Here is a 72,089-nt window from a genome sequence, read left to right on the forward strand (position 1 = left end):
ACACTGCTCACTATTAAAAACCCCTTTACTCTCAGTGTTTTTTTTTTTTTTTAGCTTGTGTTGTTATCTTCCCTACAGTGTTTAGGAAGTCTTTGTTTCCTCCTCTTAACATGAAATAAATCAGATTTCAGTCTCACAACTAAAGGAGGTACAATCCATCAACTTAGGATTGTAATGGATAGGCTGATGAAGGGGTGTTGCTGCAGGAGGGTGGAAGTCCACAGGAGGTAGTGTGTCCTGAATATTTCCACACAGAGCCGACTGGATCGAGTGAGTGTAGCAGCCAAAACCAACATGTCCTGTCTACCAGCCAGGCAAGAAGGAAATAGCACAGTGGAGATTGGCACATACTGTGCTGTCCCTGCGCGGAGGACTGATAGCACACATTTGCTGCTTTGATTTCGAGTTAAGAACCATGTGTAAAACACGGTCAGAGCTATACCCTTTTATAGACTGGAGATGATTCACTTTCAGTTTGGCTTTGTACTTGTGTGACAGCAAAATAACTAAAATCAGCAAAAGCATTAGTGGTTGAGAGTCCTCAATCACACAACTGATGGACAGATTTAAAAAAAAAAAAAAAAAAAAAAATCAGTGCCTGTGAGCTCCTCCTCACTCCCAAACACTGGTCATCACTTTAATCTACGTGATGAGAAAAGAATGCAATCACCATACATCCATGACTGGGACCCATAAGCATTAAAGGTTTTTTTGCAATCTATAACAAGATAGCTGAATCACCCTAAATGTTAACATAGCCATTGATGTTTACCTAGAAAAACAAAAACCATCACCAAATATTAAGAAACAAGCAGCAGCTCTCCCTTTATTCAAACAGGTTTTGGTGTAACACATGTTTGTACTTACAATTTACTTAATATGTCTGAACTGTAAAGTTTGCATTGAGGCTCAATTAAGACAATGAGTGGAAGCTTTCATCTTTATTAAAATTACAGTTTATGTTACAGACCGGTGCCTTATGGCATGCAATGACTGGATCGCCACAATGTAAGGCAAGGTATAATAAGCACATCAGCATTAATGATCTATTAGCATACATTTTGGGACTACAAAAAGGCACTTAATAGTGTTTTGAAATGTTAAATTATGATCCAACACAAGAAATTCATCCTAAATATTCATCTTAGTGGGATCAAATATATAAAGAATGTAAAAAAAAAAAAAAATTCTATTAATCAGAAAACCTTTGAAAAACATCACTCACTATACTCATACACAACCAGAGAAACATCTGATTCATGTCTGTGACAACTGAAATGTTTAAAAAGAACACAAAACAGGATTGTACCAAATTTTTTTCCACAACTACAAAATATACTCACCTTATTTTAACTCATTCCAGTCATACTGAAATTGAGGTAACAAGTATATAATGCATATGCAAGAGTACTGTACCAACATTACAGCCATCAAATCACTATGAATATCAATACCAGCAATAAAAATCAGTAACAGCAATTCAGAAATGCATTATTATTGTTTTGTACATTTTAACATTTATAATTCCCTTTTTTAACTCAATAATTCACTGTGCAACCTCCTCAATATAATGGCATTTGTAAGAATACAGGTAGTGCAGGATTTATGATTCACCTCCTGAACCCTACTGCTGCACACTGCATGATGCTAACTGCTACGGATCAATACATGTCTCCTTGTTGCAGATTGCTATACAGGATATATAGATTGTTGTCCGTGGCCGTCAGAGGCCAAACACAGTCAGGCATGGAAAACCTTAGCACCGGAGATAAATTATCTCAGCTTGGAGTAGACAAGGAAGAGTTGAGATTAGACTGGCTGTCTATTAGGACTCCCTGTCTCAATGTGCAATCACGTGGATTTGCATGCAGCCTAGCAGCAACGGGGAAGCCCTGTTATGATCTTAAGGGTGTGCCATATTAGTCTTATCTAGCTTTCACACTCACCTCATTCTGAGGCTCCCGATCAGGGCTCTCCCTGGTGCCCCCTGCAGTAAAGGAGCACAGCTAATCAGGGGTATTCCAGACCTGGCCAATCAGAGAGCTCTGGTCTGAAAGACCTTTAAACAGGACTCTAACTTGAAACATCTGAGGTATTGAGAAAGTGCTTTGTTGTTGAGTCTTTGCTATGGAACCTAAAACTTAGAACCAAGATAGTGGAGCTCATATGATCACACTACAGAAGGTAGGAGAGTAGCCTATGAATTTGAGTCACTGGAAAATGAAATTACTTCACATGCCCAAGTCCAGACCAGATAAACTTTAAAAGAAAAGAAAAAAAATCAGCTTAAAACAGCATCTGTAGCAATAATTTCACTCAATAAGCTAACCAAGAGGACTAACCCAACAAATACAATAACAGAGACTACTGCCAAAAAAATAAATGTAATGAAAAAATGTCTTAATAATATTCTTTTTAGCATCCTTCAGCTTGCCCAATATACCCCCCCAAAAACAAACAAACAAACAAACAAACCATTCAAATACAACCAAAAGACAATGTCTGCTCAGCTGAAATCCCTGTCAGGGAAAATAAGAGGGGCGACAAGGGTCCAAAGGTAGAGCCCAAGGCCCAGCCAGCTGGAACTCATCTTCACCCAAACAGCTGGCATACTGCTCTGCATGACTTGGCTGGAAGTTTCTGGTCTGTGGGAGGACACAGAGGGAAAAGTAACAATTTAGTTTACACCAACTCAACCAACCACATGTAGTGAAATTAATCTACACTTCCTCTGGACACATGAATTGCTTAACCCCCCCCCCCCCCCCAAAAAAAACAGTGTGGTGGCAGTGGGTGAGGTTCATCTAAACTGAGATGATTCATGAAGCTGACATTCAATCTGTGCTGAAAGAAAGAACTTTCAGGTGAACTAGTGTGCCCTCTGGTGGTTCTACTGGAGGCTGTTTAAACCATCACATTAACATAAAAACATGTTTAACACTTTGTTTTTTTGATCTTTAAATTCTTAAAATTCTCAGTCGGTCACTAAGGAGCTCCACTGTTACTGTGCCTCAGTCACAGGCAGCTAAATGCAAGTAACTGATGAGGGGCAAATTCTGGATTTTTAACTTCACCATCAGGGTCAAAAGTCTGTCTTATATTCATACCTGCTGTTTCATGCATGTCAGCCTGTTCTGAGTACTTACTTGTACCAGTTGGTAAGAGTCATCATGATGTACAGAGAGGCCAGGCAGAGGTGGAAGTGGAAAAAGGAGTAGCTGTAAGTGACTCCCTCCTCTTCATTGTCAACAGCCCTGCGTATACCATCCTCCCCCACCACACCCTCTTCACCTGACCCTCCACCCTCCTCAGTCTGCATCAGCTTGTTCACCTGGGTGTTACTGGATGAACGAATACTGAGGGAGAGAGAACGAGCCAGTTTAACAAAAGCAAATACAAGGGGAAAAACAACTTAATACTATTTGCTGTCACTGCTAATCTTACCTGGCGTAAAGAGTGCAGAAGAGGAAGATGATTAATCCCACAATACCCTGAGCATCCCACCACTGCACCTGTCCTGGAGAACTGCCACCAGATGATTCAGCGGTGCTGACGTTCGACACTAAACTCAACAGGCTGGGGTTACAATTGCGATCTATAAAGTGCAAAATACACAGACCACACAAAAATTGTACACACATTATGAAATACTTTGAAAAGCACATTATTATACAGTCAGCCTTTTTGCAAACTGACATATACATAAATTTAAGGATTTGACTTTCATCTTGACTATAATGGCAACACACCTTTTTGATTCTTATGTAACTTATGGCAATGAAGTTGCACCTTAAAAGTATCAGAGGTGCATAAATACACATTTGTCCCTTAGATCTTATTAAATTAGAAAACGGTTTTCCTCTTGACTGTATTTCTCCCACACTGATTTCACTGTCAACAGTGAAACACTCAATTCAATATAGCACCAAATCACAACAACAGTCAGCTCAAGGTGCTTTATATTGTAAAGACCCTACAATATTAGGGAGAAAACCCCAACAATCATATGACCCCCTATGAGCAAGCACCTGGGGACAGTGGGAAGGCGAAGCTCCCTTTTAACAGGAAGAATCCACAGGCAGAACCAGGCTCAGGGTGGAGGTGCCATCTGCTGCGACCAGATGAGGGTGATCAAACCAAAAAGGAGCAAAATGAAACTGACTTTTTGTCTATTGGTCTGCAGTGTGTTATTAAATTCCCAGCTATTGATATCGAGCAAATATTCTTTGAAAAGATGAGGATTCACATTTAAAAAAAAAGAAGAAAGACTGAAATCCACTTCTTTGTAGGCAACTGAGATGCATTTTCAGTGTCATGTCAACGGGTCCGAGATGCCTCCATCTTAACATAAAACTAACACTAGTCAGCACAACACTACCCATTGTGGCTATTCACATAGGAAAGGCAGATCACATGAAAATGACACACAGAGGGTGTGCTAACTATTAGCAGAAGTCAGCTGCTTTTCCATTCAGAGCGACAGGCAAAACTCACCTTTCAAATAGAAATGCTGCGGCAGATAAACAGCAAGTGCACACATTTAATGGAAACAGTATAATCAGAAACCAGCATGCAAGAGAAAGCTACAGAAGAGTCTGTACTGAGACATCAGGAGACTCACTTGGATTGTTGGTCATTGCAGACCAAGTGACATACATAGTGTAGAGGGAGATGAGGGAAGCCTGAAGCAGACCTGAGTATGGCTGAACTTCCTGTAAATAACGGAAAAATATACAGTCATTTTCTAAGCAAAAATTTTAATAACAGTGTTTGAACATACTGGGTGTTTCTGTCACAACCTCAGCAGAGCCTCAGGAAAAGAATATTTTGTTTGTAGTTTTCCAAATCAGATTTTACTAATTAGAGACAGCAGATGATGCTATTTAAACCTAACCTAAAACAAGGTCTATGCACCCATTTCATCTCCTCCACACAGTCTGCTTCATCGCTAACAAACAGCAGTACACTGATCAACAATGCCCGTCACCCTCCCTGTCGCTGTCTGGAACCTCTCTTCTGGCAGAAACCAGATGAGCTTTGCTGACATTTTTATATTGTTTTTCTCTGCAGCTGATAATGGTTTTTTTTCAAGGAATTAGTGCTGGTAATAATAAGGGCTGCTTTCCATGTCCTTCAGGCAATGTTTGCTGCCTCATTCATATCTGCCTCTCTGTCAGCATTTCCACTTCTTCTCACACTGGATTTAGGGCAGACTGGTTGCTACACTGACTTGCTACTTCTTGTGGTATAAATTGGTATATCACAATAGTCCATTTTTAAGTTCAGTTCATCTCTTTTACCCAGTCCAGATGTTTTGTACACAAATTCACAGCAGTTTCTTTACATTCTGCTAAACTCTTTAGTTACTTTGGAAGTTACATAACGTACCTTTAGGTCTGTCATGTTCACCACTCCTTCTCATCTGTCACACACTTACTCTGTACAGGTGATGTCACTGATTTGCATTTTCCTTCATGCTGTAATATTATTTGAACATATTGTATCATAAACATTTTAATTTCATTGTTTTTTTAGTGTTAACAGTGATTTGAACCCAATTTAGATATTTATAATAGGTGCAGAGAACCCATTAAATGTAAGAAAAAGATCATCAAGAGAGCACCAAATAATGGTTAGCCAAGTTCACATACAGCAATGGATGATGTAGACCACTATAACAGGTATCACCTGAACAGGTAATTACAATTTTCTTTAAACTCCTTAGTTTTATGTGTAATTAACACAACTGGTAGTCCAAGCTTAAAAATAACTTTACATTAATGGTTTTAGTTTTTGTCCATTAAAAAAAATCAATGTGCTTAGGCTGAGTGGGGGTTCAGCAACAATAATATTATGTGATTAACACTTAATAACTATCTACCAAACTGTTAACTGGGGCATCGATCATTTTCTTAAATGCTTATCCAACTCAGGAGGCTGGAGCCTCTCCCAGCTGTCACAGAGTGACACTCTGTCACACAGTGCTAACACTGAGACAGACCACCATTCACCCTCACATCCACACCTAAGGCTAATTTAACCTCACCAGTTAACCTAACAAACTGTGGTATAACACGCAAACGGCACTCAGAAAGGCACCAGCTGACCAGGAAGTTTAAGGCCAGAATCCTGAGGCTTTAAAGTGACAGTGGTAACAGCTGCACTGCCCCAAACTGTTCACATTTTACAATAAATACCTTTAACTTCTTACAATTGTGGTTACGTGGTATCCAACATTTGGGAATACATTTTCCACATTTGTACCTGTATCTTCGGTAAGATGGAAACAATGGAGACGGTGATGCATAAGATAAGGTTGATGCTGATGAAGACTTTGTGCTCTGTGCAGTCATCGGCCTTTGTATAGTAAATGTAGAAAAGCACCACAGCAGCAATAGCCAGTGCATAGTGGAGGCCAGTGAAAGACAGCAGTCCTGGAATTTGCATGAATACAAAATAATGTGATTGGCGGTTTAACAGAATCATTTTAAAAAAACGTCTGAAAACGACTCGGGCAGCAGAGAAGCTCTGGCTCATCTTGCCAGAAATGTTGCATACCAATACAATTCAGTACCAAATTAGACTAAAAATCTCCTGGATGACTGAATTCAAATATTGTGTGCTACAGAAAAATAACTCACATGTGTAGAATATCATGCAACTTTTGCTTTACCTGCAAACCAGCATTTGTTCCCTCTTTCAGCATTTTCTACCCAGGCTTTGTTCCAGGAGTAGGCAAAGTCAATGAGGAGAATGAGCTGGATTAAAATGAAGATAAAGGATCCCACCATGCCGAAGTAAAACCACACTGTGAGATGAAAAGGAAAAGACAGAACAAAGAGTGTCCTCACACTGCTGAACAGGAATATGTACATTTTCATTATTCTCAAGAAAAAGACAGTATATTGCTGTTTTTCTGTAATTCAACAAACAGATGTTTGTACCATCGTGAAATGTTCCATCAGGGATGAAAAAGGCTCCCACTGTAATCCCAACCAGGATCAGAAATTTAAAGAACCAGAAGCTGAGGATACAAACACATCATTAGTACAGAAGACATACAAAAGTATCACTTGTACCTCTCTCCCTGAACCCTTTTCGTGCAAAGAAACTCAGTTCTCACCCATTTTGAAAAGCTGCACGTGGGTCTTTACTGCTACGAACACGAATCATGATAACGCAGAACAGAAAGAAGAAGCAGGTCATGGCAAAGCACATTCGATACACCGACTTGTACCCCACGATGACATTGCAGTCGACCTGGTTTTCAACACCAGGTATTGGTATTGATGTTCCTCCCTTGCAAAATCCTGGGATCTGTGAAACAGATGAAAGTCAGATCAGAAAAAACGTGCAATTAAAGGCTATCTATATCAATAAGCAATAAAACTGTTACTGGCTTTCAAAGGCAGCACATAAAAATTCCTGACTTTTAGTATTGCCATTTCAAATGATCACAAAAACCATAAAATTACTGTGCTTTGAAAAACTCACTGTAAATACTGTCCAGCATTAACCACAGTTAGCAACCCCCCCCCCCCCCCCCCCCCCCCCCCCCCCGATACAGGCATGCAGGCTTTTAATTAAAGGTCTTTATTTATTTCAGTAGAAGTAGGTTTGCAAAAAGGTTAGCAAGTGGTTGTCGGGTGTTGGCAGGTGAAAGCAGTCACAAAGAAGGTTCTGCACCAAAAACCTCCTTGTGATTTAACTGGTTGCTAACACATTGCTGCAGACAAACCGGTGGAAGACACCGGTTTGTCTGCAAACACTTGCCATTTACTCCGTGCTGTAGCAAAACTTGAAAAAGTGCAGCGCAAAACAGAAATGGAGCAGCTCTGCTTCCAAAGTACAAGCTTACAGCTGCAACCAACACATTTCAAAAAGTGCAACTTTTACTCTGAAGGCGACCGTTCTCTGCTTCCATGTGGCATTGCAGTTTTCACAGGTTCACCTCCACTTTGAGAGTAGCTGATGAGTATCTGCAGACAAGTCGGCGTCTTTCATACAAACATAGGATGCAGTCACTGACCGATCTTCGGAGCTGCATGAACAGGGCTTTCGCGTTTAGATGGTTGCCGACAGGTTATCTAGGCCTGTGCTACCGAGGCCTAAGTTTCCATCCACGCAATGCCATTCATCCTTGCATATTATTATTATTATTATCATCATCATTACTATTTTTTTAATGATCATTTTTTATTATGACTATATGATTATATTATTTTTATTAGTATACTATATACTATTGTATGTTATTTTATACATTTACATGAACACTGATCTTACCTTGCGGAGCTGTGTTTCCATTCCAGGAAGTATCATGATGACAGACACAAAGGTTCCCAACAGTAAAAAGAAAGAGAAAACCAAGCGGGTGATGGTGGAGTTATTGGAGGAGGGACAGCAGCCACATAAAAGACATGGTGCTGAGCCACACAGACATGAGGCCTGCCAGGGATGGAGGGGGAGACAAACAAGGAGGATGTAACAAAAACAGAGAGAGAGAGAGAAAGTTAAAGCTTTGGGCAAGATAGGGTTAAAAAGTACACACCCAAATAAATGTCACCTGTTTAGGTATATATATATATTCACAACTCTTACGTAAAAGCTTTATTAAAAAAACAAAAATCTAAAGCAGAACTTCCCTCCCTGGATTTTAATCACCGATAAAGACCACATTTCTCAGCAATGACCTAGTTATCCTGTCAAAACAGTTGGACCAACCCTGTAGTTGTTTTACAGGTCTGAAAAGGAGCTGCTGTCATAAGAAGACTAATAAAAATCACATGCCTTACACTTGCTTTGTAACTCGGCAGCGTTAAATATCAAACGTCACTAACTTTCCGTTTTAACAACACCATGCAAATGGCCTGTTCACGCCTGACTAGCATGCTACGCTAACTTCCCTAAATTTAACGTCGATTATTGCTAGATTTCAGTTTACATTAATTACCAGCTAGGTACCGCCTTACATTGCGGTACCTATTACATGCTTAACGTGATATTAACGATTCACGTTGGCACCAATTGCTAATCTGTTATCCTTAGTTTGACCTAACGGTGGGAGGGTAAACAAGAGCCTTCCGGAAATATCTAAACTGACATTCACATTAGATACTTACACAGCTGGCTAAAGAGCACAAAGCCAGGCAAGCCCCCATTTTGACATCAAAATGCTGAAATTTATGTTTATGTTCCGACGCCTTTCGTGTTCCTCTTTAAACCCTTTAAAAAAAACGATGACTAACAATCGGAAGTTGCTCTAGTGATTTTCAAAATAAAAGCCCGACGCAACTCAACCCTTGAACTAGGACGGACTATGCAATGTTCCCTGCATGAAACACCTGAAATGTGCCCAAATACCCATAGATTCTTAGTGTGACTAAGAAGAAAAGGGTTTATATATAGTCTGAGGCATTTTAAAGACTTTTGCCAGTCCACAAACAGTTTGCAGAGCAGAACAAGCCCATAAATGCAGGGAGTCTCAAACCTACCATCTGTGTTCTCCCTCAGCAGGAGCTCACTGTCTGCTGTTTAAAAGTACATGAATAAAGAGAGCCAGTCAGGTGCTGGCAGAGAAAGCCTTGTTAAAGTCCCTGCTGTTGTCGTATTGTTAGTTCATCAGCACCGTAGGGAGCCAACAGGGATGGGGTTATTAATAGTCATTTTAATACAACCTGCAACATGGAAAATTTCACTGCCAAATACTTGATGAGAAGTGAAATTACTGAGAAATGGTAGATTTCAGACTAAGTAAATTTCACCACTTCAAACATTTCTTAACTCCGCAAACTTTTTAAAAAAAAATGTTTTTTTTTTTACATTGCAATTACTGCATGATTCTTGAAATGAAAAAACATTAAATTGCTTACTTAAAACCACTTTTTTAATCAGCATAACCATATCACTGGTACTGCACCTGACATTATTTTACCCATAGATTCTTAGTGTGACTATATCCAGAGGATTAGTGATGCTAAATTGCTCATAACCCTAAATTGGACAATGGGAAGAAAATGGATGGCTGGCTGGATAGACAGATGGATGGAATTCCTATATCCAACACTAGGTTGCAGCATTAACCAGCAATTTACACTACTTTCTTTCAGTCTTTCACTTCATTTTATTATGCAAGTAAATAAAGTTTCAAGCTACAAGTGACATTTCACATCCATAGATGGAGACAGTTTACCCACAGGCATACACTAGCACAAGTAGTCAAATACTATCAGCTAGTTTAGGATAAATAAATCCGGGCATGCTGTTGGCAGGGCTCAAGTGATTATATGAAGAATATCTGTTGATCTCTCCAGCACATGTTACTGAAAGCTATAATGAAATGAATGCCTGTAGCTGCAAAGGTGTAACAAGGTGAATAAAGGTCAGACAGAGCTAATAAACCGTTAAGAAAAAGGTACATCTGCAGTAGCCCTTTACTCTTGGCTAGGAAAAGATCATTTTAGCCATTCTGAATGCTTCATAAGAAAATATAAATACAGATCTACAGACTGAATCTATTATGTGCAGGATTGTGTATTCTCCTAATGGGATACCTGCCACTTGTTTCCCATTAGGAATCAGCCTCGTCATTTTCATCTTATAAAAATGCAGGTGGGTGATTGGGTGCTTTTTGAAACTCTGTGTAAAACCCCTCTTTCAGGGCATAGCGACTTACCCTTGCGACTCTTCTGTAATCACAGCTTTGTTCTGACACTGGCAGGCTCACTTTGTTGGCATACAATGTCTGTCTCTCTATTTTATTGTTCATAGAATCCAGCTGCCAGGATTGCAACTTACCTCTCATCCATCACTTCTCCTTCATCACTCACTGCAAAAGATTTCTCCTAAGCAGGAGCTGCAACAGACATGAGAGCAGTTGTCCAGTTTCATAAAGGTTTTGCTGTTGCATCTTGGAAAGGTGAAATGCAAATGGATGTGAAGGTGGTATAATAACACAGTAAATGAACGAATACATTTGCTGTGTTGTAATACCACCATATTAGACACAGAGGTTAAAGACTGAAAAAGAGGAGTTTGTTAGTATACTGTGGAAACAGCAGATACCTTGCAAATGGCTGTATTTCATAATGAATCCATTAGTTAAATGACCCTTGAACTTTAATATTCTTTTGAGCTCTGATGAAAGTCTCCATTTATTTCAGCTACCATTAGCAGTGACAGAAAAAATAGGTGTTCTCAAATGGACCATAGCCTGTTTTTCCATAATGAATTCCTATATATTTGATTTCATGCCCTGCATCCCCGAGCAGCTGATCAGTTTTTGGTATTGCTGATTAAGTGAGAAAGTCAAACATACAGAGGGCTTTATGCCTCATCTGTTTAATAATGTTAAAATATATATCTTGCATTATTTTATCATCCTGAGGAGACAAAGCTCTGGGTTAACTGACCCAAAATATAACTTTTATTTAACCCAATATAGAATAGAAGAAGAATAGAATGCCTTTATTGCCATTATACAGGATGTACAATGAGATTGGAGCAGCTAAGTTCAAGTACTGTTAACACCTCAATAGCTGGATTTTATTTATGCCAAAAAAGAACATAAATATGAATATTTTGATGAAAGAATTTCTTATTTTTGAAATTATTAATATTATTACAGTGAGACTCCACAACACGGGAACATAAACAAGTACATAAGTTATGTATGAAACACCTATTGGCGGTACTATTTGAACTAATACTTTCCTGCTCGCATTATTCAGGCTATTATTTACTTTAATGCATGTTTATGATGACCTGTTCCCTTAATTTGGATGATTTCAGTGACAGTTACTCAGCCATAGGTCTGTTTTTTTTTCTTCTTCTTCTTTTTTACCTTCTCCCTTTTTTCTGGCGCGCTCGGTGGTAAAGCTTGCTGTGATTGGTGGACTTGGACCAATGAATGCAAATCTCACTGGTGACGTGTGGGTCGGTGGGTTTGTGCGCGAAGGTGCAGATGTTGGCGGTTTGAATAGAGAGAAGAAAAAGGAGGCTGAGGGCTGCTCTTCAAGCTGAAGCACTTGACGGTGAGAACAATGATCTCATGTATATGTTTAACCAGGCGTTCAGACCACTGCTGGTGGACTTTTCAGGGTGTTTTGGACACTTTTTTGAATAGTTAAGGGTTCTGGTCCGCATCCCTGAAGCGAACTGTAGTAATTGATGGAGTTAATTGTTAGGGGTTTTAGTTCATCAAAGTATAAGAAAAAACAAAATTATTTCAAATGTTTTGTGCTGTAACTTCGACAAAATGTTCTGTTAACATCTGGCCATGCAGTATGAGTTAATCAGTTAATTTAATCCTTCAGCGCGAAATCATCGCGGGCCAATTTTTTTGTTGTTATGTGACTTCGTTTAGCTGTCGTTTTTTTTTTTTTTTTTTTTTTTGGTAGCACGTTGTGTGTGTGTGTGGGGGGGGGTGTTAGTGAGGTGTAAGGTGCTGTCGCTGTTTACACTTATTTTTCTTTGTTATACACGAAACTTTCCAAGTACAGTTTTGTGTCTTTGTTTTCACTGCACTGTCTAAGCAAAGTGGTCTCGCCCCACCCCCGCCATTTTTTTTAAGTTCCTGCAGAAAAAGGGCCAAAAAAAAAAAAAAAAGCGTGCATGCAGCTTTGAGCAGGCAGCATCACCACGGTGGTCTATAGCAGTGCTTATCCACAGACACCCCTTCTGCCGGGTGATCGTTCTGGGCTGATATTACCGGAGGGCATCACAGAGGTGCAGAACCTGTTTTGCCTGACATTTACAGTCATGTTGTTACCGGTAAGTTAACAGTTATATAACGTTATAACTGTATAAAATACAACTGATGCCAGCTGTATAAGCAGAATTAATAAGGAAAAGGTGACTCAGTGCAGCCACAGGTGCGACCACCTTTAAAACTGATTAACACTAGGGTAGTTGACAGCTATGAATTTTTCACTTATGAGCTGTTAGAGACAAAAACAGACCTAATGAAGCACCTAATGGTGCGCAGTCCCCACTGAAATTGCTCCATTTTTTTTTTGTTGTTGTTGGCATTTTCCCAAAGACATCCTTGACAATGAAATGTAAAAAGATGAGCGGTTACCATCAGCTGCACTGATTATGGAAGTACTTGAAAAGTACTGCATCATTTCATGTGCAATTGATGCTCTTCCAGTTGATACTAGTGAATATTGACGTCCCTTTTTTTTAATCTCTCCCTACAGCGGTATTACACGCAGCATTTCTACTAAAATGGCAAGCTGTGGAGGTAGGTATACATTGTGTGAAATGGCCTGCATTGTTTAGCAGCTTTTATATCTTAGTGGTTCTGCATTTTTTTGCATTGTGCTGCTGTGTACTGGATCCAACCAACAGCGTCGGCTGTCAGGATAACTAGTCTTTTGGAATGCAAGAATATGCTAATTATTAAAATTAAATCAAAAACTGTGATTTTTTTAAAAATTGTTTTTGTCCCCAGTTTTACTTCAGAACAACAACACAAAAACAGAAGAAAGGAAAGCTCCTCGCTAGAAGAATTCTCTTTTAGATCCCTTAAAGCAGATGCTATTTTTAAATCATGTGCACGTAACTGGAGTCCATCGATGTTAATGCAGAAGCCTGACTTGCAGAAAACTAAGCAAAAGTCTTTGTTTTATCACGTCTTGCCTCATTGCTTCTTTAGAAATGCAGCTGATATTTGAATTTAGCTCAGTGTTACCTTTCACCATGGTGCTAGTCAACACTCACAAGTGTCCCGTCTTACAGACATCCAAGTGAAGGAGCTGAATAAACGTGCATCAGGTCAAGCATTTGAGGTCATCCTAAGCCCCCCGACCCCAGATGCTAAGCTGGACTTTCCATTGTCCCCGGTAAAGAAAAGGGAAACATCGCTGGATGAGATTAAGAGGAAACTGGAAGCTGCTGAAGAAAGACGCAAGGTATCTAGATTAACAGCATGAATTATGAGCAGACACGAGGAAAGAACTCTACCCTCTGTGTTCAGGATCCTTAAAAGTGCAACAGTTCTCTTTTTTCTTTTTCTCAGAGCCATGAAGCCGAAGTGCTGAAACATTTCGCTGAGAAACGAGAGCACGAGAAGGAGGTCATCCAGAAGGCCATCGAGGAAAGCTGCAACTTTAGCAAGCTGGCCCAGGAGAAACTAAATCAGAAGATGGAGGCAAACAAAGAGAACCGCACTGCTAGGATGGCAGCTCTCAATGAGAAGTTTAAGGAGAAGGTAAGCTCTCAGTGTGACACCAACACCCACCTGTGTAATATTTAAAAAAAACAAGAAAGAAAGATAATACAATTCTTCTTTTTTAACAGGACAAGAAGCTTGAAGAAGTGAAAAAGAAACAGGAGGCAATGAAAGAACGAGAGAATTAATTCTTTTGTGATCTGTAATGCAGTCTTTACATCTCCAAAGATAAGCGTTTTGTTTGTAACTGACTCTTAACCCCGGTTGATTTTTATGTTCTGATTATTCTGTAAGTTGGTTATACTGGCTGGTTAGCTCAGGATGTAGTCTGACATTTCTGCTGTAGACTTGTATTTGGCAGCTGGTTATATTACTTTTTTAAAGAGGCATTTGCTGGGACTAAATGTTCTTCTACTTCTTCATGTTAAAGTGTACAGCATGCACTGTTGTAAACTCTTGGTAAAGCTGGATGTTTGTGTAGACTGTGATGCAGTCCTATTGTTACACCATTAAAGTTTTTTTTATTCTTTTTGCACTTTCTGTACTTGATTGATGATCGATGTAATAGTTAGAATTCAGATGTTATCATATCTTCATGCTGTCACCAACTCAAGCCAGCAGTGAGGCTACAGTCTGATGGCGCTGTTACAGTCGAGTTTTATTTAAGAGGTCATAAGCCAGATTTCTGGTTCATTGCTGTACAGGTATGACTACATCTAAGACAGGAACAATGTGTTTTTTTCTACCATTGTGCAAGCTTCTATTACAGTGAGTTACCAGTAGCCTCTAAACTTGATCAAAAATAACTCTTAGAAAATATTTTCTGGATGAAAGGTGCTGTCTCACTGCACTGATGTGTCTGTCACAGCTCAGTAGAGCCTTGATTTTCTAAGTAAAAACTTGACACAGAAGTGAAAAGCAGGTACTTCATATTAACCAGGCAGTTTCCACACAGATCACCAGCTACATCTTGTCGCCTGTGAAAACACGGCAGAGCTTTTTCTTTAGAAGAAAAAAGTTTAAGTGCAGATGAAAGAATGTATTCTCTGCATGAGCTGGCAAATGGTCTCTAACTTAGCAGCTTGCGCCAGAAAAATCTCATAATGAATTAGTTATGCATGCACTGTTCTTTCAGTGGCTGTAGAAAATCTGGGGGAAAATACTGAATTATACTTTGGGCCATAATTTTTTTTTAAATTTTTTTTTGTAGTTTTGCCTCTTAGCAAAATCCACCACACTGGATTTTAAGTCAAACAGTCAGTATGTGATTGAAGTGCAGGCTTTAATTCAAAGGTACAAAGATTTTTTTTACCCATTAACTGTTAATGTGATTTTGACAGAGGCTCAAAATTAACTGGAAAAACTTCTGCCTTCTGTTTTGTATTTAGTAACTGAAAAGCATGCTCTGACTAGGCCGTTAAAGAATATCCCATTTCTGTGCCTTGAGAAGCTGTTGGGTTACTTTTGCTGTATGCTTTGAGTCATTATCCATTTGCACTGTGAAGTGCTGTTTTGCAGCATTTGGCTGAATCTGTACAGAGAGCATAGCCCTGTACACTTCACAATTCACCCTGCTACTTCTATCCTCAGTCACGTTAAACACTAAGTTATTGGTGATGTGACACTAGAAGGCACCTTTTGATTGTAGACCTTGCCTATGATATGCCTACTTCCCCAAGAGTGTTCTTGACTTTGTTAGAAGCTGATTTGGGCACTCCTAATAATTTTGCTGTCTCTGATAGGTCTGTTTTTGTTTCTCAGCCTAATGATGGCCTCCTACACATGCACTGACATCTCTTTCATATTTAAATAACAGCAGACAGCTATAAAATACAAATTCAACACTTTGCATCAACTTCAGTTATGTCTGCTTCATTTGTCATGAAATAATGAGGGAACAGGCCATAATTGCTTGTCAGTGAATTGTAGAAATTACTTTTGAACTTTTGAAAATGAGAGACTGCATAAACATTTCTGTAATTCCTAATCAGGTAATGCAAATATTTTTTATAATACTACTTAAATTAAAGTTTAAACTCTGCACTTAAATCACATCTTGACTGATTTAAAATCTACTGTGTTGGTGTACAGAGGCAAAATTACAAAACTTGTGTCTTTGTCCAAATACTGGAAGCTTTAAGTGGACCTACGAAACTAAATTCCAGCTCCATGTTTTTCTTCTTGGACCTCATCAGGAAGTATGATTCAAAGTTCAAAACGTTCCCTATTTAATTCACTGCTGTACTCTTAGCCAAAGCTCCCTGAGATCAACATATGCATTTTTGTGAGCTTTTAGCTCAGGGATTATTTGCACATATGCTGATGTCAGCTCATGAAACACTGGCTGGTGCTTTAAAATATTCCTCTTTTTTTTTTTTTAATTATGGAATATTAGTATCTTTAAATCATGCAAAAATAAAAACTACATAAAGCAAATAATTCTTTACTGGTCAAAATGCACAGGCATGAAGCTGGTATTTCAAAGCACATTTACATATAATAAGATTTTTAATGCAGTCATGCATGTCTAAATTGCTCAGTAGTGTTAGAAATGTATATCCATGTACTGGGCATGAGTTAGGAGAGTGTCAAATGCTCAGCAATTGGAAGTGAAACATGATGTGAGAGCTTGGGTGCTTATAATTTTTTAAATTATTTTTCTTATTTACAGTTGATTTTACACTAAAGCATCTGACTGTGGACCTTTTCAGGCTGATATAAGGCAGCACCTGCATGCCACATGACCTGTTTTGTGTAAGTACTTAGAGTTCCTCTCAGCGTTAATAGGTTTGTTTACCCTTGCTTACGTCGCGTACAGACTTGCACTCAGATGGAAAGGTCACTCAGTGCCAAGTGGAATTGGTTAAGTGTTGACTGCGTTCAGTGACTTTTCTAAACCTGCTTGACATGTTTGATTACTTAAGATGAGCAATATATCCTACGGATGTATCAGTGATTTGACATGGACTCACGAAGTGTTTCAGGTCTTTCGGCAAATCAGACACCCTCGCCCAGGCAACCCAACCGGAGCTGATCAGGCTCCGGCCTGTGCCCCTGCAGTTTTAAAGTGTTGAGGTTTTTGAGTTAGATTTTTTTATTCCCTTCATTGGAAAATGAGGATTTTTTTTCTTTTCCCTTTTTCCTTGTATTTCGCTGTGTAAACACTATTGAATGTGTTTACACAGTGAAATACAAGGCATTGCCTAGTTACAGTATGTAATAGAAAAGTACATTATCTTCAGTAGAATTATTTATAGTGTCACTAACCTCTTTTTAACTTAATGATTTGAAGCAGTTTAGCTTCACAGCTATTAGACTTACGTGGTGTGTAAATTTAACATAATGATAATCTGTACAGATCAACCACAGTGTAAAGAACTTATGTCAGTTCTTCGTGTTCTTTATCCACCACACCAACCACCTCTATGTCCTCTTGCGACACATCATTTGGTCTCCTGCCTTTTCATTAGTGGCACCAATTCCAACCCATTTGTAGCTGGTCTCACTACCATCTTGTAAACCTTTGTTTTCACTCTTGCTGGTATATCCATCTGTCATAAATCATTTCTGAAATTCTTTTACATCCGCTCCACCCTGCCTCGGCTCTTTTTCACCCCTCTTTCACACATCGGCTGCTTTGAGCACTTGACCCTTGAACTACTCCACCAGTGCCACCTCTGCGTACCAATCTGTTGTCCTCCCTGTCATTCATGCACATATATTCTGTCCTGTTCCTGACTGTCCTGACTTTCATTAGATTTTTCTGCAGAGCATATACTCTCCAGGATCTTCTAAACTGCTCTCTACTCTCACTGCAGCTCACAATGTCATCTGCAAGCAACTTCTAATTTATTATTGTCCACAGGCTCCTGGCAGATCTCGTCTGCCAGCATGTCCATCGAGCACGAGAAAGGGCAAAAGAAAGAGCTCATAGACAACTCTTTGAGCAATCCTACCTGTCTCACTACCCACATGAATATTCTGCATCACCCTCACATACTTCTCTGTCACTGCCAACTTTCTCATGCAGTACCACGCCTCTTCTCTCTGCACTTCCTCTTTATCTGTCCACAAATACAAACAAACTCCTTCTCACCTCAGATCAAACATCACATCTGTGGTGTTTTAACCTGGTGTCAAACCACTGCTGTTCATTAATCATCAGATCTCTTCTTAACCTAGCTGTCACGAATGTTTACCATAACTTCATGCTATCAGGCCTAATTTGTCTGTTGCTACTTTAGCTCTGCACACCATGCAGTACCATGCTTCTCCTCTACTCACACACACCCTCTTGTTAAACATTGAGCTCCACAGCCATCCCTCACAGATGCTCTGCATGCCTTTAGGTTTTTCATCTGGACTTTCTGATTTACAGTCTCCACACGATCCCACCTTTTCCCTCGCTCATCTTCCTTGCTTCAGAGTACTCCTTCCAGTTTCTCAGCACAGTCTTTTCACTTGGCAGAATATTTTTCATCCTTATCTTTCACGATCTTCATCTGGTGCACAACCTTCCAGTCAATTTCTCCACCCTGTGTGCGACCATGCATACAAGAGACTGTCATCTTATAATAAGAGGAAATAAAAACAAAAATGAAAAAAATCTTACAAAGCTAAAATCCAACAAATAATTACAATGTTACTATTTTTGAGAAACTATAACTGAAACAGTGACATCCTACATATCTTAATTTATAATAAGTCATTCACCATTCAAATTGTTTTTTGTTTTTTTTCAAGTTTCTTAGGAATTTAATACTTTGTGTTCACAGTATACAGTAACAATGTTTATAGAGGAGAGTCTGTGTTTGAGTCTGTATTGCTCCCCTCACACATAGCGTTGCACAATCCTTCTTTGTCATGTGTTTGGAAGAAACAGCTGAACTCATCAGCCTGGAACGATGTCCTATAATGCACAGCTCCCCGCCTGTCTGACCACACAGGGGACAAAAGTTGGCTTCAGGAACCTTTTCTCAGCCTTTTCTGGATATCTGGACTGACTGTTTCTTGCTACACAAAGACACGTGTGGCATCGGTGTTCAGCTCATGTTCCCCAGAGCTAACATTAATATACAGATCATCCTAGAGTGGATAAATACCCAGAAGACCAACACACATTATTATTATATATATATATATTTTTTTCTGTTGTAGGCCCACCTCTTAAATCCACCTGGGAATATAGAGACACTCACTGTGACGGAGCGCGACGTGAGGAGGGCGTTTAGACGTGTAAACACCAGGAAAGCGGCTGGACCAGACGGTATTAGTGGACGTGTCCTTAAGACCTGCGCTGACCAGGTGGCACCTGTGTTTACACTGATATTCAACCTCTCACTGAAACTGTGTGTGATTCCCACCTGCTTTAAAAAGTCCATCATAGTCCCTGTCCCAAAGAAACCACACCCCAGCAGCCCCAATGACTTCAGGCCCATAGCACTCACCTCTGTGGTGATGAACTGTTTTGAGAGACTCATCAAGACATTCATCACCTCCTCACTGCCCACCACCCTCGACCCACTACAGTTTGCATACCGGCCAGACAGATCCACAGATGACGCCATATCCTTCCTCCTCCACAAGACCCTTTCACACATAGACACTGGTAAGGGGAACTATGTGAGAGTGCTGTTTGTAGATTACAGCTCAGCATTCAACACCATAGTTCCCTCCAGGCTGGTCTCTAAGCTGCTGGACCTGGGCCTGGGCCCATCACTGTGCAGGTGGGTTCACAGCTTCCTGACCAGCAGACCACAGGTGGTACGAGTGGGTCACCTCACCTCATCCTCCCTCACCCTCAACACTGGATCCCCCCAAGGCTGTGTGCTCAGCCCTCTGCTGTACTCACTGTACACCCATGACTGCGAGGCCACGTCAGAGTCCAACGTCATCATCAAGTTTGCTGACGACACTGCTGTTGTGGGACTAATCTCTCACAATGAGGAGACAGCCTACAGGAGAGAGGTCTCCCGCCTGGAGAACTGGTGCCAGGAGAACCACCTCCTGCTCAACGTCAGCAAAACGAAGGAACTGATCGTGGACTTCAGCAGGAAGCAGCTATGGGACTACCATCCACTTGTCATCAGTGGTGCTGAGGTGGAAAGAGTGGACACTTTCAAATACCTGGGAGTGACCATCTCACAGGACCTGTCCTGGACTCATCACATAAACATCACTGTGAAGAAGGCCAGACAGCGTCTCTACCTCCTCAGGCGGCTGAGAGACTTCAAGCTCCCACTCAAGGTGCTCAGGAACTTTTACACCTGCACCATCGAGAGCATCGTGCGTGGGAGCATCACCACCTGGATGGGAAACTGCACCAAGCAGGACTTCATGACTCTAAAAAGGGTGGTTCGTTCAGCTGAACGGACCATCAGAACCACCCTCCCCAACCTGCAGGACATTTACACCAAGCAGTGCAGGCTGAGGGCCATGAAGATCCTAAAACAGCCCAGCCACCCCGGACACTCTCTCTTCTCCCTGCTCCCATCAGGCCGGCGTTACCGCTGTCTGAGGACTAAGACTGAAAGGTTGAAGAAGAGTTTTTACCCACAAGCCATCCGTCTGCTCAACTCTGAGCCCTAACTGGACCATTATTGCACAATGTAAATATTATAATTTATAATCTATAATTCCACGTAAAAGTGTGTATAGTGTATAGTATATAGAGTATAGTGTATAGTGTGAATTACTTATTTTTATTTTTATTCTTCTTATTTATATGTGTGTGTATATATGGTTGCAGGTACAAAATACATTTCACTGTGCATTGTACTGTGTATAACTGTGCATGTGATGAATAAACTATCTTATCTTATGTTATCTTAAAGATGGAGTAGCATGGTTGGATCAAGAAACAATACAGATCTTTCAGAAATGCTGCAACTAAGTGAAAATTTCAAAACAATGGAAAGATTATAGGCTATAAATTTGATTTGACCTCAACGAGCAGCCAGGAAAATTGCCTGCTTTGATTACCAAATGAGACCCAGTGGAGTTAGAAGTGAAAGGTAACTCAGAAGTTGAAACAATGACCAAGGGATATTATCCAGTTTTATAGGCTACATGATAACGTGTTTTACATTCAGGCTTTGTCACAGTACTGGGGAAGAAGAACTGTGCAGCAAGTGGTGACAGAACTTTTGGTTTTCATGACAAAGATGGGTGTTGTTAAGAACAGCCTATCCTTTAAATCTTTATTAAAGCTGTCGCAAGATTTAGCAGCCTATACCCACGGACTGTAAACTGCATGCAGGTGAGACTGTGCAAATAAGAGGGGAAATGTTGCATGGAAAATCACTAATTTTCTAGTGATGCCATTATCAATTTAACAATAAGGAAACCCATGCATAAAGACTGGTGAGCCTGGGGAATACCAAAATATATTCCATCCATCCATCCATTCGCTTCCGCTTATCCTGTTCAGGGTCGCGGGGGGGCTGGAGCCTATCCCAGCTGTCATAGGGCGAGAGGCAGGGTACACCCTGAACAGGTCGCCAGCCTGTCACAGGGCCAACACAGAAAGACGAACAACCTTTCACACTCACATTCACACCTATGGGCAATTTAGAATAGCCAATTCTGAATATATTCTTAATGTTGCAATATTTTGAAACTAATTAAGGCGAGGTTATAACACTAAGCTGTGTAACGTTAAATAACACATTTAAAGATCTTATAATGACAGTGGAAGATTTTCTGTGGTGAGTGGGTGGACTCATTTGCCAGGCACCTGCTGTCATTGGTCAAAACGATTTGCGTGATGAGCGTTGTGTTTGCTGATTGGCTAGAAGGTCCGTCCGTTCGGAAGTGTTCACCAAGCGTTGTTCACCCTCCCAGCGGCTGCGCCGTGAGAACCGCCAGGCGCCGCTCCCGTCACGTTTATCTGTCTGTTCACCCCTTCAAATAATGTTATCCATGTTCTCCACGGCTCTAATTCATTCATCATCTCCTATATCTACGGCTTTGGATTAATTCTCCAGTCGACAGGTATGTTTATTTATTTTAAGTAGTCTCAGTTTATGAATCATGTAGAGCATTTATTGCATTAGTGGAGAGATGCGCCTCGAACGCAAAGCCCTGTCATTTTCTATCAGTGTGCAGCGGCATTTCTTAGGCTCATTCAACACAAATGCCTCACTGCAGAGTTTTGTGGCGTCCACGGGGAACTGAAGGGAGACAATGGTCGGTGGAAAGGTGAATGCAAATGTATCCCGGACGCTGGGTGTCAAATTTGAACAGAGCGATGCCGATCAGGTGCATATCTGCTCGCGGGAATTCGCTGCAACAGGCCCGTATAGGCCTGCATTTAATACCCACAAGGCGCACACGCGCCTCCTGGGTATTTTTCGAGAATTTTTCTAAACGCATAAATATTTCAACGCATTGCAACCCTTGCTGGAAGCAGAGGGTGTGGACGTGGATGGGGGTTATGTTATGTAATGTTCCATTCATCACTCTACGCCTTTCCTCCTTATCGCCGGCCCTCGTTCACTGCCTGATCTCTGCGGCGCTGCTGCCTCAGCTCTCTGCCTCCCCCGTCCCTTTTCCAAAGCCAGGAGTGACCACATGAAATCAAAATAAATACTGATTAACCGATTGACCCGGTCTCACTATAGAAGTCCCTTAGGTACGCACGTATGAATCAGCATTCTTCGCATAGCTTACTAAATCCAATTTAATCCAATTTAAATGTTGCACCGAACAGAAAATAAACTATTTGTTTGACACAGATTTCTATAAACTTCATATTTTCCCGCATTGTGCCTCCAAAATAAGCTTAATTTAAAAAAGGAGAGCTAAACAGGCAGCTCAACATATGGGATGTAAATTACTGTGTGGTCATTTAGCTGCTGCCTGAGTAGAAATGGTTTGGAGTTCATGCTTTTTGCTAACTAGTTATGCTGTGATATGTCTTGTTGGTAGACTATCCTGTCAGTTTACTTTACTTTCTATATTCACAGCATCACCTTTCAACTGTCTTTATATGAAAACCTATTTTCAAATCGATCATGCATTTTTCTTTAACTTAGTTGAGTCAAAAACAATAATTCTGCATCATTTTTGCACATTTTGGGAAGTAATCTCACCCATTTTCAATCAGTAATGCTGAGAAGGCCTCACTGGCAGAATTTATGAGCATAAAGGCAGCCGAGGTCAGGGGTTTATTGCACCTGAGGTCCTGTGGTGTGCATCCACCCTTCACAATGATGCATTATGGTGAGCGTAGCACACAGATGAGCTCATTAAATTGTGGATCACTCACCCTTTCAAATAGAACCACTTAAACCTACACCGATCCATATTTTGTGTTATTAACAGTGGAGCATAAACAGTTTCTCTCTGCACACACATCAACGAGCAGTTCATCTTTATTGGAGCCTTTACACGACTTATCTATAGATCATTGCTGTCCATATTTAGACTCTTATTAACCTCAGTTTTAGCCACAGCAGGCTGTAATTTTTTTTAATGAAAAACCCACTGCACACTACCAGCAGAGCACCTAACAGTAGACACAGTTGCGTAATGAGTTGCCAAGAAGTCGGAAATGTTTCTCGTGTTTGACATGTCACAGAAGTCACAGCAAGTCAAGTTGTCAGTTTCACTGCCCCCTGCTGGCCAAAAAAAAAAGAAATCAATTAATTCAGTTGATTATTTTCCATTGAACCAGGTGCTTTCAATTTGCCCCAGTTTAGTGTTGCGTCTTATAATAGCATTTATAATCAGTTTTAGTAATGAAAACAGTGAAAATATGAACTTTTCCTGTTCCCCTGGTGAACTTTATGACTGCTTAAAAAAATTTTTTTTCTCAATTGTTTTTGGGTGTCATTCCATCGGGTGACCAAATGACCGCTGCACTACTTCACTTTGTGATAGCAGTAGTATTGCAGGAACACATAAGCAGTAGAGTCTATACTTGTGTTCATACATGCTGACACAAATGTGGCTCAAAGCCAGGTATTGACTGACTCTCCTCTGTGGTCTCCAGTTTCGCCATGGCAACGGTGGTGATGGAACAGATCGGTCGCCTGTTTATCAACGTGCAGCAGCTGCGACAGATCCCTCAGCTGCTGGAGTCGGCCTTTCCAACCCTGCCTTGCACCGTAAAGCTGTCTGATGTTCCCTGGGTGTTCCGCGAGCGCCACATCCACACGGGTTACAGACAGCCGGACCTAAGCTGGCGTTACTACTTTCTCACCCTCTTCCAAAGGCACAACGAGACCCTCAATGTGTGGACCCATCTGTTGGCTGCCCTCATCATTTTGGTGAAGTGGCAGGAGATCTCAGAGACGGTGGATTTTTTGCGCGATCCTCATGCCCAGCCCCTCTTCATCGTGCTCCTGGCAGCTTTCACCTACCTCTCCTTCAGTGCTCTCGCTCATCTCCTGTCTGCCAAGTCAGAGCTCTCCTACTACACCTTCTACTTCCTCGACTACGTGGGGGTTGCTGTCTACCAGTATGGGAGCGCTCTGGCACACTACTACTACGCCATAGAGAAAGAGTTGCACACTTCTGTGCAAGGGTTCTTTTTGCCCGCTGCGGCGTTCCTGGCTTGGCTCACTTGCTTCGGCTGCTGCTATGGCAAATATGCCAGTCCCGAGCTGCCCAAGTTAGTCCTCAAGCTCTTTCAAGTGGTGCCCTCGGCCCTGGCTTACTGCTTAGACATAAGCCCTGTGGTCCATCGCATTTACAGCTGCTACCAAGAGGGCTGCTCCGACCCGATTGTGACGTACCACTTCTACCACGTGCTCTTTTTCTTAATCGGCGCCTATTTCTTTTGCTGCCCCCACCCAGAGAGTTTGTTCCCTGGGAAGTGTGACTTCATCGGGCAGGGCCACCAGATCTTTCACGTGTTTGTGGTGGTGTGCACCCTGGTGCAGATCGAAGCGCTGCGAACAGACTTCACAGTGCGCCGCACCTTCTACGAGCGCCTTCACGGGGATCTTGCGCACGACGCCGTCGCGCTCTTCATCTTCACTGCCTGCTGCAGCGCTCTCACTGCGTTTTATGTGCGCAAGCGCGTGCGTGCCTCTCTCCATGAGAAGGAGGAGTGAGAACGATTTATTAACTTTACTCCATGGTGACTGTTTTAAAATAACGTAAATGTTTTTTGTCAATGAAAGTTATCAGCTTGTGATAGTGACTTATGATTATTTCTTCTCTGTGATCTGCCAAACAACAGTGAACTAAATAGTGACTGAGGGTGTTTTGTTGTGACTTAACAAAGGGGGGAAAAAGGGGATCTTGCGGCTGATTTGTAGCAATGCAGACCCTGCAACAAGCCCTTACGTCGTTACTTCTCTTTATTTATTAGTTTGTTTTAAACGGTCTGAAGGAACGTTTCACTTCATGAAAGAAAAACAGTCTGTGCACAGATTAGCAGAAAAATTAAGAGGCTAGTTCCTTCAAATGCCTTGGTAATTGTGTCTGGAATAAACTGACTGTCTTAATCAAATTGTAGCATTTCAAATCAAACAGTTAATATGTGTAGTCCCTCATGCTAACTGCTAACTCCTGTTAAGTTTTACAGTGGTGCTTTTCTGGATGTACCTTTCTGGCATATAATGTTTTCTTTTTGTTCCTTTAGCTTTAGGTTAGGTTTCAGTATCAAAGCAGGGATTATTTTTTTTTTTCATTTCCCAAGGGACTAACAAATGTTTAATCATTCAAAGGAGGTCAAAACCCAATTTGAAAACCAAATATTTTGCCTCCTTATGAAAAACAGACATTTTTCTTTCTGTTGAAAACAGGTCTGGCACCTTACACTGGTTAAAAGATGGGTGGAAGATTACTGATGTCTCTTTATTGTTGTGACAATGTTAATATTTTTTTGTTTTAAATTATTTTTAATTCAAAGGGCTGGATCTTCAGCTTTTGCCTTTTCACATCCCATGACGTCGGTGCTTTGCGTGAACCATTGTCACTGTCATAATGATCAGATTAAAAAAAAAAAAATAACCGTGTCTGACCTGCTTTTAGTAAGTTTATTTTTTTTGTATGATGAATATATATGTGCCTCTATGCATGTCTTTTGGTATATACTGTGGATAATGTGTGTGAATGTCTATGAATGCTTAGCCTTGCACTTCTTTCTTACTCTGTAAATAGTTTCATTTCTCTTGAAATTTTCTTTGCATCCCATTTTCTCCCCACCTAATAGCATTCAGTATTGAATGCACAATATTGTTCTGGTGGAATACAGCACATTACTGTTTTGCTGCATCCTTTCGGAGTGTGTTTTGTCCTCCTGCCCATCAGAACTCTAATGGGTATGAATATTGTAATTTCATACTGCCGCTGGTTGATCTCTTTGGTTAATGGCAATTCTTATAAGAATATCACACAAATGTGGCTTCTGTGATAACGCCGCTTGGATTTTTATCTCGCAAAATCTCAAATGCCAGAAATGATCTATATTAATGACTGCACTCCTTGTTCGTGATGGTGCTTTAATGTGCCAGTGAATCTGTTATTGCTTCAGGGATGGCTTTACTGAAAGACAGAATGCAAGACATCGATTTGAGTGGAGATTTAACCATAATTCCCCTTATCATAAAACTTCTAGCTCATCATGCACTGTCTGAATCCACACTGTATATAACAAGGATACTCTGTCACAGACTATCTATGTTGTATGCTGATTAAACCTGAGATCTTAACTAGAATAAGGCCAGGACTTCGTGTAAGTGTGTGCGTGTGTGTGTGCGCACACATGCGTGCGTGTATACAAATATAGACTCTGATACTACTGAAGGTTCCCCTTTATCCCTTTCAGAAAAGCAGGGTGAGAGGGATGAGAATGTCTTCTGCCTCTAAAAAAATATGTGTAACTGACTGTACTAATATTATGTTGTATTCAAGAAAATAAAGTGTTACAGTAACTTCAGAAATTCTCCTACAGTGTTTGTACTGGTCATGAATGATATGGGAGTAAAGAAGTGCCTCAGTTTCGATCCAATTTGCAACTCTGCTTACCTGAAGAGCTGTGAAATATTTTCCTGTTGTAAAGAACCTGTATGAATGTGTTTGAAATCATCTCTGAAATTTACCTCTAAAACTGAGTTTCAAACATTTAAATATTTTTTAAGGTTCTTAAATATAACTTTTTGAAAATGAAGTACAGTATATAAACATTTCAATTGAACTTTTCACTCATTCATGAAAACATTGACAGGTTGTTACTTTCTGTAACATGACCCAGCTGAGACACTGGAGTTTCTAGACACCAAAATTTGAAGGGGTAAAAAAGCAGACTGGCTACAAAGTATTGTGCTAAGATTCCATATTTTTTCCATTCTTTTCTTTTTTTCTTTTATAGAAATAAGCCTGTCTTTGCTTCCACAGATCATAAAGTTAATGTCTGTATATTTTAGATTACTGGAACCTGAGAGTGATTTTATGTCATTTGTGCATTTAGGTCTACACAATATCAGGAAATACTATAAAACAGAATTAATTAAAATCCTGCTAAGGTTTATGAAGACCATTGCCAGGTAAGTTCCATTGCAAATCTTACCTGTAATCTTTCATGAAACACAAAAGAAATCACAAGTTTATGACTGTAAATGCTGCACATGGTATACACTTACAGCCACTTCATTAGTTATATCTGTTCAACTGCTTGTTAATGCAAATCATATATTGCCAAAAGTATTCACTTGTGTGCCTTCACACACATATGAACTTTAGTAACATCTTTAGTAAAATATCTTGGTATGCTGAAGCATTAAGAGTTCCTTTTCCTGGAACTAAGGGGCTGAGCCCAGCTCATGAAAAACAACCCCACATCATAATCCCCCCCTCCACCAAACTTTACACTTGACACAATGCACTCAGACAAGTACGATTCTCCTGGCAACCGCCAAACCCAGAGTGGTCCATAGGATTGTCAGACAGAGAGCTGTGAATCATCACTCCAGAGAACCCATCTCCACTGCTTTAGAGTCCAGTGGCAGTGAATTTTACACAACTGCATTCGACACTTTGCATTGTGCTTGGTGATGTAAGGCTTGGATGCAGCTGCTCATCCAGGGAAAACCCATTCCATGAAGCTCTCACTGAAGGCCACATGAAGTTTGCAGCTCTGTAGAGATTGACTCTGCAGAAAGTTGGTGATCTCTGTGCACTCTGCGCCTCAGCATCCACTGACCTGCTCTGTGATTTTATGTGGTCTACCACTTCATGGCTGAGTTGCTGTCGTTCCCAGTTGCTTCCACTTTGTTATAATACCACTAACAGCTGACTGTGGAATATTTACTAGAGAGGAAATTTCACAACTGGACTTGTTGCACAGGTGGCATCCTATCACAGTACCACGCTGGAATTCACTGAGCTCCTGAGAGCGACACATTCTTTCACAAATGTTTGTAGAAGCAGTCTGCATGCCCAGGTGCTTGATTTTATACACCTGTGACCATAGAAGTGATTGGAACACCTGATTTCAATGATTTGGATGGGTGAGTGAAAACTTTTGGTAACATAGTGTATCTAATCAGCGAGTCATGTGGCAGCAACTCAGAATTTAGGCATGTAGACATGGTCAAGACCAACTGCTCAAGTTCAAACTGCATCAAAATTGAGAAGAAATGGGATTTAAGTGACTTTGAATGTTGTATGGAGTATTTCATAAACTACTGATCTACTGGGATTTTTCCCACACAACCATCTTAGGGTTTACAGAGAATGATCCAAAAGAGAGAGAGAGAGAGAGAGATCTCAATCCACCAGGGCACCTTTACGATTTAACATGGGATTACCATCATGAATGTGGCAAAAGGCAAAAATGAGATCCAGCCCAGTGCTAACAAGGCGTAACCCAATGAAGTGGACAATGAGTGTACATATAATTGTCCTGACAGCAAATACTTACCTCATCAGAATATAATATGCTTAATAAAATGCACAACCATAGTGGTTTTCAGGCAATACATGTAAATAGCATGCAGCAAATACACCTGCTCAAATATGGAGTCATTTCTCAGACATACCCGTTATTGTTTATTAGTAGTTATTGTTCTATCACCACTAGAGGGCAGCCTTGTTGTTTGGTGAGAGTCCCAGTTTGACAGCGACAGTAATCCTACAGCATACTGAAGGACTTGCCTCATGTTAGGTAAAAGTAACTATGAAGAGGAATTCTGAGGTAAAAAAGGTTGTATATATCATGTTTCATGTTTTCAGAGTAGGTTTGATCTCTCCCAAGAATGCTTTTCATCCCAGTAACCTTAAAATTGACAGACTGGTCCACATGAAGGTATTGTATTAAAGCCTTCTGATGCTGAAAGCCAGAAATAAAACCAAAAGCTTAAAATGGCTCAAAAATTCAGCTCTTTAGTAATGACCATAAATCCACAATGAATAAAGTAATGCCACATGTGAATTAACAGTTTAAAAACTGTTAGTAGAACGAAGAAATGCTATTATGAGACCACGCAGCTGCTTTTATGCTAATACCTAACATAGCGTCGGTCCCACTGTGGTAGAAATGGCAAAAATATAAAACATCCAAAAGGTTTAAAAAAAAAAAAAAAAACTTTTTCAAGATTTATTTCATTTTATTTTATTTTATTTTTTTTTTAATTTTTAATCATGCTACGCTTACAAGAATGAATCTTTCCATTAGGGGGCACAAATGGTCTGCATATCTCTATATACATCAAGGATGTATAACTCATTGGAGGCCATCTGCAGCCAGGATTACTGAACAACATTCAATGTGCCGTCTCCTTTTGTTGAATGAAACCTTCTGTGAAAACAAATAAAACATGATTTTTGCCGCAAACACTCGCTTAATAGACTAAAAATAATATTGCACGCCTAAATCTAATGTTTTGCACGCAACTGTTCATCTGGGAGCAATAGTTGGAGCAGCATCCTGCTAAGATTGCACGTGGGTGGCACATTATGGTTTATATATGCATATGTGCGTTCTGTATGTGTGGACTCGGTCTCTCGGGTGTTAACACTTGCATTTCTTTACATATGTCTATATTACAGATTTCTTCCCTACTTAAGTTTGTGTGGGTTTATGTTGCATCATGCCTTTTGTTATTTATCAGGCGCTTTGGTTTATGACGATTAAGCTGCCTTGTACACTATGCATTCAGATGAGGTAAATATCTCATCAAGCTTATCCTTCTGTCTCTCGTCTGCCTACATGCTTACATACCCTGCATGAGTGGAAATTCACATCATGTGCTAATTAGAACATCTCTAAAGTACGTTTTCCAGTAATGGAAAAGAATCATTGGAATTTAAGGCAGAAATGGGCTCTTGATATATCTCCCTTGGATGTGATTAATTCACAGTATTACACACTCAGACGGTCCTAAATCAAATGGCAGAGATAGTGATAATTGCCTTACAGCCTGCTTCCTGTCCTCTAACTATCAATTGCTTTCTCAGACTCCATCAATTTTCATACGCCTGCTTCTGGAGCAGCTCCCCGTCTCTCTCCTGGCTTCACTCGTCTCCATTGCCTGTCTGTGGGTTCCTCTGTCTGTGAGTTGCACTACAAAGCTATTTCTTCTCTTCTTCCCCTTTTAAATGCTTCATTTGCTTTATATGATTTGTATCAAGGTTACCAAGGCAATATGGGGTGGCCTTGGTCTCACATCATGTTTTGTAATTAAAGGTTTGACTTGCTAGAGGGAACGGCTTTGTTCAGAGTTATTAAATCGCCTTCTCTTTTTGCCAGGTGACAGACAGCCAACTTCTTTTCCATCTCTCTTTTTTGATGAACCTCTTCTGTGCTGCCAGGTATTTTGTTCCCACATCCTTTGTTATTGTGGCATTTTCATATGGTCTCTTGCTTTTGTTATTACTTGGAGAAAAGCTTTGGGAAACTCACTGTGTTATGAGGGATGTAATCACATAAAGAATGGAACAATGCATTATCAGACTGTGAATTAGAAATGAGTCAAAATGGAAAATGTAATACCTGTCCTCCAGTCCCTCTAATGTACTCATAACTAATAATGGCATAGTGCCGCTGCATGTAGACACAGCAGAAGTGTCAAATATTTCTCTTCTAAAACCTAGTTTTCTCATACAGGTACATTTGTATTCACAGGACTATTTGAAATCATAAACATGTATTAAAAATATTGAAATAAAATAAGACTTGAAATATTTAATTGGTCAAAAGCAGTGGTAGGGAATTAAATTTTCCTGGGGTAGCACTATTCCTCTTCCCATCCCATCCCATCCCATCTCATCCCAAAGCTCAACAGAAAAACAAATCAACATTTTTGTTATGTCTTTGGCTTTCATTGTGCAGTCACATGCTCATCGGATGATCACATTTCCTGAGTCGTTCCTCTGACTTGACTCAAAATGTGTAAACAATATGAACACAAAAAAAAAAGTACTGTAATGTAGCTCATTACTCATAATATCACATAGCTTGTTGTTAGGGCTACTGCAGATATAAACAACTCTTCTATCTGATCTAGCTCACACCACCGAAAGGTTACAACCTGCTGCATTTTACAAATTAAGTTTGAGAAAAATATGATGTAGATATTAATATGCACGCAGACAGTGTTAAAGATGGATGTAGCTACGGTGACATCACCCACGGTTTCTGAATTCCTGTTCTGAAGCTTCAACTTGAGTGTTTACGCTGTCGCCATCTTGGTTTTTAAGAACGCAGACGTGATGAGGAGGCATGGGTCTGGCTGTGAAACCACTCCCTTATTGGCTTAGGACTTGTTGAGTTGTTAGCCAATGAGCATACTGTGGATAACGCTCCTTTTTGAAACACAGTATGACCAAGATTTACAAGACAGATTTTATTGTTTATTCAATATGACCCAAGATGAGTGAGTGAACCTATAAACTCAGCAGGACTCAGAAAGCTGTTTTCCCACAGACTTCAACAGGACCACATGTCTCTTTGCAAAGACAGCTATTGCCATCTTGTGGCAGTCTTCCATCTTTCATCAGTCTTTTACATTCTCTATGACAATGCATGGATTTGCACCATTAATTACACAGTTATTGTAATTTGATATGTTTTCTTTTAAAAAAGATCAAATTAAAGTCAGCAACGTGGAACTTTGAGTACTAACATATTCATTTGCAGTTGATTTTCTGGCTTGATGGATCTTTCATATGAATTTATATGCTATTTAAAGTTTAGCCTGAGTTTGAATTAGAAACGTTCTTCATAACTTTACAGCTCTTTAAGTCGGTATGTTATAAACCACAATTACAACTCAGCTCTCTTTAATAGTGCTTTCTGTACTGTGTTGAATGTCACTGTGTTCCAGTGCTGCATGCAGCAATTTAATGTACTTTACAGTGTTTATTCTGGTATTTCTAAGAATTTCTGTATTTTTTCTCATCAATCATTGTGTATTGCTAAGAAGACTGTGGTTGAGAGATAAAGGCTATGAGAATAAAAAGCATACAACAGAGATAACAGGGTTGATGAAGCAAACTTAAAAAACAATTGCGAGGCTGATGATACCTTTAAAGTTACACAGTAACTATGTCACTGGCTTTATAAAAGGCGATAATGAGGCACTGGCTCGTTGTATATTTAAATGCTAATACACTTAAAATGAAAACAGAATAATCTCACCAACACTGCATTGTCCTTGCTAACATTGATACATGTAGCACCTCTTCTACGGCACTGTCAGAATTTAATATTAGCCTCATAGATTCAGTCTCTTCCAGATGAGACACTTCTTACCTCCTCTTCATCTTTGCAGTTGCCTTGATGCTACTTGCTTCACCAATCAGCTCGCCCACTGATCGGGCCTATTCATCATGAGCTAGTTGAGGAGATACTGGGGGCTGGCAGAGGTGAGGAAGAGGCACGTATGTCCTATCTGAAGGTCTCTCTCTCTCTCTCTCTCGCCAGAATCTGCAGCTGCTCAAGGATAATGAATTCCCTCCTCTGACCCTTTAACCTTTCTGTATACAGCAGGGTTACAGACTCCAAACACATTATACCCAGATAACCAGAAAGTGGGAAACTTTAAGATGCCTGGACTCTGTATTTTTTTGTCCTCACAGCAGGCTGGTGCTAGAGCAGCTTAGGGGGTAGATAGACTTGTTTTGTGGGCGTTATTGTTTGAGTAACCTTTTGCTCAGAGTTGAGTTGAGATACGACAGCCCATACTTCATGCCTCTGCAGTGCAATTAATTCACTGCAACCTGAAAATGTTTGCAGTACCTTTTGCTGTGTCACAATCATAATCACTTGATTTTGTTCCTTTTAGAAAAAAGTCAGCTCCGCATTAACACTGTAAGTACAAAGTTGGAATCTGGACACAGTCTAGTGTGGCTTATTTAAAAGCTGAATAAAATATGCCTTTGCTTGTTAGGTTTTTCACCAAATATTAAACCCATACTTAATGTATCTTTTCTCTTCTTATTATCAAAGAGTCTATATGTTCCATTTCTGAAAACCGGTCACCTGCCAAGGAGTCGTCCCCTCCTCTTCCTCCCCCCCGTTACTGCCAAAGTATGAATTTTCTCAAAAGACTCCAGATGGCTCGGGATCATTCTGTTGTGGCCCATCTGCATGCTTCCTCTGACGATCTCTGTTCCTTCATACACAGTATTCAATTACACGTGCACCTGCAGCGCTGCTTTCAATTTTCAGACGGAAGTATGAACTTTTCATGCTTTCAAGCTTTTCATGCTTGTTGCTATAGAAAATGAGAAGCCATTTCAAGTTTCTCTACAGTCACTGCTGTTAATATCTTTAGGGGTTTCTATATTGTAAATTACTGTTGAAGAGGTTTTATGATGGATTGGTTAAAGTGACTTCCGTTTTCCTCTCAGTGAATGATGAAAGTCTTGAGCAAGACAGAACAATGCTCTTTCTGCAGATGATTGGAGTTATCTGTTTTCAGCGATAACTCAGAATGTAATTCTTGTATTGTGCAACTGGATGGGCTCAGTTATTGTGACTTTTTCAGGGATTACATCCACACCGGGGATTAGTAGCGAAATTGTTAAATTGAATTTTGGGGAGGTACAGAGATGATAAAGGCAAATGTTGCTATGTGGCATATTGCCTCAGCATTGCTAAATAGACTTGCTCTTCTTCAAAGAGCGGAAGACCTGAGAGCTGCACGAAACTGGCAACCCTCTCTTATCCCCCTTTTTACAGTCTTAACCGGCTTAGTCAGCAACAGCTGAGCACCCAAAGAATGACGGATGTTGTGCTTTTGATTGTGAGGCCTTGCATTAAATATATATATATACATAAAGCTTACAAGGATGCATTGCAGTGTTGGGCTGTCAAACTCATCAGTAGCTTTATGTTTTAGGCTTTGTAATAACAATGGAGCCGGTGACTCACCAGTGACACAGAATGCAGTCCCTCTCTGATCTGTGGAGTTCTTTAGCATCTGTTGTTTTGCTTTCACGCCATTTCTCCAGTGTCTTCACTCTCATTTACCTATTCATCAACCCATTTCCAGATATGCATTAAAAGGTAAGAAAAAAAAAAAACAAAGGAAAAAAAAATGCGTGGCTGCATCCTTTTAAAAGAAGGGCTTACTGCTGTGATAAGGTATGAGCTGCTGAAGAGGTCACAAAAATGTGCTTGGTCAAACTAAATTTTTAAAATGTATTTTACATAAACTCAAAATCATAAATTATGATTTTGGAGACCAACAGCAGTTTAACAAAACAAACTGTTATTAATTTACTCAAACATGCTGACTGGCCAGCAACACGAGTTTGGCTACAGAGCAACAAAGATGCAGAGCTTGAAAGCTAAAGAACACTAATAACCTGGCAGAGATCATGAAAAGTGCAGCCCGGTCTGCTTCTCTTGGTATTGGTGAAACTAACATCTGCCATCCTGGATAAACGATATAGGAAAGAGTCATGGACCATAAAATTTATGATTGTGCTGAATATTTTCTAAAACAACTTAAAGACCAGAGAGAATTTGATTTCCAATCACAGATGATGCCACATATTACTTGAAAAAGCATCCACACTGGCAGAACTTTTGGAGATAAAAGTTCTTTTTTATTCCTGTATTGTCAACATTTAGGGATTTAGTGTGATAAAGTATCCTCCCCCTTTGTTTCAAGTTTCTCTTTTTGTTCTGCTCTGGAGACAGAGTACGTTACCGTGGTTAAGTGATTAATCCTGGTTATGTGCCCCTTTCACATCTCACAGTTTCACAACAATAATCACAAAGCTTTAGTTGAGAGTTTTGTGCGTATTTGCTTTTTTTTTTTTAATGGTCTTTGTAAAAGAAATTACTTCATGTCTTTGACTACCAGTGGTGAGCATCAGAGAAGAGCAGTACAGTAAAACGGTATATGAGGGGAAATTTTGCAGCCACAGGTGGTTTTATTCACAGAGCCATAATGGTTTCTTTATCCAAACCTTGTAATATCAGAAAAAAGGATCTTTCTTTGTTAAAGGACCCACAATAATCTAAACCTCCAAGTCCCTGTGTACATGTTACATGTTCACTTTCTTATCTGTTGAGGAGGTGAGTTGGGAGTATTAACGAAAGGACTGCGACGATATAAGAAAGAAGAGAACCTCCGTGCCCATCCCTCTGAAACAATACATATAATGTGATGAGTGTATCTTGACAAAATCTAAATAGAAGTGTCTGAGGGAAAACAAGGAATGGTTGGAGGCAATCGCTGTGGTTTGGAACTCCCAGCTCTGTGAGGCTCCGTGAGGCTCCGTGAGGCTGATAGATGGCTCTCAGCCCGACAGCACTGCCACAATGACTAAATCACAGGGAGGAGGGGCAGGGCTGATAAAAACTCTGGGACTGTCACACTGTTTCTGATTAAGGTTTTCTTTCAGCCCCTCCATTGTGTGAAATCAGTACTTTTACACTTGCTGTGAGAATTTTAAGAGAGATGCCGGGGGGGGGGGGGGGGGGGGGGGGGGGGATGTGAAGAACCTCCTTGTTATCCTAATTAACATGAGCGCTGGGAGTAAGAAACAGTGTGGAGCATGATGTGTATTTAACATGTTTTATAGATAATTTAGGTGAATCTTGATGTTGGATTTACATTCAAAGGATTTGAGGTCAAAGCTATTTGTACTGACATGACCACCTAATCTCAGGAGCCTCTTTTGCAAAGTGGCTAATTGAAAGGATATAAAAAGCTTTTTAACTGTATTTCATTTGCAACCAATCTGAAACCAATCTGAAGATTAGATAGATACTGTAGCAGTACTTTAAAGTAAAAAAACAAATAAACAAAAACAACCAGCTGTAGATTTTTTGAAATGTTATGCTTACTTCAAATAAATTCCACATCTGAAGATAACAGGGCTTTGCATTTTTGCTGGAAACCCAAGAGTCCTTTATAAGAAAATGCCCTTGAAAGGGACTGTAATGTATTTTAAGCTACATGAAGAGCGACTCTTTGTGGTTTAATGAAGCGCACACCCACACACACTTGTGAGTCAGCTCACTCTGCTACTGCAGACGGCTAAATTAAACTTGGCAACAACAATTTGAAGATTATGTAGCTTTTATAAAATGTTAATATCTATTTTTAAAAAAAATATTGTCCCTCTAAAATGGACACGAATAATATAAACACTTATTCTTGAACAGCTACCATTAATTTATATTTTGCTTGGAAATAGGTGCAGTAATTTATTGAAACGTGCAAACAAATTTGGAAATGCAGTATAGAAGGCAAACAGAGAATTTATGCAAGTAAAAAGCTTGAAAGTCCAAATTTGGTATGACCACCCTTATTCTTCAGCATAACCTGAACTTAGGCAGCTTTCTTGTCATTTCTTAAAGTAGTCTTCTGATAATACTTCTCTGTTAGTAATTCCATCAGTTCTAACAAGCTCTCCAACACTGGTTGAAATGCAGCTCCAAACCATGACAGAGCCTCCACTGTGTTTTATACATGGCTGTAGACACTCACTGTTGTACTTCTCTCCTGACCTCTTCCATATTTATTGATGATGATTTGAATCAAAAATTTCAAATTTGAATCCATCACTCCATAAGACCCGTTGCCACTTATTTGCATTACAGTTCTTGTGTAATTTGGTATATCTCAGCCTTTATCTGTTTCCCGTGTTCTTGCACTGTTCTTGCACTGACCCAGAAAGTAGACTCAAGTGAGAGCTGGTGAGTTCAAAGTGTTTATTCATAGTTAAGTGAATGTGCAATGGTGAAATGGTGGAGACAGGGGGGCTGGGCTGCAATAAAGTCTTACACACGGGAGCCCTGCGGGACATTAGAGATAGCGTTAGCGGAGTCCTGGAAGGGAGCTGTGGCTCATGGAATTTATTTTGATAGTTGGAAATAGCTGTAGGAGAGGTGAGTCTAAGCTTGGGAGGAGTACTTGGGCAGCCGGCAGGTTTTTAAAGGAGGGTGAGTGAAGCGGGTGAAGAGGGGGCAGGCAGGTTAGCTGCTAAGGCCTTTCCTGAATAGGTTTCCAAGTGTTCCTGTCTAGGCAGGTAAGCAGTGTTAGAGGCTTTCACTAGTCTTTGAAAAAGAATTTACAGAGAATTGGGTTTTCCAAAGCAGTACAGGACAGGAAACTAAAAGGAGCAAAGCGACAATGGGTTAACTGACAAGCATAAATATAGAGCGCAGGTAATAGAGTGCCATCATGGTGACCTAGTCTTTACCGTAATGATGAGGATGCTCTGGCAAGGGGCTCAGGTAACCTCCAGACTTGAAATACCAAGCACATGATTAGCTGATTAGGGACAGGTGCAGAGAGGATGAACCAAACTAGAGACTCCACTCAAAGATGGGCCAAAAACCAGGAGCTAGCCTCACAGTTCCCCGTGTGACTAATAACAAAGAAGTTAAACACAATTTCAAACCTTCATCCAACTGCCCCCATAACACCTTTCATTAAGAATGTATAAGCATTTGTTCTCCTTATAGTAAATTCCATTAGCAGTATCTAGTGAAATGTTATGTGGAAATGATTCCTATATAGGAAACAAGTGAAGCTTGTGTCCTTGTGTGAGCACAGTCTTACAGAACTGTAGAGAAATGAAATCTGAAGAACACTACCTCACAGCACAAAGGATGAGTACAAGTGGTGAAGCTTCTTTATGTAGTTTCCAACAACACTAAAGTACATAAACTTCTGAAGATGACAAACTATAAAGGTAGTAAAATATACACTGAGCATGGGTTTCAGCTAACATATACAGTACCAGTCAAAACTTTGAACACACTGGTGTGTTCAAAGTTTTGACTGGTACTGTAGGTGTAAACAAATCAGAACCAACCAGAACAAATCTTTAATGCTTTTGGTTTCTTTAAATGAACAAACTGCTGATATCAAGATCAGTTTAATCAGTCTGTGAGAGCACTTTTTACATCTCCTCTGTTTCTGAGCTCTGAGGGGAGCTTTTTAAGATGATGTAATAGTGATGGAATCAGGGTTATTCCAGCTTGGATGTCAAAACTGATATTTTAAAGAGTCGATGTTGGACACATGAGGTGTGGGGATTGAGAGCCGTGTTTACCTGTCAAACAGGACGTCGACAGCAAGTCTTGTTTGACAGGTAAGCACATCTTCGATCTGCTCTGTTACACATTTGAGAAAAACAAATAAGCTAGTGTAATTCAGATTTACGCTAAATAAGAGCTGAATCTTTGGATACCCAAACATCTGCTACTTTAACTTTGAATGTTACTCATTATGGGTAGGATATAATAAATTGTTGGAATATCGTTTTCCTTTTGCTCACCCAGCTGCAAGGATATAAAGTCATACATTCAGAGATATTCAGAGTCAATATCTGTCAGTCGGTGGAGCTGGCTTATCTGTTTCTCTTGATTAAAAAAAAACAAAAACAAACAAACAAAAAAACCCTCCAGAGTGTACAGTTATGAGAACAACAGGTTTTGTCAATGATATTTTTTATAGATTAAATCTGGATGTTGTAAAATGATCAGATTACGGTGTGTCTGTCTCACTCATGGCCACCACCCAAAAGTCCAAACCCGAGTATATGTAAGCACAGATGGTGATGCAGTTGGAACCCATATACATAGTGAATATAAGCATATTAAACCAAGTGAATGGGAGGAAGAACAGATGCTGTATTAATTTACTTGCTGTTAATCCAATACTCTGTGGCATGCCACACACTCCCCTCAGCACGAAGGTCTGCTGACATAGAATTGGTATTCTTCTGCAGGCACAACTTTCTGGGGTAAATATTTATAGAGGGGACTGGCATGAGGTGATAAGGAGTAGGGGTTCATTCATGATAACACGGGGGAATTTACACAGAATATTTAATCAAGCACTAGTTTATATCTCTGGGACAATAATGTTTCAAAGCTTTTAAAGGCCTACCTTGAAGCATTTTGGCAAAGGTCAAGGAGGATTTCTACAAAGTTTTATTCACCCCACAGCACAGTGCTATTTAGTGGCTGCATTCATAGTGTTGTAATAATCACTGACAGAAAACGTGGAATATTTGTCCCAGAATACATTGTGCTCTGGGCTTACTGCTGAACATAAAAAAAAAGGCTATCTGAATGCACACAACATGCAAAATAAAAACTAAACTTGCAGCTGCATATTCTGATATGGAAATATCACAGAAAGAGTTGTATTATGTCCGCTCCTAAATGGCCACTGCCTCATTCCTTCAAGACAACTATTTTTCTGTTTTTGACTTTGGCCCCGAGCAAATGTGTGCAAAAGAATGATAAAAACAAAACAACAAAAAAAAACCCAGTCATGCTAACAACAGTGATTTCAGAACTGCTGGTACTGTGAATCCATCCTCTGTGCAACGCTTAATTTGGGAATCTTTGTTGCCATACCAGTAACCATTTCCACTTCAAATATGATAATCATTTTCAGTATTCACAAGGTGTGACAGGGAACACAGAGCTGATACGTGAGCGTGCAGCAGGTATCAATACTGTACATAATTCAGATAACAAGCACCGGAGCGCTCATATTCACATCTGAATAGGCCTTCAGTTAATAGTTTTACTTCTAACATAATAGCTAAGAGCAAATATGAAATCCTGGCATGAATGTGGAAACTATTTAAGTTACTGACTCAGTGGGTCACAAATCAGAGCCTCTATATTTAAAATGGCATATCTTTCAAAATTTAGAATACATGCAAACTAGAATAAATGTTTATATTTGTATAATCTGTTACAGAAGACAACCTGTCAGGTCAGAAAATGAGCAAGTAGGTTTTTTTTTTTTTTTTTTTTGTCAAAGCTGTTATATTGTAACAAATGTAGCTACATGATAAAGTTAAGGCATGTGCATGATTGCATGTAAAATATGCACTAGTTTTTATCACCTTTTGATGGGCTTGAACTCACCCCAGAAACTTGGAAATGTAAAATAAGCTTCTAAAAGTGCTGGGTATAATGTATTCCAAATGAATGCGTTACAGTAATCAGATTACAGTTATTAATCAAATTATATTGTTACTTGTCAAACATATGGATGATGGAGAAAACGTGCTTTTGCACAACAGTTGCTTAGCCTCATCATGCAGGAGAGGAGATGACAAAAATGCACATTACTTCTTATTTATTACACAGAGAGACATGAATGAGAAAGAGAAGAGCAAACTCAGTCCAGGATCAACAACCCACCACTAGATACAAGTCTTTAACCCAAACCATGATCCATTCCTCACCCTAACAAGTGGCATTTGTGCCTGAATCTCAAACAGTAAGTGGACAGGAAGCAAAAAGCAACTGGAAGCAAATGTGCAGTCTCAGACAAGACTCTAACTCAACTTCATGTAACGTGCTGTGTGTGGCAGGTTAGGACCCCAAAATGCAGACTCCAGAGATAGGATGTAAACTCAAAAAAACCTCAGCTTTATTGCTGGAAAATATAAACAACAAAGTTGGATGGGGCCAGCAGAACAAATTACAAAATCACTAGAAGCACGGAGGAATATGGAAGGAGAGCACACAGTGCAAAACCCAGACGACATCAAACATGCAACCACAAGGAAGAAAGTGAGACTGAGGCAAAATATACACACACAGGTAACAAGACAATAGGGAACACCTGGGAGGGAAACACAGGAAGCAAACTAGACACAAGGCACAAGGACCCAGGCCTACCAAAATAAAACAGGAAGTAACAAAACACGAGGACCAGGGCTAGGGCACATGAACGGGAGAATAAACAATAAGCACACAAACATCCACAACCAAAGAACACACGGGGAATCAAAACCAGTGCCTAACACAAGGAAAACAACATAACACAAATAACATAATATCAAAAACAAACACAAAGTGCCGGGCCCGAGTTCAGTTCAGTTCAGTTCAGTTCAATTTTATTTATATAGCGCCAAATTGCAACAAACACTTGCCTCAAGGTGCTTTAGACTGTAAAGTAAAGACCCTACAATAATACAGAGAAAACCCAACAATCAAAACAACTTCCTATGAGCAAACATTTGGCAACAGTGAGAAGGAAGAAACCTCAGAGACAACCAGACTCAGGGAGGGGCAATCATCTGCTGCAACCGGTTGGGTTTGAGGGGAAGGAGACAGGACAAAAGACATGCTGTGGAAGAAGCCAGAGATTAATAATAACTAATGATTAAATGCAGAGTGGTGTATAAACACATAGAGAATGAAAAGAAGTGAGTGAAGAAGAAACACTCAGAGCTGGTCCCACAGAAGAAGGGCCTGAAAACTGAAGACTCTGCCTCCCATTGTACATTTAAATACCTTATGCCTGCTCCCAGACCACCAAAAACCAAAGCTAAAATCAGCAAAAAGCTATTTAAGCATAAAAATTCAAAAACAATAAATAATACAGCTTCATCAACTGCACCAAAGAATAAAACAATTAAATGTGGATTGTTAAACATTAGGTCTCTCTCTTCCAAGTCCCTATTAGTAAATGATTTAATAATTGATCAACGTATTGATTTATTCTGCCTTACAGAAACCTGGTTACAGCAGGATGAATATGTTAGTTTAAATGAATCAACACCCCCGAGTCACAGTAACTGTCAGAATGCTCGAAGCACAGGTCGAGGAGGAGGATTAGCTGCAATCTTCAATTCCAGCTTATTAATTAATCAGAGACCCAGACAAAGTTTTCATTCTTTTGAAAGCCTGACTCTTAGTCTTGTCCATCCTAATTGGGAAAATCAAAAACCTGTTTTATTTGTTATTATCTATCGCCCACCTGGTCCTTACTCAGAGTTTCTGTCTGATTTCTCAGACTTTTTATCTGATTTAGTGCTCAGTTCAGATAAAATTATTATAGTGGGTGATTTTAACATCCATGTAGATGCTGAGAATGACAGCCTCAACACTGCATTTAATCTATTGTTAGATTCAATTGGCTTCTCTCAAAATGTAAAGGAGCCCACCCACCACTTTAATCATACTCTGGATCTTGTCCTAACATATGGCATAGAAACTGAAGACTTAACAGTATTCCCTGAAAGCCCCCTCCTGTCTGATCATTTCTTAGTAACATTTACATTTACTTTAATGGATTACACAGCAGTGGGGAATAAGTTTAATTACAGTAGAAGTCTTTCTGAAAGTGCTGTAACTAAGTTTAAGGATCTAATTCCTTCATTGTTATGCTCTTCAGTGCCATGTGCCAACAGTACAGAGCAGCTACCTAAACTCTGCTCCCAGTGAGGTCGATTATCTCGTCAATAGTTTTACATCCTCACTGCGTATAACTTTGGATACTGTGGCTCCTCTGAAAAGGAAAGCTTCAAATCAGAAGTGCCTGACTCCGTGGTATAATTCACAAACGCACAGCTTAAAGCAGATAACCCGAAAGCTGGAGAGGGAATGGCGTCTCACTAAATTAGAAGATGCTCATTTAGCCTGGAAAAAGAGCTTGTTGCTCTATAAAAAAGCCCTCCGTAAAGCTAGGACATCTTACTATTCATCATTAATTGAAGAAAATAAGAACAACCCCAGGTTTCTTTTCAGCACTGTAGCCAGGCTGACAAAGAGTCAGAGCTCTGTAGAGCCGAGTATTCCTTTCACGTTAACTAGTAGTGACTTCATGGATTTCTTTACAAATAAAATTTTAGACATTCGAGAAAAAATTATTCATAACCATCTCAAAGATTATTCTTCATGTTCGGCTGCTTTCAGCACTGCTGGTATTTGTTTAGACTCTTTTGCTCCAGTTGATCTTTCAGAGTTAACTTCAATAGTTACTTCCTCCAAACCAGCAACATGTTTGTTAGATCCCATTCCTACTAGACTGTTCAAAGAAGTCTTTCCAATTATTGATGCTTCAATCTTAAAAATGATCAATCAGTCTTTATTAGTTGGCTATGTACCACAGACCTTCAAGGTGGCTGTAATTAAACCTCTGCTTAAAAAGCCATCACATGACCCAGCTGTCTTAGCTAATTATAGGCCAATCTCCAACCTTCCTTTTCTCTCAAAGATTCTTGAAAGAGTAGTTGTAAAACAGCTAACTGATCATCTGCAGAGGAACGGTTTATTTGAAGAGTTTCAGTCAGGTTTCAGAATTCATCACAGTACAGAAACAGCATTAGTGAAGGTTACAAATGATCTTCTTAGAGCCTCTGACAGTGGACTCATCTCTGTACTTGTCCTGTTGGACCTCAGTGCAGCTTTTGATACTGTTGACCATAACATTTTATTACAGAGATTAGAGCTTGCTATAGGTATTAAAGGTACTGCACTGCAGTGGTTTGAATCATATTTATCTCATAGACTCCAATTTGTTCATGTAAATGGGGAGTCTTCTTCAGACAGTAAGGTTAATTATGGAGTTCCACAGGGTTCTGTGCTAGGACCAATTTTATTTACATTATACATGCTTCCCTTAGGCAGTATTATTAGAAAGCACTGCATCAATTTTCATTGTTATGCAGATGATACTCAGCTTTACCTATCAATGAAGCCAGATGACACACATCAATTAGTTAAACTGCAGGAATGTCTTAAAGATATTAAGGCCTGGATGACCTCTAATTTCCTGCTTCTAAATTCAGATAAAACTGAAATTCTTGTTCTCGGCCCCACAAATCTTAGAAACATGGTGTCTAACCAGATACTTACTCTGGATGGCATTACTTTGGCCTCCAGTAACACTGTGAGAAATCTTGGAGTCATTTTTGACCAGGATATGTCCTTCAATGCACATATTAAACAAATATGTAGGACCGCTTTTTTGCATTTGCGCAATATTTCTAAAATTAGAAACATCCTTTCTCAGAGTGATGCTGAAAAGCTCATTCATGCATTTATTACTTCTAGGCTGGATTATTGTAATTCATTATTATCAGGCTGTCCTAAAAGCTTTCTGAAAAGCCTTCAGCTGATCCAAAATGCTGCAGCTAGAGTACTGACAGGGACTAGAAAGAGAGAGCAGATTTCTCCCATATTGGCTTCTCTTCATTGGCTCCCTGTTAAATCTAGAATAGAATTTAAAATTCTTCTCCTCACATACAAGGTCTTGAATAATCAGGCACCATCTTATCTCAAAGACCTCATAGTACCATATCACCCCAACAGAGCACTTCGCTCTCAGACTGCTGGCTTACTTGTGGTTCCTAGGATACTTAAGAGTAGAATGGGAGGCAGAGCCTTCAGCTTTCAGGCGCCTCTTCTGTGGAACCAGCTTCCAGCTTGGATTCGGGAGACAGACACCCTCTCTATTTTTAAGATTAAGCTTAAAAACTTTCCTTTTTTTGAAGAAGCTTATAGTTAGGGCTGGATCAGGTGACCCTGAACCATCCCTTAGTTATGCTGCTATAGGCCTAGGCTGCTGGGGGGTTCACATAATGCACTGTTTCTCATTCACCTTATTTACTTTGTTTATACTCCACTCTGCATTTAATCATTAATTGATATTAATCTCTGGCTCTCTTCCACAGCATGTCTTTCTCTCCCCTCAGCCCAACCGGTCGCGGCAGATGACTGCCCCTCCCTGAGCCTGGATCTGCTGGAGGTTTCTTCCTGTTAAAAGGGAGTTTTTCCTTTCCACTGTCGCCAAGTGCTTGCTCATAGGGGGTCGTTTTGACTGTTGGGTTTTCTCTGTATTATTGTAGGGTCTTTACCCACAATACAAAGCGCCTTGAGGCGACAGTTTGTTGTGATTTGGCGCTATATAAATAAAATTGAATTGAATTGAATTGAATGAACCATAAGTAAACCTGAAGTCTGAGAGTGAAGTGCTCTGTTGGGGTGATACGGTACTATGAGGTCTTTAAGATAAAATCAGGCCGAATTATTTATGTGAAGAGAAGGACAGCTTGTATGTGAAGAGAAGGATTTTAAATACAATTCTGGAAAAACAGCGCTTTTCTACTCTACATGAGCACTTTACAGTGTGCTTTATAGAGCATGTCTCATTCACCCATTCACACACACATTCATACAAGCACTTTCTACGTCTAACTACTTTCTATCTAACATTCACACACACAATCACACTTCGATGAATGCATCAACCTCAGAGTTTAAATCTTGCCCAAGGATACTTTAGCATGCAGAACCACCGACCTTCCAATTAGTAGATGACCTGCTTTATCTTCAGAGCCACAGCTTACCCCTAAGTGGTAATGCATCTGTATTTCATTCCAAAAACTGAGACATGGCTCATGGCAGTATTAATATGATCAATAAGTTAGATGGATTACTTGGTTGGAAATACCATCTGTGGAAACAGCAGCCTGGAGTAGACAGTATTCTGCTCTAATATAGAAAACTTAATATAGTACCTTTCATGCAGATACTAAACTAACTGTAGCCCATAGACCCAAGAACTGTTTATCTACTAATGATCTAAATCTATAATGAATTATTCTGCAGGACAGCAGGGTGGAGCAGTGGTCAGTGCCGTCGCATCACAGCAAGAATGTCCTGGGTTTGAATCTGCTCACGTGTGCCCCACATTTCACACCAGTAACAGGGCCCACAGTGACTGCCTGCGCTGGCACGAAGTGTGTGTGTGTTTTCGGGAGGTGGGGGGGCATACTGGAAGTATACTATGTAGGCATTGGACACACTGAGGCATACCATGTACTTAAGCACTATTGTATTGTTGTGTATTGTTATGTTCTTTATAATACAACTCTGTGTGTAAGGACCTTAAGCAAGTTAGATTAAATCTTTTGGGGGTAAATGCAGCCACAATTAAACAAAAAGCTGTGGTTTCTGTTACAGCACACTAAAATAATTCTGTATAGCCATGAATGTATCTGCTGCCGTATTATCAGAGCTTCCAAAAGTTGTTCAACTAAGTGAGAAATAGTTTAACCAGGAAAATGTTAAGTGCGAGGCAGCATGAGCTTTAAAATCTTTTCAAAGGAGATGCTTGGCAGCAAGGACCTCTATGTGACAGATGGCTGAGGGAGGTAAGGGAATAGAGAGGAGCATCAGATCAGACCTGATTCAGGATTGCAGGATTGGAGAGAGTTGGAGTTGGAGAGTGAGTTCTTGGATCTCAGGATGAAAAATAGGCGATGAGAGGAGGGACTGCAGGACTGATTCCAAACATGAATCATATAACTTTAATGACAGTTTGTAGTGTCCTGACACACAGAATTCTTTATAGTGCTTTCAGCGACTTTCCACAACCATGAGGCACTGCATTAAGATGCACTCAGTGAAGTACATTGTTATGCTTAATTTTGTTCTCATGTTGAGCCTTGTGATGAGTAGAATTTATTGCTTCACATCTTGAACTCAGGTCATTCTTATTTGCATGCAATTAAGAAGATGTGCAAAGAACATGGCTGCTTGATGTTGCATGGGCTTACAGGAGGCTTGCCACAAATGTTATGGGTAGACCTGGCAACGTGAAGCTGTTCGCTGACTTAATTAACCCTCATCATGCTTGTATTGTGTTCTGGTTAGTGTAAATGCCGCTGCTAGGGGAGAAGTCTGCATGTACAAATGAGTTGGTGAAAGCTTCATGATGAGCCACAATTTGGTTTATAGTAATGAATAATTATAAAAATGCAGGTCCAACTGAAAATGTTTAGTGCTGAAACATGCTTCTTTAATAGCGACTCTTGCACAGACAGTCATTGTGTTATTTATTACTAAACTCTGAAATTATGTTTTAAATGCAAGGTTTGAAACATCTTTTAACAGCAGGAGGAACAAACACTGATCTAAAATGTTCCCTCTGCAGATTTCTTGGTTTGGGGCAGCATTCTCTCTTCTTCTTGGCATGGAGCTCTTGACCCAGGAGCCAGGCTTAATGAGTGTACTGGTTCATCTGTTTTTCAACATTCAACACTTAACACCATCTGTTGTGCTTAAGTGTTACCCACCCGCAGGTCCAAACTCACCACCTGATTCTCGAGCAACGCCGCGCTGCTCCCCCATCCTCTCATCCTCTCGCAGCTCCTGAGGGAGTCTGTGTTTTTAGACTCCAGGTTGGTGGATAGAATGTGTCCAATCTTTCTGGTGCACTGGGTATTCAATCTTGTCTTTTCTCTCTCTCTCTCTCTCTGATGATCTCGGCAGCCTCTCCGCGCTTTATCTTTTAGAGAGAAGCAACTATCTGCATCATCATCCTCCCTTTGTAAATTGTTTTTTTCTCCACACCTCTTCTGACTTGTTGTAAGCCATCAATATGATTTAGCAAGTGATGCTTCACTGGCTTTAGTATCGCTGTAGTGAATCAAAAGGAAACTAACAAGGAGGGCAGCAATGTGAATATGTCTTTTTTTCTCTACTAAAATATGAGGTGCCGTTCTAGTTTTAAGACAAAGACAGGAAAACGGGGGAACTTAGTGCGTGTCCAGTGAGTGTGAATATGGCAAAGTACCAAAAAAGATTAGAACAGTATGAAAACACCAGTGTGATTTTATATCAGTAGCGGCATGGAAGTGTTTGGAAAAAATAATATACAGCACTAACCCTGATGTATAGCTTTAAACTCTCAAAATTTCTTGTACACCATTGAGTCATTTTTTGGTGAGGCCAACAGTTATATATATGGATTATTAATTTGCCTAATTGTTGTCATTTCATTCATGTCATGAGCAACCTGGGGTGTATAGGTCATTATGCCTGAGCTCATTCATCCTAACAGAGTGCAGTATTTTACTTTAGATGACTTAATGAATATGAATTAAAGAGATGTACTGACAGTACCTGCATGGAAGTATAATGAAGCTTCTGCACCACAGCAAGACAGACCTGCACCATCTCAGTCCAACCATTTAATTATCTGCTGCAACTGAAGCTGAAATATTTAATATGCAGGGTACAGAAGACATATATGCAAATACGTTTCAATAAACTACAACTGACTACTGTTTCTACTGTAGAAACATTATAGTATCAGTATATAAGATCTATTATCTGGATAATACAATAACATGTCCAATCCAAAGTCCTGCTGACTGCAGTGCCAATTTGTTTTTGTGATCAACAAAGTCTCTCCAGGTGCCATATATCATCAGCCACAAACATTAAAACCACTGACAGGTGAAAATATGCAATATTTTGCTGGGAAGCCTCGGATTTTTCCATTCCTATTGATGCTATTTTAACATGTACTAATTACCTAAATATTGTTGTAGACCAAGCACGCCCCCTCCATTGCAGTCCCAGTCTTGGATAAAAATAGACAACAACAAAAATGATCAGGATCAGATCAGGGAGCCTGAAAAAGAGCCCTGGGTGTTGACATGGCCTCCAAACTCCTCAGATTTCAGTCCAGTTGAGCATTCACAGGCATTCTGGAACAAGCCTGATCCACGATAAGCACGCTGCACAACCCACAAGCCCCAAATGATCACCTACAGTACCAACATCCTGGTGTCAGACACAACAGGAGCTATTAATGCACCCACAGGTCAGAGCTGTTTTGGCAACATGTGGGAGACCTACAGTATTAAGCAGGTGATTTTAATTGTTCATAACCACCTGCCAAAGTGGTAGTTCTTTCTACAGCACTCATCTCATTTTGCAAAAATAACACACACATACACATAGACACACGTGTGTACACACAAGGTGAAAACAATACTAGCTAAGCTGTCCAGCTGGTAACTAGCTGACAGACGTTTTCCTGGAGCTTTCGATCACAAAACACATCAAAACTCAGCAGACAAAGTTACCCAGTTGGCATGGAAACAGAATTTCATTTTCTGAGCATTTCTACTGATGTCTTGGCCAGGTTATCCTAAAAGTTGTTATTGGCTGTGTGTTTTCTTTCTTTGCAAGACATCAGTTGGCCAAACTATCTTACTTTTTGAGCTTGGGGTTTTATTTTTTTCCTTTTTGAAACACTGTGTCTGAAGTCAAAATTTTAAGTTTACCCATATCAAATTATCCTAGCTGGTATTACTTGTTTGGATAAGCTTAACTGTGTTTTTTAGTCATACTGAAATCTTGGTCTAGACATAGTGTATCACAAAAATGAGTACACCCCTCACATTTCTGCAGATATTTAAGTATATCTTTTCATGGGACAACACTGACAAAATGACATTTTGACACAATGAAAAGTAGTCTGTGTGCAGCTTATATAACAGTGTAAATTTATTCTTCCCTCAAAATAACTCAATATACAGCCATTAATGTCTAAACCAGCAGCAACAAAAGTGAGTACACCCCTAAGAGACTACACTCATAAATGTCCAAATTGAGCACTGCTTGTCATTTCCCCTACAAAATGTCATGTGACTCGTTAGTGTTACTAGGTCTCAGTTGTGCATAGGGAGCAGGTGTGTTCAATTTTGTAGTACAGCTCTCACACTTTCTCATACTGGTCACTGAAAGTTCCAACATGGCACCTCATGGCAAAGAACTCTCTGAGGATCTTAAAAGACAAATTGTTGCTCTACATGAAGACTGTTATATAAGCTGGTACAGTGTTCTTAGGTCTGAACGCCTCACTGTTACTACTCCAAACATATAGCTTGTCATTGTGGCCAAATAGCTAAATCTTTGCCTCATCTGACCATAAAACTTTCCTCCAGAAGGTATTTTGATTGTCCATGTGGACAGCTGTAAATTTTAGTCACCCTTGATGGTGTCAATTTTGGACCAGGGACTTCTTTCTTGGCCTGCACTCTGCCAGTCCATGACAATGTAAAACTTGTTCCAGCAGTTTCCAGTTCATGGGAGCTTGAGCCTTGGTGGTTCTCTGGTTGTTCCTGAACATCCTAACCATTTTCCTCTCATCTGAGGGTGACAGTTTGACTCTTCCAGATCTTGGAAAAGTGGTAACATATCTGAATAAGTTGTACTTACGTACAGTTGTTTGAGCTGATGATCCTGGAATCTGCAGCTGAAATGGCTCCAAGAAATCTTCCGAACTTGTGTAAATCTGCAGTTCTCCTTCTTAGATCTTCAATGAGTTCCTTGTACTTCCCCATTGTTCTGAGTTACAGTCAATCAAATGATTACTGTCAAACAAATCCTTTTTATGCTGGCAAAGAGAAACTACCAGTTGTAGTCAGTCATGATCACTAACAAGAACTTAATAGGTTTTGGCTGCATATGAGTGTGGAAATAGTGTTTTCTACGCTAGTTTCCTACATTGATTTGATTTCTCTTTAAATATTCAGATTTTCTGTTGCCCCCTGGTGTGTTCTTGGTCCCCTCCTGTGCCACCCCTTTAAAAACATCCAAAACATTAAAAAAAAAAAAGTCCCCTTGCACTAATTACGGTGATCTTAACTTCTATTAGATTGCAGCATTGCATTGTGTTCTTTCTGACTGGCAGCATAAATGTTACAGAGAGCTAAAAACATGCATCCTGTTTTTGCATTCATATTTAGCCTCATACAAGAGTATATAGTACAGTCACGTACACCTGGCTGGTTTAAAACAGCATGAGGTCTGCTGTGTGCTGGAGTTTTGCTCTGGGTATCTGCCACTGATCTTACATTGAGACTAACTGTGCTCACCTCATTTTTTTTTTTTATACCTTTCCCTTTCAAGGACCTCATTTACTTCTTCTGTAATTACTCTTGACAACAACTTGCATAAATTAGCATAATTTCCTTCCAAAGCATTTATACCTCTTGTTAGTGTTGCGCTGCACTGCCAAAGCAATGCAGAGGTCATCCTTTTCTCACAAGTGGTCTGTGTCTTCCACCTGGAATAGTCTGAGAGTCTTCATTTGTGTTTTAAATATTTCATTTCAAAGCTGGAAGAAAGGGCAAAGCTACTGGCGGGTGGGGGGAAGAGAACTTAATATGCCCAAAAGAAATGTATTTTTTCATTTAGAGACATATTTTTTTTCATTCAGGTGTATTCAAACATGGTCACTAGTCTTGAGTGTGGTAGAATATGTCAGTTTGCCTGTTGTCATTCATTTTGGTTATTTTGAGTTCCTATAAAATGTCTGTGAGCCCTGTGGAATAACCAAGATTTTTGAACTGATTACAAATGAAATGTAGTTTCTTTTTCATTCAAATCACAGTTGTAGACAAACAAAGTCTGACACACTTCTAATTTTGATGTTGTCTTTAAAGACAGAGAGTACTCACAGTACAGACTAGAAGTAAGTGGACTCTCAAGGGATCTCCTTTAATAGCAAAAACCTCCATAGGAATCCATGCTAATTCCAAAGGATTCATAAACTTTTTCTGTGTATCCCACTCTGTCTATGCCCACCTCTCTGTCACCTGCATGATTCCCACACACTGAATACCAGTGGTTTGCCTGAATACCGCTGGTTTGCCACTCTGAGTTTGTCAAGGCCCTTTTTTTTTTTACAAAAGCCATCTTGATTTGTCACAGTAGAGGAAGAGCACATGAATTCATTCCACTTACATTTTTGTGCAAGGTGTTTCACTGCCATGGCTTACTAGAGCACACAGCATGCATAATTTTTCCAGAGCTTTCCAAATATAACAAGTTTGCTGCAAAAAAAAAGAGTCTATTGTCTTTGTGCTCAACACAACTATATTCCAACATTCTCTAGTTGTTCTTTTGCTCCCTGAGTGTTGTTTTGTGTCTTAGCTCTTGTTTTCTACTTTGTGGGTTCTGATTTTTGTCATTGCTCTTTTCTTTTTAGTCTTAATTTCAAGTTTCAGCTTTATTTTTGTTACTTTTAAAGTAATATTGTTTGTTAATCATGTTTAGTTTCATATTTAACCTGTTTACTCTGGGTGATTCTTGGCTTCTTGGTTCTTAGTTTTGCTAACAATTTAGCTTTAATTTTTATTTATTTACTAATATTTTATGCCTTCAGCTCTTATTTTGTGTTAGCTACTGTTTGTACAACCAGTTCTGAAAAAGGTGATATGCTGTGTAAAATGTAAAAAAAAAACAAAATGCAAATCTTATGAACCAATATTTTAGTAACAATATACCATAGAAAATTTCAAATATTTACATTGGGGAAATGCATCATTTCAAGAGCAAAATAAGGTAATTTTGAATTTGACTGCAGCAACACATCCCAAAAATGTTGGGATGGGGGCAACAAAAGGTTGGAAAAGTAAGTGGTACTAAAAATAAATAACTGAAGGAACATTTTCAAACTAATTGGGTTAATTGGCAATAGGTTAGTAACATGATTGGGTATAAAAGGAGAGGTAGAGAGACATTCACCAATCTGTTTGCTTCTGCAAATTGAGGAATAATTTCAGAATGTTCCTCAGTGTAAAAATCAAGACTTTGAATATATCTTCATCTACAGTACATAAAATCATCTAAAGATTCAGAGAACCTGGATAAATTTCTGTGTGCAAGTGACATGTGAAAATTATGTGAAATGGACTGAAGCAAAAAACAAAAAAACACAAAACAAAAAACAAATTAAACTAATCCAACAAACTAAAATATGAAATTCTTTTTGAAATGGATATGGATGCCGAATTATCTGGAGTAAAGAGGAGAGGGACCATCCAAGTTGTTATCAGTTCAAAAGCCTACATTTCTGATGGTATGGGGGTATGTTAGCTTATGGAAGTGGCAACTTCTTTGTTTCAGTTATTGTTATCCACTTCCGGTTTTACTTTGGTAGTTATTTCATGTCTTGCATTTTGTTTTACTTCCCCACATCCCATCGTATTAATTAGGTTTAGTGGTGTCCTTTTGCTCTCCAGTGTCCGATTCCCTGATTGCACATTTGTATATAAATACACAAATGTGGAATCCCCTCAGTCCTTGTCTTCGTGGCTTGTATGTGTCTCTGTGACTGCTCAGAGCTTCCTTGGATTTTTGTCTTTGTTTTGTTTTTAACTCTGTTTTGGATTTTGTTGTTTTACTGTTTAGATTTTGATCAGCCAGAATAAATGGCACACTTTATTTTGGCTGATTTAACCTGTGTGTTTTCAGCATCTGCACTAGGGTCCTTTCACTTTACACTTCAATTTTGTTCCTACCTGAACACCTTCCTGTCTGTTTCTTCTTTAAACGGTGTCTATGCTTTGGTTTCTTTAGCTGCATTCCCTGTTTTGTTAGCTACAATTACAGGACTAAAAGCTGTGAACCCATTTTGGTTCACACAGGGTAGCCCATTATATGTAAATCTCTCCACATGACTTGTGGAAAGAGGACAATGGAAACTTGTTGGCTTAGAAGCAAATAGGACACAGTGTGACCGACTTACTGAGTCTAGTTACAGCCAAAAGGAAAAAAAAAAAGAAGAAAAAAAAGAAGCCTACTATGTAACAAAGACATATTTGTGACTGATAGGAACTGCAAGAATGAAAACATTTTGGTTCACAACCCATTCTCAAGGCTGCTTCAGTATCTTAATGTCTTTAGAAAAAAAAATCAAAATTATCTATCTCCAGATTGCAGGGTTTGGTTTTGAAATGCTAGCTGGTGTCAAGATCTAATGCTGACAAAAGCTTCAGATTACAAAGCAGGAAAGGTTTTGTTTCTTTTTAATATCATCCATGAGTGGAGTCAGGTGGTGGGTCAAACACAAATCACTCAAGCCCCTCTTATTAACCACAGTAAAGAAACCAATTTTAACTTGGGTAGTGAGAACAGGATTGAAGACTTAAAAAAAGATGAGGGACAGCAGAAGAGGGTCGAGAAAAAGCAGGAAGGAAATGAAGGGGTGAGAATGGTAAGATAGGTTTTAAAAAATGTTGAGAGATAATTTGATATCCTACACTGACAGAAAACCCTGCTATACAGAAGGAGAGGCAGGGTATTTTGGAAGGTAAGGGACATCTTTTATCTTGAAGAGTTTGAATCTGAGACTGATGGCTTGGTATAAAATCTTCAAGACAGCAGGTATCCATCCTGCTGCAGCATCATTGACCGAAAGCCTCGTTCCAGGGATTCTGTTTTCTAACATCTTTATAGAGACAGGGAAAGAAAGATTTTTTTTTTCTTAAAGCCAACACCAAATGATCACAAACAAAATTGCTACTTATTTTCCAATTCTCTGTAATTTCCTGCGTGGCAGCATACCGGGTTAAAAATAATTAGGGTCCTCACTGTGTGCAGGAAAAGTTTTTGTGCTGTATAAGTGTGCACCAATATATATAGCCAGCTGGTAGGGACTGCAATAAATATGTTTGAACTATAGCCCAGGAAAACAGAAAAAAAAAATCAGAGAAGGTCTGCAAATCCTTTTCCTTACATACTATGCTCCTTATCAGCCCCAGATGAACTGGAGTAACGCACACATCAGCTGCTAAAAAGATGGAGAAAGTCTAGAAAAAAAGATTTCCATTAACAGGTGTTCAAGACTGTGTGACATTCCTTTCAGGTGTACTAGTTAAGCTTTCTTTGAGCAGTAATGACCGTGTATCTTTTAAATGAATGCTAAGACATCTTTGTATGTGACATTTAAAAGATTAAAAGCCAAAACAAATGTGACCTATAAGGATTAATGCGTTTAGAGACAGACGAATTGAAGTTATTGCCAGACTTTTCTTCACACTTTGATTTTTGGTTATTACACTGTCAGGGAGGACTCATCTTGTTTGCTGCACTTGATGAATCCTTCTTGTGCCACTGTTTTCCAGGGCCAGTTCACAGTGTGTATTTTTACAACTCGAATTTTGATAATGCACACAGTCAGGTTATTTGGTTTCTATAGGACAATATTATATGATGATATTATATGGTCCTGGTTGCCGGCCCATGTTCATACCACATCACCTCACATTTTGCGGCTGTGCTCCTGCTCTGTGGATGAAACTGTTTGACAGTTGGTTCGTCCACCACTTCAGTTCCATCTGAAATATTTAAAATAATTCAGCTATGTATTATAAATATTTAAGCAGTTTGCCTTGAAAATGCAACAACATGTTGCATAAAGAGATGATAAATCTTTGGTGATCCTCTAATATTTTTAGTCAGTCAAGCTTGGCAGAATGTCAAATCATTTAAAATGTGTGATACTTTTCTTTGAAGGTCAAAAAGTGGAAAAACAAAGGAAGTTTCCTTAATTCAATTCCATTTTATTTATACAGCACCAAATCACAACAAACAGCTACTTCAAGGTGCTTTATACTGTAAGGGAAAGACTGTACAATAATAACCCCAACAATCAAAATGACCCCCCCTATGAGCAAGCACTTGGCGACACTGGGAAGGAAAAACTCCCTTTTAGGGAGGCTCAGGGAGGGGCAGTCCTCTGCTGTGACTGGTTGGGGGAACTAACAAAGATGGTGAACAGCATTTAGCATTACACTGCTACAGTCTTGAGCGGGCGAGCAAGAAGGGCCTATCTGTGCAATACTATACTACCCAGCACAGCCAGTTTTCTAATTTGGCACATTGCCTATAACACACCCCTTTTCACTTGCTATTTCAGTTAGTATGGTATATTACCATGTACTGTAATGTTAACCTAAACCTGCCCTAAACAGAGCCTACCCAAGTGGGTGTATCATGCAGCAGTTATATATTTTAAAGGGAATTACAGCAGAACAATCCATCAATTTTCTTCCATTTAATCAAATTCACATGATGAGGATGGGATTCAGTTTGGAAGTTTGACCTCAGTGCTGTCTATCAAAAACACGTGGTTACACTGAAATTTCTATTTTAACTTGAACTGCATTCTTTCACTAAGCCTAACAAAACAACAAAACTGTGAGTAAAAGCCAACAAGCAAAACTACCTAAATTAATAATAATAATAATAATAATAATAATAATAATAATAATAATAATAATAATAATAATAATAATAATAAAACTAAAATACAAATTTAACAGTCTAAAAATAATGAATAAACTCTTTATATCACCTTACCTACTTATCCCCATTGGCAGTCTTCTTCTAAATTTGTGGAAATGTATGAAAGATCCATGAATCTCTTCGAGAAAGCTCATAAAACCCTTTCAGAGTATGTGTCACTGAGCAACTTTGGCTTTGAATGAGATGTCATTTTGTGCCAGTTCTCCTTAGTAAATCAATGGCTAGCATGGCTCTATGCTACTTCTGCTGTGCTGTGAAACTTTCGTCAGAAGTTAATAGACATGTTAAAAAGAAAAGTTAAAAAGAGAAAAGGTTGAGTACAGTCTTTTTCTCTGCTTAGCCACAGGGCTTAGGGATAATGCATGCTTTACCAACCTTGCTCTCAGTGCAGTTCCCTTCAGAGGCTCTCATTATGACAAACTGTTCGGGTGTTGGTGCAGAGGAGGACACTTTCTGGTAATTTACTGTGGAAAGGAGCTTTAGCAAGTTGACATTAACACACTCCGTTCTCCGTTGCATCACTCGGCAGCTAAAAGCTGACTGCCTTTGCGAAGCATTTATCTTGTTAGCTTTGGCTGGAGCATAGTGGTGCTTTGAAGGAGATAGAGGGGTGTGAAATGCTGCATTTAAGGGTGGATGTACCCTTCCTCCTCAAAAGTTTGCCTCAAGATAAATAGCTGCCCATTCCACTGGTCGATGTTGCCAGGGTGGGAACAAAGACAAAGGCTTCAAAGGACTCTCAGAAGAGATGGGCTAATGCAAAGAAATCACAATTCATATTTGTTGTCTTCACTTACAAGACAGCAGCTGTAGGGTATTACGAGGATCATTTTACCTTCCAGATGGTTTGTTCTCAGACAAATCCTTCATTATATGTTTTAAAACCTGCTACCTATCACACCATTCTCCCTACCAGGCTTTAAAGTACTTATTTATGTTTATAGTGCTTTCAACAAAGCATTAGTTCTCTAATTAAGTTTGCATTTAGAGTTATTACAATCTCATTTGAAAGGTAAAACAACAAAGATTTAAGTGGCACACACCAGAGTAATGAGTTATGAGTTAATTAGCCATTACTTAGTTTCTACTTAAAATGACACAGTGTTTTTCTTTAAATACAAACATACATGCATGAAATGCACATTTCACCCGGTACAGGTGATAAAAGTGTTGCAAACAGCACAGAAAATGTGCATCTCTGCCGCTAAATCTAAATTACAAACAACTACAGCACTGTATCATCCATCTGTCAAGTGCAGGCAGTCCAATGGTATGCACATTCCTTCCGAGTGAATCTTGTTTCATGTGCAAAACTGCAAGTTGACAAACTGCAAAGCACCAAACATCTATTCCAACATTTTTATAAGTCTGGGGTCTGACTCAGGTCTCTATTTGCATAATGAAATCTTTTGTTTATTATAAACTTGCACATTCATTTCACCAAGGACCATTAAACCAGCACAAAGTAGTTAAAAATGTGGATGCTATGGTGCAGAATATAAAATTAAAATGCAAATGTGGCTCAATCCTGATATCTAGTCCTCCACAGACCAATATAACACCAGCAAAACAGGTACCGTGTACTTGATCTGTGGTGTTTCTCCGCAGCGACTGACAGGGAGCAAAGGACCCAGAGGAACGGAGCCAAAGCAAGATGTGGATGATGACACTTGATTTCCTTTCATGAACGAGACTCAGGTGGATACTAAGAGTGTGTGGAGGGAGATGTGGGGAATGGGGGAGGACAGGGCAGTATTAACAAGCAGCAGATCAGCTCCACACTGCTGTGCCATTAGTAACTTCCTGCACAGAGATGTTTGAACAGCTACTTGTGAACTTGCTGTGAACACAGACAAACAGACAAAATTAAAGGTCAGGTCACTCAGGATTAGCTTGTTCGTTCTGCATAAATATTTATCAGATTGTATGTGTCCTTGTGTTTGTACATCTACTTCCACATGTTCTTACATGCACACAGAGAAGTGGATAAGCCTACATTTGTGGTAGAATGATCTTTTCCCGGCTACAAAGCAATGTGCTGTTGCTTCTGGGCAAGTTGCCAAGACAACATGACTGGAGCTTAAGTATGTGGCAAGCTTACATAACCACAAATCTATGTCTAAGCTGTGTCAATACCACGTGCTAACGCCATAAGAAAGACAGCCAAATCAGACTTCTGATTAATGCACCTTTTTTTTTGACAATATTATGGATGTCCCAATGAAGAGAGATCACTTTGCAATGATTTTCTGCAGAACAAGATTGGAAGGGGTACAGTAAGGTCAAACTTGACTTATGCTGCACGCTGTAACAAGTGGGAGAAACAGATGAGTTTACAAAGATAGTACAACAATAGTTTGACTGTTCGTATGGTATTTATTTATTTTGCTGCAAAATAAGACATAACAATAAACATAACAAAAGAATCAAATTTTAGTGTGTCTTTTATCCTGTCTTGCTCTCTCCCCTCATCCCCAACCAATCGCAGCAGGTGACTGCCCCTCCCTGAGCCTGGTTCTCCTGGAGGTTTCTTCCTGTTAAAAGGGAGTTTTTTCCTCCCCATTGTCACTAAGTGCTTACTCATAGGGTGGCCGTCTGATTGTTTGATTTTTCTCTCTAATTATTGTAAGGTTTACCAAATAGATAAATAAAATTGAATTGAATTGAATGTCATCATTTGTTTTCATGATGAGTATAGTAGATCCATCTCATTAACAAAGGTAAGCTATAGTATTACATAAGCCAATGAATTTTTATCAAGATTTGATTAATTAATTGTGGAGACTGCCTCCACACTCTTGAGTGTGGAGGAGATTCCAGGAGATAGGCTGTTAGATGAGGGGACTTGGGCAGGGCCATAGAAAGGTATCAACCCAACAGCAGGACCAGTACTGCTTTGTGTGAGGAGGAACAGGAGGAGCACTGCCTGAGCCCTACAAAATGACCTCCAGTGGGCTACTCATTTGCATGTTTTTGACCAAACTCTCAGAACCATGAGGGTGGCATGAGGGCTCAGCGTCCTTTATTGGGACCTGTGCTCACAGCCCCATCACTGTGCAGCTAAACTGGCATTTACCAGAAAACACCAGAACTGGCAGGTAGACTGCTGGTGGCTATTCTCTTCACAGATGAGAGCAGGTTCACACTAAGTTCCTTTTAGGGGTTGCCACAGCAGATCATCTGCCTCCATCTCCCCCTGTCCCTAGCACCCTCCTCTGTCACACCAATCTTCTGTATGTCCTCTTTCACTACATCCATGAATCTTCTATGTAGCTTTCTTCTTTTCCTCCTGCCTGGCCCTTCCATATTCAACATCCTTTTCCCAATATAGCCTATTCCTCCTCTGAACATGTCCAAACCATCTCAGCCTCGCCTCTCTAACTTTGTCTAAAATGTTGGTAATTCAGTTTCTCCAATAAATACAGTACATTAATGTTTTCTCATTTTGAAGAGCCAAGCTATCTAGCAATGGTGGCAATGCCCATCACTCATTTACAGCTCCATCACACAGGAACAAACTGGCCACGCAACCCAAGGAACACAAAGAAACTGCCAAGATCCCAGTTAAATTGTGAGTCTGTGGGGTTACCTGAAACAAACATGATGCAACAAGTCCCCACCCAGAAACCCAGAGCAGCCAAAGAATCTTCTGTCAGTGTCATGGTCCCTGGGTCAGAGCTGTTTAGCAGACACAAGGAGGACCTACACAATTTGAAGCAGGTGGTTTCAACCAAAGTACTTAAGACCATCATTGTTCCTTCTGTAGTGTGTGTCTCTGAGAGCACATTTTGCCATGATCACACACAAAAATGCACACAGTCACAAACTTGCACACTGACACACACATACACACACAAGAAAAGATGAAAACAATACCAGCCGCTGCTGTCTTATCTGATAACTAGCTGACTGACAGCCTCGTCACAAGAAGCTGTCCTGGTGCTTTCAGTCATATCACTCATCAAACCTCAAGAGGAAAAGTCACCCAGCTGAAAATCACCAGAAAATCTTTCAGGTGATTACACGTAAAAGCCTTACTGACAGGCATTGGGAATTATATATTAACCTTACACTTACAACACAAGTAAAACATTAAGATTACATAAATGAACAAATCAAACAGGTGATGGACTTGGGATGTACTAGAACATCTGTATGTAAAAAAAAAAAAAAAGACTGTCTATAACTAAGAGTGAATTTAGAGTAGATAAATGGATGCATGCTTTTTCAGCTAATATTTGCGGCCTACATTTTGCAGACAGTCCACCTCCCTGGCATCTAATGCCTCCAGGCAGTTATATTAGTTTAAGAAGACCAGAGGCTTACCAAAGTGATCAGCATTCATTGTCTCAGCACCTTGTCTGTCTAAAATGTCATGGACATCTGCCAAATAATTTTAGGCCAAAATATTTGTCCAGCCAACCAGCACGGCCACCTTTTGAAGCAGATGGCTGTCACAGAAAGCTTACTTTTACAGAGTGCCTTGTTAATGTGTTATGCCCACCCTCATCTGACCCCCCCCCCCCCCCAAAAAAAACAAAAAAAAAAAAACACCCATCCATCCAGCAGTGTATGAACACTGCTCTTTCATTACCCGATGTGTTCGCTCGCCTGTGTGTTAAGGGTTTTCTGGTTGTGCCAGCTGTGCACTCCTCACTGCACTTCACTGCATCTGTTGCGCCAGTGATGTCCAGGTACATCATCCGTCAGGTAAACTAAGTGTTGCCTTAGCGTGTTGCCAGGTTTTTAAAAAAAAATGCTGTTGTGTTTTTCAGACATTTAATAGCATTTTTCAAAGATGGCGGATTAAAACAAAAAACTCTGGCAACCACGATGGCCGAGGTTCATCTCCCATATGGGAGCTGTGTTTTTACTCAACATTTTAACATTTTGCTTTCATTGCTGTATGGATCAGTTAAGGGAACGAAACTTAAAATGTAACAGCGAGAAATCTGTATGCGATGAGTCTGGAGCGAGACTGAGCTGTTTTTTAAAAAGTGCCACTGAACCAGCAGCTCGGATCTTCAATCACCAGGATGTACCCAGTGCCTATTTCTTCATTTCTTGCATGCTGTTGAGTACACTGACGAGACCATAGCACAGCCAATATGAAAGGAACTTTGAAGTGTGAATGCAAGCATTTCCTTCAACAAGGCTGGGCTTAGCTGAATTCTGAGCTGCTGCCATTGTTGCTGTTTCCACTGCGGGTTTTGTGGGACTGCACATAAAAACAAGTATTTTATGATACCGTTATTTTTATCTGATCTTGTGTTATTTTCTAGACATATTGCACAAAATAATACTCGATGCCATTCTAATTAGAGGTTTTAAGACAGCAGCTGGACATTTGGATAGATTTCCAAAGTTGCAGCTGGTCAGAGCAAACTTTACATTTCTAGAAACATGGTAAATGTGAAAGAATAGTTAAAACAGACAGATTCCAGTCCCTACAGTGATTGTCAGCAGCCACTAATCTTTGTGTGTTTTCTTCATTACTGTTCAAATTTGTCTTGACTTGTGTGGCTGTTATCAGTTCTCCTCCAGTGATGTTTCATTTAAGCTGCTCACCACGGGGAGTGTTTATTTTAGACTGTCCACGTTTGTCCATTTGTGCATTGAGACGTGCATTCATTCCCTCAGTGTGGTGAGCAAGGACAGGGCAGGTTACTGACCTGTGACAGTGACAGCGCACTCAATCAAGGGCAAAGAACAGGAGGAAAAGAAAAAAAAAGAAAAGAAAGGGTCTGCATAAATTTCCATCGCTTTGATTTGTGGCTTTGTGCTGCTGTGGATGGGGAACAAATTACCATCCATGAAAAATGAATTTTAACAACTGTTGATGCTTTTAATGTGTTTGTATTATTTCTACAATTTAAGACAACAACTTTAATACAACAACTGAGTCACTACAGACAGAATTGTGTGATAAAGCCAAAAGATCAAGGGAGAAATTCAAATTTTATTTCCAGTGGGATTTTCACTGTGAAAATACGACTCCGTCAGCACCCTCCACATCCTCTCAAGTCCAACAGTTTCAAAATCATCCCAAACATTGGATTTATTGTCTCTGGCACTGTTGCCATGGAGGCCACTTCAATATCAAGTTTCCCTCCTCCTAATATGGTTACAGGCCTTATGAACAACACATTTCATTATGGCCCCCCAAACCAGATTAAAGCTGTTTTGCCCTGGAACAACTAAAGGCCTAAACCAGCTGTCATAGTTTATTAGAGGGTGGGACTGGTATAAAATAACTTGGATCCTCTAATATCATGCTGTTATTTTATTGCATGTTTATTTTTCATTCTAAGTACGGACACACAGTATTTCATGGGTGTAAATGGTGAATATGAGCACTTTTTTTGTAGTTCGGTTCCTTTTTATGTGAGCAAACAACTTTGATACTAATATTTCTTTCATTAAAGTAGAAGTAACAGCGTATTTATAAGCTACCCTCACATTTTGAAGCTGTTCCCACCAGCGTGAGGCATCACAAGCCCTCTATCATGACTTTCAACCAGCATGTTCTCCTCTTGCTGCTTCATCTTGTCTGTGCCGTGCTTTGCTTTAGCTAACACTAACAAACATAAAGCTTGCAGAAACAAAAGCTTAACTGTCAAACATTGCCAAAATGAGCTCCCACACACTAAACAATGTCTTAGTCTGTGTGTGCTGCACACTGTTGTATAGCCAAATAAGCTATGCACAGGGCTGGCATTCCAGTAGGCGGGCAAAGTACAATCTACTATAGTAGGCGGCTCTAATGGAATTCAAATATTTCGCACCTCGAAGATTAAAACGGGAGCTGATAATTCCAGTTTAGAGGGAGACGTTTAGATTAAGCCTCTTCTCCTTCTCCTTCTTTCTGTCTTCATCTCCCTTTGGCACTTTGCATTTTTCCTGTTTGCTGCTGGAACCTGCAGAAAAATACATCTGCCACTAATGGAACTCATGCTAGGTGTGAAAGTCACAGTGGAAGAGTTCTTAAATGTGCAAAAAAATATAAATAAAAAAATAAAGCTTAATTATCATCCTCTATTGTCTGCTTGGGTCTACAAGTGCATTTCTTTACTGAATTGATCTGGTACACATCCTCCCAATGGCCATAGAGGTTCTCATCTGATTTTTCATAGTCTGCGGAGAATTGCTAATCAATAAGCCTATCAAGCCTCTTATGTTTCAAGGTCAAAGGCGTGTACAATATACCAGATTTCCCACCCCTCATCTTCCATTCTTTCCATTTTTCATCACAGTTACTTTAATAGCATTTCTTAAACCTCGAGAAGGTGAAGTTCACAGGACCCGGTGAAAATCTGCCTTCTGCAGCATCTCTGGCTGCCTGTGTAGACGGTTTTCAAATGTTTTGATTTTTATGAGTGAGACACTAATCCCAACAAATGAACCAGGGTCATTTGAATTTTATTCAGATTTAATGGCTTGTGAGCTGAGGAATTGCCTTCTGAAGGTTTTGATGAATATTCTACGTCAGTACATGTATTAATTCTTCCAGTAATAATTTTCTTGCAGCACTGAATGAGGAAAAAAAAAAAAGAAAGTATATCTTGTTGTTCTCCAGTAGACCTGCTGAGTAGTATCACCTGCTGAATTAATTTGCAAACCAGATGGATTTTTGGGTGGAAAAATAGGCTGGTGTGAAGAGGAGTGGAGTCATGAAATAAACGCACATGCAAAGACCCTGAGTCGCTTTCATTTGGCAGCAGGGGGAGCTAGTAGGCCAGAAACTGAGTCGGGGAAGTTGGTTTGCTGTGAACTGAGCTTAGGGTTTTCTCCTCAGATGTGGTGTATGGGGTCTTCAACAACACAAACACAGCTCCTCTTTTTCTGCTTCTAAGTGCGCACAATGCACAGAACATACTTAAAGAAAGGAAAAAATCAATTCCACCACCTTCTTTTTTTTTTCTTCTTTTGCTTTGGCAGGTAAAGGATGAGCTTGAGCAACTTGCCCGTTTCTTCACCATCCCTGCCTTTCTGTACACACACCAAAATGTTGTGTCACACTTTTAAATATACTGCTGCTTTATTTTGCACAAGGAATAACCCACAAGATAGGCCGCTATTCTGCCTTTGCTGTCATGAAAATGGAAACTCACTAGCTCAACAAGAAAGCTAAACAGTCCATTTTGGAATGATTTCAAAAATAAGCCACCGTCTGGAAGTATGGAAAACATTCTTCACTTCGACAGCAAAGATAAACACTGCAGTGACAGTGCATAGTCTATTGTTATGCTCCTCTTTCTAAAGGGTGGTGCAGCAGCTCTCATTACATGTATGAAAGTGCTTCAGTACTAACGCACCTCTTATGACAAGGAGCTCACATTTGGTTTGATTCGCCTCCCTTTTCCATCTTCCCCTCTCTCTCGCTCTCTCTCTCTCTCAGTGTGGCACTCTGTTCTCCAGATCTCCCACCAAAGAGCTGTGTTCATGAAACAGTGCAGTCTGTCTCTGGATATACTCCATTGTTCCGAGCACATTCAAGTGTCTGAGTCTATCGTTCCTTTCTTCTCCTCAAAGATTTTCCTTGAGAACTTGACTGACTATGAATTATGTAGCTAATGTGTTTTTAATGTTTAGGGCAATCTCACCCTTTTAAAAAATATATTCTAAGGAGTCTTCAGGGAAACTCTGGCTGTTGCTATTGGAAGTTGTTCAAGTGAGTGAGTTCACTGAAAGGATTTCGTCTACACCGTTTCTTCTAATGTTAATTGGTCCCTGTGAAGGTCTGTTTTTAAATAAACACTGCATAAATGCAAATTATATTTAAAAAAAAAAAAAACAGTTAATGCACTGCACATTTTCTCATCTCTTATCAGAGATAGAGGGTGCAAAAGATGTCAAAAAAAGTTTTTAATGGTAATTCTTCAGAATCACATTTAAGACGTGATTCTAATGAAATAGACTAAGTCCAAATGGTGACTCAGAGGTGTATTTCATGGATTTAATAAAACATTTCCATCCAAACCCACCACTTTTTGAATTCCAGCATGTTCAGTTTATAACACAGGGTTTCTATTATCATTTTAAAATCTAAAGCTCACAGTTTTTTTTTCTTAGTGTAGTGTTAGCATCCATGTGTTTTTTTTTTTTTTGGTTGTGGTGTTCAAAATCACATTGTGTGAAGGCACTCTGGGCTTTGGCCATCTGGTTCTTAAGTACCACCATGCTCCTTAGTGGCTTTGGTTTCCATAGCTGAACTAACCCTGAACAGCTATTGACAACCGAGAATGGCAACTTTATGAGGCAGGAAGTTTGTTCCTTTCTTCTCATTGGATGTAAAGAGAAAAGAATAGATATCATTATGAGATGTGCTTCATTAAAAAGGGTGCTAATGGCTGCTCTTTAAGACTGAGCCCAGGCTGCCTCTGCAGACATCAGTGCTCTATAGTGATTGCCACTGCAGCCTCAGCATCACTTCACATTAAATCTGCCTGTACTCTGTCTTCTCTGAGCTGGGAAAAGGAGAAAAAGAAGCAGCCAGTCAGCGGATTAATGAAGGCAGAAGGACCTATTCGCTTTTCCTTTCCTTAGTGAGAAGAAATGAAAGGCACTTTAACGTCTGAGGAATCGAGACTAAACACGAGACGACCCTTGTGGTGAGAATGGATCAAGCAAAAGGGGACGAATTGCTTTATCCTGGAAACCTTGTGACTAACGATTTCTCCTTGTTGCACTTTCTACGCTGCTACACGTTTGTCTGATATTTAATAATGTGCAAATATTTTTCGGGCTAAAAGTGAAGTAAGAATGCTTTCAAAACCAACGGCATTAACTGCTTTCATTTATCAAGTAACTTAAAACAATGAGCAGCAAACAGAAAATATCTAAACAAATCAATATTTGGTGCAACCGCCCGTCTCCTTTAAACATTAAATCTCCTGCATGCACTTGCACACAATTTTTCAAGGGACTTGGCAGGTCTATATTTCCAAGGATCTTGGAGAACGATTCAATTGCTTTTCTCTCTTCATGTAATCCCAGACTGACTCCTTGATGTCGAGATCAGGGCTCTGTGGGGGCCATACCACCTGTTCGACGAGATCTTGTTCTTCTTGTTCAAAATAATGCTTTATGATGCTGCCTATATGTTTGGGGGTCTGTGCCTGCCGCATCACGAATTTGGGATGACAATCTAAACAGTTTTGCACTGTGCTGTATATTTAATCATGTAGAATCATTATGCCATTAGACTGGGTTTTAGACTGAGATCACTGTGACAAAACCCTGTTTTCCCCATAAATACTTCTAATGAGCATAACAGCATGTGTCACTGTATAAATTGCATACATAAAGCTTCTTAACATTTCCATTTGGATTGACTCATAAAATGCTAATATGCTCTGAATTTTAACTCAAACCCAGGCTCAAATCAAGCTTTTAACTCAGGCACCAAAATGAGATATGAGTCTTGGAATCAATTTAAACACATTGCAGCCAGAATGAAATAAATGTTTTTTTCAAAGGTAGCAATTCAAGCATTAACAGGAAAAAAAAAAAATCCTCGTGACTCATGATTTTTCTAGCACAACTTGGGGTGGATAAACAGGGATAGAGGAGCTCACTTGATGACAGCACTTAAATCCTTCAAGACACTATTGTCTGTCTTATTCACCATAGCCGTGGCCCCAGTTTTGCTGTTTTTCGTTATAAGATCAGGATTTTTGTAAGAGACCAATATTCCACTCTACATTTATGTTTCTGGGTTTCACTTGCTATATCTGCTAAAATCCAAAAATATGGGACATTAAATCTACCTAGCTAAATCTATTTCTAATTTAAGGACACATGTAAAAACATCTTGTTTTGAACAAAAAAGGATATAAAATCAAGGACAGGATTTTTGTTTAGGAGAGTTTAATGCTGTGCTTAAAGTTGATACAATGATCTTTGTGACTGCCCTTGAGCATGACAGCAGACATAAACCCCTGAATCACATACCCAGTAAAGGACAGAGAAGGTGTAGCCATGCACACCCCTTGTACTGACTTGCAGCCCCCCACTGGGTGATGCTGAGGAACCAGTGTTCAGCCAATAGTCTGGTGAATATTAATGCTGGCGACGGTGCTTAAACAAGGCTAGAAAATGAATGCTTGGCAACACAAGGGACGAAGCACTAAGACATAATAATCAAGTGTCATTGTGACAAATGCCTATTTCTCAAAAGCGGGTGGTGAAACTAATTTTATTCAAATGAACTTGTCATCACCAGCTTGGGAGCTCATCTCCATACAGTGGGTCATTCCGGCTTCATATGGTTTCCCTGCTGTGAAATTCTCACGTCGTCTTTATTACAAGCAAATGAGGTGTAAACTTCAAAGGCACTGCATAAAAAGCTATACTGTGCTAAACTCACTGCAGATCGGTTCAGGGCTTTTAATACTCATTTTGCTACTCGTTTTGTTACAGTAACTAAGCTGTTTGTTATTGGTTTTGATCATTCTGCTCATAGCATCTCCAGAGAGTTGATAAAGGAATCTGCAATTACTCTGTGAATAAAACAGAACTTCAGGTCTTCCAGGTTAACATTACAGTAAAGAGCTTTTCCACCCTTGGTAGCAAATACTGTACTGTGCAAAAGTCTTGAGCCACCCCTCATTTCCTTATATTTTGACAGGAACATGGAAAACAGGTACAGTGATTTACTGAAACATGTGCAAACATACATGGAAACATAGTATCCATCCATCCATCCTCTTCCACTTATCCGGGCCGGGTTGCGAGGGCAGCAGCAACAGAGAAGCCCAGGCTTCCCTCTCCCCAGCCACCTCCACCAACTAATCCAGAGGGACCATAAGGCATTCCCAGGCCAGCCGAGAGATATAATTGCTCAAGCATTTCCTGGGTTTCCCCCGGGGCCTCCTCCCGGTGGGACATGCTCGGAACACCTCACCCAAGAGGCGCCTAGGAGGCATTCTAGTCAGAAACCCGAGCCACCTCAACTGGCTCCTCTCGATGTGGAGGAGAAGGCTCTACTTTGAGCCTCACCCTATCTCTAAGAGAGAGGCCAGTCACCCTTCGGAGAAAACTCATTTCTGCTGCTTGTATTCGCGATCTTATTCTTTCGGTCACTACCCAAAGCTCGTGACCATAGGTGAGGGTAGGAACATAGATCGACGGTAAATCGGCAGCTTTGCTTTTACACTCAGCTCCCTTTTCACCACGACAGACTGGTGCAGCGTCCGCATCACTGTGGACACAGCCCCGATCCGTCTGTCAATCTCCCGCTCCCTTCTCGTGAACAGGACTCCGAGATACTTGAACTCCTCCACCTGGGGCAGGAACTCGTTCCTGAGCTGAGACTGGCTATGGGACATGGAAACACAGTATATAAGGCAAAAACTGAGTTTATGCAATTTGAACAAGCTCAAAAGTCAAATTTTGTTAATACCACCTTTATTCTTCAACAAAGCCTATTCCAATGTGTTTTTCTATCCAGGCATGCTTTTACTACATTAGTGTGTTTGGGATCATTGGCAATCTGTCATGATCCTGGGCCAGTGGCCCTGCATTTTGAGTTCTCTTAGTGATTCTTAGTGTTCTTAATTTTTCTTACTGTCTAGTTCCTCAGTTGTTGTAGTTTTGTATTGTTTTGGTTTTTGTTAATTATAGGTTATTCTGATTTTCCTGGGTTCCCATCTTCCTGTGTCTTTATGCTCCTGTGTCGGTGCTCCTCTGTGTATCTGTCTCCCCGTGTTCTTGTGTGCTGGTGTTCGTCTTCATTGTTTGTGTCTCAGGTGTCTGTGTCTTCCCTGTTCAGTTGTTCCCTGTCTGGTGTCAGGTTAGGTGTTATTGGATTCTGTTTAGTCATGTTTAGATTCCCTCTGTGTGCCAGTCTCCTTATGTGTCAAGTCTGTGCGTACCATGTTGAGTTACTTCCTGTTTTATTTTTGACAGTTCCTTATCCTGTGTGCTTGTGTTTTGCTTTACCTCCCTGAGTCTCCTTAGTGTTATTCTGTTCACCTGTTACCCCAGCTGTTTCCACTCACCCCTCGTTTTCTGTGTATTTATTGTCTGAGTTGTCCCTTGTTGTACAGTGGCTGTGTTTCCCTGTGTTCGCCATACCTCCTTAGTTATTTTCCAGTGTAGAATTCTTTGTTTGTTTTGCTGCTCCAGTTTATTTTGCCATTCCCTTTTTCTGTTGCCATAATAAAGGCTCATTTTGGTTCACCTTCTAACACCATCTCCTGCGTCCTGCTTTTGGGTCCTCACCTCTTTCCACGCCACACGGCCGGCACCTCCGAATCGTGACACAATCGGACTTTCCAGATGGTGGATCAAAATCTGTATTTTTCTGTGTTCATAATTCCATCAGTTTGACAAGCTCTCCAACACAGGCTGAAATGCAGCCCCACACAATGACAGAGCCTCCACAGTGTTTTACAGATGGCTGTAGACACTCACTGTTGTACCTCTCACCTGACTGCCTCCATTTATAGTGATTATGGTTTCAACCAAAAATTTCAAATTTGGATTCATCACTCCATAAGATCTGCTGCTACTGATTTTCAGTGCAGTTGTTGTGCAAGTTGCCATAGTGGTACCGTAGTGTAGTAGTTTACACATCAGGATGTTAGTAACAAAGTTCTTTGCTATGTTGTCTGTTATTTGTAGATGCAACATGTTTCCCTTGAGTTTGGTGCCTTTTTTTAAATGAATGCTTTATTGGTCAGTGTTTTTTGGAGTAATTTATTTATCTATTTTGGCCTTTTTGCCTTCATTGGGTAGTGATTAGTAAAGATACAGGATAGTGGGGAGAGACAGACAGGAGAAGACATGGCGGAAAGAGCCTGCACCATAGCCATGCAGCATACATGGCTGTGTGCTCACCTGCTGAACCACCCCAGTGCCCCATAGGTCAGTGTTGGGTAGCTTAACAACCATTCTGAAAATGGTCAGATACAAGGACTGGATTGAAAATGAGTGAAAAGGCAATCAATATCCAAAGGTGAGTGAAAGACTCTGGTATGATCCAAGGAGAATACACAAATCCTTTCAGGGTTATATCATGGAGGGCATCTGGTGTAAAAATCAACAATGCAGAACTACCTAATGTGGTGACCCTGCCAATAAGGGAACAACCGAAAGTGGCTCTCTCATGTAATTTGGCATATCTCAGCCTTTTCTTCCTGATGAGGCAGCTGTCAAAAATGGCTTCTTGATAGCCACCATTCCTCTGAGACATTTCTGATGATGCTTGAGTGAACAGTAGATGGATCAACCGAAGGGCCAGATGCATCTCTCAGGTCTTTGCTGGTCTATTTCTTAAGGACATTCACATACTGTTTATCTGCTCTACATAGTTTTTAATTCCACATCTTCTTTGGCCCTCCACTTGTCCAGTTTCCTCAAAGTTTTTAAGGCCACACTGCACACCATACTGAGATATGACAGGTTTTGGACTAATATTTTGAGAATCATCTTGTTGGTGCAAAACTACAACTTTATGCCTGTCAAACTGTGTTAGACACAACCTGGTAGGTGCCTTTTTTATGAATGACTCATAGGTCAGTGTTAAGTGGCTTAACAACAAAAACAACAACAAAATCATTCTTCTGACAATGGTCAGGTACAAGGACTGGATTGAAAATGAGCAAAAAAGTAGCCAAAATCCAAAGAAAAACTTTGAACCTTCAGAAAGCCTGAAGAACTGCTGACCATATGTAAAAAAAAAAATGGCAAGAAAGTCTGGCTCCTTTAAAAGTACCAGTCACATGTTTGGACACACCTTCTAATTCAGTGGTTTTTCATTATTTAAAAATTGTCTGCATTGTAGATCAATACTAAAGTAATTCAAACTATGAAGCAATATATATGGAATTATTTAGTAAAAGCAAGTGGTAGACAAACCAGAATATGTTTTATATTTTAGATTCTTCAAAGTAGGCACCTCTTGCTTAGATGACAGCTTTGGCATTTTTTTTTTTAAATTTATTTATTTAAAAGGGACAGCGCACATTAATGGACACCAATGTGTAAATATGCCAGAATTAGCCAAAAAGGCTACTTTTCATCTGTAGTCTCTGGCAGGTCAGACAAAAGACATCAAACAATTGACAACAAAAGCATTAACAAAAACATTAAATCACCCAAAAAAAAAAAAAAAAGACACAAGAAACATCAATTAACAACAAATCAAAGACCCACAATACAAAACAAATATAAAACATATATGAAACATACACCATTATTTACAACACTTTAAAAACAAATTAGTGATTACAAATCTGATTCCTCTTTAGCCATTGTTTAAGATTACTTTAAAATCTGTCAAAGGTGGTGCATTCTCTTATTACAGTCGGAATAGCATTGCAAATTTCACTTCCCCTGACTGATAACACCTGTTTGCTAAATGTTGTATGCCTAAAAGGTATCACACAATCACCTCTAATGGAGGCTCTAGTTAATCTCCCAGTAATATTTGATTTTGGCATAATGAACTCACCCAATGAAGGTGGAGCAAGCCCATGTAAAATTTTATAAATAGAACAAGCAAACTTGAATTTTTAAAAATTTTCAAAACTTAAAATGCTATATTTCTGAGGTATAGGACAATGATGAAAAGAGAGAGGCTTTCTATCTAACACTTTTAAAGCCTTCTTAAATAAAGATTCTATTGGTTTTAAAGTAGTACTGCTTGTCAATGACCAGTTAGTGAAACAATATCCCATATGAGAAAAAATCATAGAATAAAGAAACATTTTGGCTGCATTTTCCGGCAGTGATGATCTGATTTGCTTAAAATTGTGTAAGTTAGATTTAATGATTTTAGATATATTTTTAATATGATTCTTAAATGATAAAGTAGAATCTATTGTAACTCCA

At 39.8% G+C, this 72,089-nt stretch overlaps 3 protein-coding genes across 3 annotated transcripts; 2 read left to right on the forward strand and 1 right to left on the reverse strand.

Moving 5' to 3' along the window:
* Positions 1 to 926: 926 nt before the first annotated feature.
* On the reverse strand, positions 927 to 9,260 carry serinc2l (serine incorporator 2, like). Its single transcript, XM_030750121.1, has 10 exons — positions 9,123 to 9,260; positions 8,287 to 8,448; positions 7,124 to 7,317; positions 6,945 to 7,024; positions 6,674 to 6,808; positions 6,265 to 6,434; positions 4,622 to 4,712; positions 3,445 to 3,595; positions 3,147 to 3,356; positions 927 to 2,645 (listed from the first exon to the last, which is right to left on the reverse strand). The coding sequence occupies exons 1-10, from the start codon at positions 9,159 to 9,161 to the stop codon at positions 2,507 to 2,509; spliced, it is 1,371 nt and encodes a 456-aa protein (XP_030605981.1). The 5' UTR covers positions 9,162 to 9,260; the 3' UTR covers positions 927 to 2,506.
* Positions 9,261 to 11,914: 2,654 nt separating this feature from the next.
* On the forward strand, positions 11,915 to 14,708 carry stmn1b (stathmin 1b). Its single transcript, XM_030750008.1, has 5 exons — positions 11,915 to 12,032; positions 13,200 to 13,243; positions 13,741 to 13,913; positions 14,021 to 14,212; positions 14,302 to 14,708. The coding sequence occupies exons 2-5, from the start codon at positions 13,228 to 13,230 to the stop codon at positions 14,359 to 14,361; spliced, it is 441 nt and encodes a 146-aa protein (XP_030605868.1). The 5' UTR covers positions 11,915 to 12,032; positions 13,200 to 13,227; the 3' UTR covers positions 14,362 to 14,708.
* Positions 14,709 to 22,028: 7,320 nt separating this feature from the next.
* On the forward strand, positions 22,029 to 27,065 carry paqr7b (progestin and adipoQ receptor family member VII, b). The gene is made up of 2 exons (XM_030750597.1): positions 22,029 to 22,165; positions 24,168 to 27,065. Exon 2 carries the CDS (start codon positions 24,175 to 24,177, stop codon positions 25,231 to 25,233), a length of 1,059 nt encoding a protein of 352 aa, XP_030606457.1. The 5' UTR covers positions 22,029 to 22,165; positions 24,168 to 24,174; the 3' UTR covers positions 25,234 to 27,065.
* Positions 27,066 to 72,089: the final 45,024 nt, after the last annotated feature.

Source organism: Archocentrus centrarchus, chromosome 16, assembly GCF_007364275.1.
Source record: "Archocentrus centrarchus isolate MPI-CPG fArcCen1 chromosome 16, fArcCen1, whole genome shotgun sequence".
Classification (NCBI taxonomy): Eukaryota; Metazoa; Chordata; class Actinopteri; order Cichliformes; family Cichlidae; genus Archocentrus; species Archocentrus centrarchus.

Coding starts and splice junctions, on each gene's coding strand:
- serinc2l (XM_030750121.1), bottom strand. CDS start 9,161: ATGGGGGCTTGCCTGGCTTTGTGCTCTTTAGCCAGCTGT. Junction 3,596..4,621: donor TGCAATGACCAACAATCCAA/GTGAGTCTCCTG, acceptor TGCACTTTATAG/ATCGCAATTGTAACCCCAGC. Junction 2,646..3,146: donor ACTCTTACCAACTGGTACAA/GTAAGTACTCAG, acceptor GTCCTCCCACAG/ACCAGAAACTTCCAGCCAAG.
- stmn1b (XM_030750008.1), top strand. Junction 13,914..14,020: donor CTGCTGAAGAAAGACGCAAG/GTATCTAGATTA, acceptor TCTTTTTCTCAG/AGCCATGAAGCCGAAGTGCT. Junction 14,213..14,301: donor ATGAGAAGTTTAAGGAGAAG/GTAAGCTCTCAG, acceptor CTTTTTTAACAG/GACAAGAAGCTTGAAGAAGT.
- paqr7b (XM_030750597.1), top strand. CDS start 24,175: ATGGCAACGGTGGTGATGGAACAGATCGGTCGCCTGTTTATCAACGTG.